The sequence below is a fragment of the Procambarus clarkii genome, chromosome 41 (genome assembly GCF_040958095.1).
Source record: "Procambarus clarkii isolate CNS0578487 chromosome 41, FALCON_Pclarkii_2.0, whole genome shotgun sequence".
Classification (NCBI taxonomy): domain Eukaryota; kingdom Metazoa; phylum Arthropoda; class Malacostraca; order Decapoda; family Cambaridae; genus Procambarus; species Procambarus clarkii.
The window spans coordinates 34,682,466-34,754,554 of NC_091190.1; the positions used below are offsets into that span (position 1 = coordinate 34,682,466).

Here is a 72,089-nt window from a genome sequence, read left to right on the forward strand (position 1 = left end):
GTAACAAGCACAGACCTCTGTTGGTAATACAGTGTTCCCCAAATGTGCCAATAGCACCACTGCACTCCACTGGTACTATCCCGCAAGTTCTACCAGATAGGCGGGACCCAAGAGCCAGAGTTCAAATCCTGCAAGCACAGCCAGGAGCCTTACCAGGTGAGTACAGAACCAACCCTACAACCCCCACACCCCACAACATTAAAAAGGATGGTCCCCTGAATGACTCCAGCATGGGTTGGACATGCACATGAGGGGGACAGGAAGGGTTGAAAAAGGAACAGTCACTGGTGTGCGAACGGTCTCAGTCGTACAAAAATACCTAAATAAAGACAGGTATATAAACAACTCCGCATCCAGCGCCCGGCCAAAAGACGCCAGACCGCAGAACTCACCTGGCGAACGGTGGCACGAACTAGACACGACTCAACCGTGCCCAGAAGAACCAGGGAGCACCGCCAGGTGAAGACGCCAGAGCCGGACCCTGCCGGACCCGCAGGAGAGCAGGGAGAGGCGAAGGAGGCGGTCCACACCCATGACACAGGGAAAACCGCGGTGTCCTCCCCACAACTGGGAACCAGGACACCCCCGGCACGAAGGGGCACATACCGCAGCCAGGGAGAAGAACGAGAGGCGAAGCACTGTAGCAAAAAGGGCGCAAAACACCAGCACTGAAACACCGCCCAGACCAAAACAAACTCCACGGCGCATGCGCATAACACGCTGGCCGAACCGCACACCCTCTCTGCGGGAAGGTGCCAGCCAGGACTACTGCACGAAAAAAGTAGCCAAAAAGAGGAAGCAGGAACTATAAAACCGGCCAAAGAAGCAAAGAGCCCAAAAAGGAGCCCAACCGGGCGACAAGTACGAGGAGCCGACAGACGTTCCAATAATACGGGAAGTAGCGAAAAACCTTCCCGTACCCTCGAGAACACAGAAGCCAACACTAGTCCCGAAGGCACACGAAGGCGCAGGCACACCCGAGATCAGAAGTCACGCAGAACCCCATCGAACGGGTAAACATGACGAAAACACCGTCCCAAAAAGGGGTGGGAGGAAACATCCACCCACAGGACGGAACCAACAGACTCAAAGGCCAAGGAACCGAGCCCGGGGAGGGGCCGACGCCCAACAGCACATACGGTGAGTGGGGAGGAAAGACCCCACTCCGCGTAACCACAAGCCTTGCCTAGAGAGGGATAAAAACCCCCACGGGGTCCAACGGGGCCAAGGCCCCCCAAGTCAGCCCCTCCCCAGCCCCGGGAACCTACACGACAGGCCCCAGGGCCGAGCCGTTCCCCCAAAGCCCCGGCCGTACCAGAAAACCGGGGCAGCCGTGAAAACACTAAGGAGGGAGCCGGTCGGCCGAGCGGATAGCACGCTGGACTTGTGATCCTGCGGTCGTGGGTTCGATCCCAGGCGCCGGCGAGAAACAATGGGCAGAGTTTCTTTCACCCTATGCCTTTGTTACCTAGCAGTAAAATAGGTACCTGGGTGTTAGTCAGCTGTCACGGGCTGCTTCCTGGGGGTGGAGGCCTAGTCGAGGACCGGGCCGCGGGGACACTAAAAAGCCCGGAAATCATCTCAAGATAACCTCAAGATAAGGAAGGGAGCCCACTGGCAGACTCATACAACACGGCTGGAGGAACAGGCTCAAATGCCTCCGTCACTACCCCGGAAGGGGAATTCCCCGAGACTGCCCGAGTCTGAACACCATCAAAAACCCCGCCCCGAACCCACAGACGGTAAGGAACCAAATGCAGGCAGGAAGGGTGATCCAGGGGAAATACAAGGGGGCATGGATGGAACCGAAGCAACCAACACCCCCAAGTCCCAAAACGAACTACAACGGGGCAGCCCCGGGGCTCCCGGGGAGGAAACCACGAGAACGTTGCCACCACCAAGGCTCAAGTGCAACGCCCCTGCTGCCCGCACCCGCTTTGTTAGCACAACTGGGTAACCAAGCCACAACGAGCAACCAAACTCGCAGGACTCCGGGTCGAAGGTGTCACCGACCCCACAGGCAGCAGACGGAGGCAAAACAGAGTCACCCAGAGACACAGGGTGAGAGCAACCCTCAAACTCGCTGGAAGCGACGGGGGGACTCTGGGGTCACATCCATCGGACCCGCACGCCCCCAGGGGTTTCCCAGGGTCCCGAGCGTTTACTATAAGAGGACTCGCGCTCAGGTAATCCCAGGCAGGGTACTGCTAACCGGCACCCAAAGCTACCAAACAACTTTCTAAGAGCTGAACCCCCGGGAAGTGTACACTCACGGGGACCTAGCAGGGGGTACCACCAGAAAATACTCAGAACACAAGGGACACAAGGGGCAAGAACGGAGGCAGACCTCCCCCCCCCCCACCAGGTATATAAACAAAAAGAAAAAGAAAACCCCGCAAGAGGACAGCGTACCCAAGCGGAACAGAGCCGGCCGCTATGATTGGTAAAGACAAGCTGCACAGTACCCTGCGCCCCACCAGTGCAAAAACTGCCCCTTACTCTAAGGCGAACAATGGGACACAGAACACCCGAGCACACAAAGAGCGGCCGAAAACCAAGCAGTAAACGGCCAAGCAGGGGCAGGACCCAAGGAACTTGTGGAAGGTGGCCCCAAGCCCCAAGGGCAGTACTTACAGGGCACCTAGGGAAGGGAACCCTAGGCGCATGCAGCCCGAGTACTGGAGAATCACTCCCGGCTCACGCACCACCTAGAAAACAGACACCACACTCTAGGTACAGTGCTGAAACAACCACTGGAGCCGGAGCACATAACCGTTGCCTATAGCATCAGCCGAAGAACTGATGGGTGGATAGCCGGCGTGGGAGGTCTGGGGCTCCCCCTTCCCCCTCCCGGGGAGGGGGGAGCTGCGCAGACAGCGGCGCGGTGACGTATGACGTCATACTAGTTTCCTTGTTTTCTGTTGAAGAGTTCTATCCACTAGTTTGGCTTTAGGTAGCAATTTTCACCAGAATAGGGGTTTGTTTTGGAATGCTTACCTTTCTGGATGCTTGGCCCGGTCGATGGCAGACATAGAATGCTTCCAACCACACGGGGGATTCTATAGGCCATTGCTCCCCTTGCCTCTCTGAGGGGGCCAGGTTCTGGCCGTGGTCCCCGGTAGGCCCTAGAACTCCATACACATGACTGATGCCAAAGTCTGACATTAGCATATCAGCCGGTAAAGCTCCGGGGAGCCGACGGGGCTCCCCCCAGAAAGGTATTTGTTTCTGGTGTGGTGCTCATGGGACACAACCTTCAATGAAGCTTTTAGGGTCAGGATTGGCATTACAGTTCAGCGTTTTATATATATATATATATATATATATATATATATATATATATATATATATATATATATATATATATATATATATATATATATATATATATATATATATATATATATAATACACATGAGAGGATGTGCAGTGACTTAATATCTAACATATTCAGAGATTTGAGTAGGGGTATTTGAGGTAGGGGGATTTGAGTAACTATCCATGGAGAATATGAATGGACTTAACAGGAAGGAGGAGAGGCAGCTGCATGCAAGACAAAAAAGAAATTAGGCCGCGCAAAACATCCCAAAGCCACACATGACTGACGGGTCCCAGGAACATTATTAAATACTGGGCACTAGCACTCTTGTTAGAACACAAAAACCCCTGAACCCATACATCATTCCAAGTCATATTAGAAATGATGTCTTGGATATAAACGAACATCATGGGCCCGAGGGTACACTGCGGGTTGGCTAGATTAGATGACACTGTGGACAACCTGAGAAATGCGAGCCTTTGAACAGGAAACCAAGGAAGCAGGTGACAAAGAGCATTCACCAGACAAAACAGATCATGCACTCCCCGCAGAACCATCCAAGCATCAGTCACCAAAGCACCCTTCCTGAAACCCATTCAACCCAATCTTCACCAAAAAAAGAGAGATGGTTGCAAATGAACAAGCCAACTACTAGGGCCAAAAGAACAAAACCCACGTTTTTAGAGAAGAGCCTGAAGCTTCTCAACCCAACAACCAGAGGCGAGAGCCAACGAGACAACCACTAACACATTATGATGCGATGAGGGAACAGTAATGACAGGGAAAGAAAAGCTAAAACACGGTCAAGCCGTGTTTACGACACTAAACTCTTGCAACAGTGGCTCTGCAAAAGCAGAATGACATGAGGAGACAGTATTTGTCATAAAATGCCAATTAAGGAACAACAAAGATGAAAAGGAGAGAACAAAGCAAATAGAGACTGACAACAAGCAATGAAGAGACAAATGGTAGCAAAAAAACCAGCGTTGAATGTAATGAAACGCCATTTTCTGGGTGAGTCCCGGAGGCTCCCCGGAGCTATCCATGGCTGATATGGATACCCTAACTATTTTGCATCAGTCGATGTGGGTGGAGTTCTAGGCCTACCAGGGACCATGAGCCAGAACCTGGCCCCCTCAGAGAGGCACGGGGAGCAATGGTCCATAGAAATGCACATGTGATTTGGAGCATTCTATATCTGCCATCGACCGGGACAGGCACCCAGAAAGGTAAGCGCCACAAAACAAACCCCTATTCTGGTTAACAACAAAAATCGACAAACGAGTGGACAGAACTCCCCCAGGAAAACGAACTAACAAGCATGACGTCACACGAGCCGCACCACATGTCTGCCCAGCTCCCCCCTCCCCGGGAGGGGGAAGGGGGAGCCCCAGACCCCCGTGCCGGCGATCCCCGCCTCAGTTCCTCGGTTGATGGGATCATGCATGGTCGTGTGGCTCCAGCTCCGGTCTTGTCTCAGTGCTGTGACTTGTTTGCAGTGCTGCTCTTACGGTGGTCGTGTGAGCTGGGAGTAGTATTCTCAGGTACTCGGGTTGCATGTACTTAGGGTCACCTTCCCTGAGCGCCCTGTAAGTACCGCCCTTGGGGCTTGGGGTTGCCTTCCACAAGTCGCTTTGGGTCTACCTCTGTTGGCTTTTTGCTGCTTGGCGTTTGGCCGCCCCGAGGGTTTGGGGGTTTTCCTCCCTTATTTACCTTGGGGTAAGTGGTAGTTATAGCACTGGTGGGGCGCAGGGTACTGCGTAGCTAGTTTTCACCTATAACAGCAGCCGGCTCTGTTCCCTCTGGAACAGGCAAACAAAGGAACACATTAGGCAGCCCAACTTGGGCTGACCCCATACACAGCCCCAAGAGCAGAGACAAGAGCGCCCATGAAGCACAGAATCCGCTCGACAGGCAAACGACAGGGGAGGCGGAACCAAAGAGCCAGAACCCAAACCTGCAAGCACAAGGAAGCGCGCACAAAACATCCTCGACAAAGGAAAACCACCGAACAGGCACCCCCACCATTGCACTGCGGAACATGGTGGAGGCGGGGCCCCGAACTCAAGCAAGGTTAGACAAGCATAGGAGAGGGGCAGGAGGAATAGAGGTAGGAGCCGCCTCAGAAGGGCCAGGAGGCCACCCGCAGACACCTGTGAACCGAGGAAGGAATCAGGTGGAGAGAACAAGAGCTGCTCAGTATGGGCTAATAGCCCTGCAGTAGGCACCTAGGGTGATACGGTCCACGTTCTCAAGTACGTATGTACACCCATTCCTACTGCCAAAAACAAAAACAGCGTCAGGACGAAGGAGACGCCAAACCGCACCAACTCGCCTGCAGAACATAGGCGCTGAAGGGCCATGACGCAAGCTTTCGAGTCCGTAGCTGCTGGAGGTGGTCAGGGCGCCCATGCTGGAGAGGAGGGTAGCGGCGGAGGCGGCTCCCCACCCTAGAATGCAGGGAAAAACCTTGTGACTTCCCCACAGTGGCACCCCAGAACACCCCCAAAGCAACGGGGCACGGATTGGATTAAGAAAAGAGCGAGAGGCGAAGCCCCCCCCCCCCCCCCCCCCCCCCCCCCCCCGAGAGAAAATAGAAGCAGAACACGTGTGCACACCGCCCGGAACCAAAACAAACTCCCACGGCGCATGCGCAGGATGCGAAAGAATAGCCCAACCAGGCGAGAAGAAGCCCAACAAGGCGAGAAGTAACCCAACCGGTTACAAGGAACCCAACAAGGCGAGAAGTAGCCCAACCGGCGACAAGCAGCCCAACTGGCGACAGTAGCTCAAACGGCGACAAGGAGCCCAAAACGGCTACAAGGAGCCCAAAACGGCTACAAGGAGCCCAAAATGGCGACAAGGAGACCAAAACGGCGACAAGGAGCCCAAACGGCGACAAGGAGCGCAAATGGCTACAAGGAGCGCAAATGGCTACAAGGAGCGCAAACGGCTACAAGGAGCCCAAACGGCTACAAGGAGCCCAAACGGCTACAAGGAGCGCAAACGGCTACAAGGAGCGCAAACGGCTACAAGGAGCCCAAACGGCTACAAGGAGCCCAAACGGCTACAAGGAGCCCAAACGGCTACAAGGAGCCCAAACGACTACAAGGAGCCCAAACGGCTACAAGGAGCCCAAACGGCTACAAGGAGCCCAAACGGCTACAAGGAGCCCAAACGACTACAAGGAGCCCAAACGGCTACAAGGAGCCCAAACGGCTACAAGGAGCCCAAACTGTCCAGAACAGAAGGAACCAGTATGGAGGCAAACTCCGGGACACACAGGAGGTAAGCCGCAAAGGCCAACCGCAACACAGGCGAAGAGATGCGGTTAGCCGAAAACCTCTGGAAGACGGAACCGAAGAAATCACAGGGACACGGAACCGAACCTGGGGAGGAGCAGAACCCAAGCCCAAATCCTTGGGCTTTCCGCAGAGGGGGGACGGAAATCCAGGCGGGGCGCAATGGAGCCCTAGGCCCCCATGGCCGCTCCTCCCCAACCCCAGGAGCCTCTACACCAGGCCCCGGGGCCGAGTCGACCTCCAAAGCCCCGGCCCCACAAGAAAAAGCCGGGGCAGCTGAGAGAGCTGGAAGAGAAGGGGCCTACTTGTCAGACCCCGGAGCATCGGCCGGAGGAACAGATTCGAATGCCTCCGCAGCTACCCCGGACGGGGCAACCCCCGAAACTGCCCAAGTCTCAGAACCTCTAACCCCGCCCCGACCCTGAAGCCTGCAGATGCGTAGGGGCCGGAAGCAGGAGGGGGAAAAACATGGGGGGCGTGGAAGAACCAAGGCTGAAGCTACCAAAACCGCCAAGTCTGGGTCCCTACACAAACGGGGCAGCATCGGGGCGTCCAGGGAAGCGACAAACCTGAGCGCGTTGCAACAACCTACCCTGCAACGCGCAAGCTGCCTGCACCCATGGGAAATCATCAGCAATCTGGGTGAATGGAGTCACGAACAAGCAACAAAGCTCGCAGGACTCAGGATCGAATGTGTCACCGACCCAACAGGCAGCATGACGGAGGCAAAAACAAAGAGTCACCCTGAGACAAAGGGACAGAGCAACCAACCCTCAACTCGCACAAAGCGAGAGGGGACGCAAGGGTCTCCACTATCGACCCGAGAGCCCCCGGGGGGTTTCCCAGGGCCCCTAGACTGGGTCTGCTAGGGGTTATCCCAGGCAGGGCACTGCTAACCGGCGCCCCAAACTACCAAGCAAACTGCTAAAGCTGAACCCACGGGACGTGTCCACTCGCGAGGGCGAAGCAGGGGGTGCCACCACACAAACGAACCTAATATAAGGGGGGGGGGGAACACAAGGCAGACCCCCCCTACCAGGCAAAAAGAAATATAAAAGAAAAACCACACAAGTGGACAACGTACCCAGAAGGAACAGAGCCGGCTGCTGTTATAGGTGAAAACTAGCTACGCAGTACCCTGCGCCCCACCAGTGCTATAACTACCACTTACCCCAAGGTAAACAAGGGAGGAAAACCCCCAAACCCTCGGGGCGGCCAAACGCCAAGCAGCAAAAAGCCAACAGAGGTAGACCCAAGGCGACTTGTAGAAGGCAACCCCAAGCCCCAAGGGCGGTACTTACAGGGCACTCAGGGAAGGTGACCCTAAGCACATGCAGCCCGAGTACCTGAGAATACTACTCCCAGCTCACACGACCACCGTAAGAGCAGCACTGCAAACAAGTCACAGCACTGAGACAAGACCGGAGCTGGAGCCACACGACCGTGCATGATCCCATCAGCCGAGGAACTGGGGCGGGGATCGCCGGCACGGGGGTCTGGGACTCCCCCTTCCCCCTCCCGGGGAGGGGGGAGCTGTGCAGACATGCGGCGCGGCTCGTGTGACGTCATGCTTGTTAGTTCGTTTTCCTGGGGGAGTTCTGTCCACTCGTTTGTCGATTTTTGTTGTTAACCAGAATAGGGGTTTGTTTTGTGGCTCTTACCTTTCTGGGTGCCTGTCCCAGTCGATGGCAGATACAGAATGCTCCAAATCACATGTGCATTTCTATGGGCCATTGCTCCCCGTGCCTGGTTGATACCTGGTTGATACCTGGTTGATGGGGTTCTGGGAGTTCTTCTACTCCCCAAGCCCGGCCCGAGGCCAGGCTTGACTTGTGAGAGTTTGGTCCACCAGGCTGTTGCCTGGTGGACCAGGGAACCTCCGGCAGGACCAGGGAACCTCCGGGTCCCATCCAAAAATGGGGCCAGGTTTTGGCTCGTGGTCCCCGGTAGGCCTAGAACTCCACCCACATCGACTGATGCAAAATAGTTAGGTATCCATATCAGCCATGGATAGCTCCGGGAAACCGTAGGGACTCCCCCCAGAAAAAGTGTTGAATGTATTGAAACGCAATTTTCTGGGCGAGACCCAGAGAATCTGCAAAGCTATTCAGGCTGATATCTTACTATTAGCTTTCTGGCATAAGTGAAAGTGTATGGAGTTCTTGCCTACCGGGGACTACCAGCCAGAACCAGGCCACCTCAGAGAGGCACTAGGAGCAACGGCTTATAGAAACCCCCGTGTGGTTGGAAGAATTTCATGTCTGCCATCGACCGGGTCTGGCACCCAGAAAGGTAGGAGCCCCGAAAACAAACCCCTATTCTAGTAAAAGCATTGCTACCGAAAGCCGAATGAGTGGACAGAACTCACCAAATGAAAACTAGCATTATGTCATCACATCACCGCACCGCCATCTGTGCAACCTCCCCTCCCCATCCCTGGGAAGGGGAAGGGGGAGCCCCAGACCTCCGTGCTGGCAATCCAACCTCCAGTTCTTAGGGTGGATATCAAAAACACGCGAAAACACTGACGACTGGAGGGAGGGAAGGATGACAGGGAACCTCCGGGTCTCACCCAAAAAATGGCATTTCATTACATTCAATGTTGGTTTTGTAGGGGAAGCCCCGTTGAGCTACCTCACCAAAGAGAAAAGAAAAAAGGACCCGGGTGGTGGACGCCACGTGCCTTAACTCAAAAACAAGACAATAGGCCATACCAAAGGACCCTGCAGTCAACCCGGGAGACCCGAACCCTGGAACAGGAAAGAAGGAAGGGAACCCGGGCAAACCAAAGTGCGCCCACGGCCACAGAGGCCAAGACGCGCAGAGAACAGTGAAAAGTCGCAACCGAACACAACACATGATGCACCCCAGGCCCGACTAGCCAAGCATCAACAATCCTAGGACCCCTCCAGGAAACAGCAGACCCAAATATCACCAGAAAAGGAGGCGACTGCTGCAAACAAACCTACCACCAGGACCAAACGAGCAGAAAAAATTTGTGTGGCAGAGGAGAGCCAGAAGCTCTCCGACCCGACCCCCAGAGGCAACGCCAACAGGAAAATGAGACCTGGAGAAACAATCTTGAGTCGAAAGGGATACGACAAACCGAGGAGAAGAAAGAGAGAGAGAACCTGGGGTTACAACCAGGAAGGCAAGGAAGCCAGGAAGGCGGAGCCGGTCGGCCGAGCGGACAGCACGCTGGACTTGTGATCCTGTGGTCCTGTGTTCGATCCCAGATGCCGGCGAGAAACATTGGGCAGAGTTTCTTTCACCCTATGCCTCTGTTACCTAGCAGTAAAATAGGTACCTGGGTGTTAGTCAGCTGTCACGGGCTGCTTCCAGGTGGTGGAGGCCTGGTCGAGGCCCGGGCCGCGGGGACACTAAAAAGCCCCGAAATCATCTCAAGATAACCTCAAGATAATCTCAAGAAGGCACCAGAAGCACATGAGCAGGCTGGAGGTGTAACAACACAAGATACAGCTTGTGGAACGGAGAAGTAACATCAACACCGAACGCAAGCTGGAGTGGCTCTGCTAGCCTTGTACGATACGAGGCGATAGTATTCGGCATTAAATTACGGTCATGGAACAACCACAAAAGGAAGGACAAGACAACCTTATAAGAGACCGAAGTACACTTACTCAGGGATAGGAAAACGGGAAGGACTGCCAGGAAACTTTATACTGCCGCCGAAGACGAAGCACGCAGGTGGGAGACCAACAACGAAGCCACCTATGCCCATACAAGGGACGAAAAATCTCAAGACAAAAGCCCCAAATGCGAAGACTCAAGGAGAAGAACGAACCAGCTACGTACCTGGCTGGACCAATCTGCAAAAAGAGGCGGAGCCCCAGAAGACCCTCGGATTTGAACACAGAGCAAACAGCGCTTGAATCAAGGCTGGGCCGGCCACCAAAGAGCCAGAAGAACAACACACTTCCAGGAGGCTCCAAGCGAGTCAGTACCTAGGACGTGACATGTACCCTGAACGTGAAACGAAAGGAGAGCCAACCTCGAGAACTCAGCAGACAAGTCACCCGAAGCGACCAAACCCAAAGAGCCAAGGATCGCATCAAACCCCACACGGTTCAGGCAAGAACCACCAGGAACAGTCCGAATGGAGCCGGATCGTTGAAATGCGAGCGACCCTGAAACCTCCAGAGCGACATCCACACAGCAGCGAACACCCACATCGTGCCATGAGCTTGACGGAAGGACGGACCTCACTGTCCCAGGCCAGCCTGGTGAGCATAAGTCACAAAGCCCCAGCCAAGAGACGACACATGTGTATGAAGATCGAGCGAGGGCTCAGGTAGGTGCCAAGGCACGAAACCCCTAAAACCCCAAGAGGAAGCCGGAGACACATCAGCCAACATAAGGCCTCCGGGGGTCGAACCCAGCAATTGCGAGAGGCGGAAGGGACGTCCCCAATGGAACCAAAACAGCCGATGAAGGAGGGCCAAGAAACCCAGGGATTCAGACGGGACAAGTCCAAGATGGCCTGCAGGTCCGCACAGTCCCATTTTAGAACTGGGAAACAGGCGGGAAACCCACCCGAGAGACGTCGTCATTACGACCACACTCAAGTGCACTTACTCCAAGACGACCTGACAGAGTGCAGGGAAAGAGGCCTGCCCAGCCAGCCCTCAACCCCCCCTGAAGGAGGAGGAGCCACCCATCGCCACCCCAGGCCGCAAGAAACGACCTGAAAAGTTCACAATAGTGAACCAGGTGTGAGCGAAAAGAGCAAGCCTCCTCCCCATCGCCCCGTCAATGGGGCGAACCGCGAAAGGGCCAACGCCCCTTACAAGAACCCAGTCTGTGCACAGAGCGAGCATCGCGCCGACCAGGCGCAGCCGGGACTGAAGGCGGCACCGACTCCGAAACTGGCGCCTGTGGCCTACCCCGACGAGCGGAACCGCGAGCCCTGGCATGACCCCTCTGGGAAGAACCCACCCCAGGACTCCCGGAGAACCAACAAGTCAGACATCGGATGGCAACTGGAAGATGTTGCCCGCATGTACTGCTCGACCGCAGAAGCCACAAACAACAAAAGACATAAGGGCAAAGACAACCTAAGAGCTAGGGATTATACAGATTCCAAGGAGAAAGCAAGAACCACCTGCTAACACGTGAGATGCGCAGCAAAAAACTGTGACAGCACATCCCGCAGGATGGGTGCAACAGTTTCAAAAGCGCGGACGACACACGAGCAGCCGAGACCAAGGTGCAAGACCCAGGAACGGCCCCAAGCGCCTCCACATCCTCAAGCCAATTCGAAGACAGCTCCAGGAGGGAAAAGAAATGTAGGACCGAAGCCAATAAGTCATGGGCGCGCAAGTCCTCAGCCTGCTTGATCCCTGCTTGATGGGGTTTTGGGAGTTTATCTACTCCCCAAGCCCGGCCTGAAACCAGGCTCAACTTGTGAGAATTTGGTCAACCAGGCTGTTGCTTGGAGTGGCCCGCAGGCCCACATACCCACCACAGCCCGGGCCACAAGCGCAACTGACAGGGAAGGAACTTGCACATGAAGCAGAACCACGCCAACATCCCGAAAAAGGGCAGGAGCGAAAAGGCACTTATTAAGGTGCTCAAAGTCACCCTCCAGGTTAACCTGGACCACAGTAGATGCTCCATGCCACTCAACCTTGCGGGTACAACAGAAGGTTCCCAAGCATACAGCAAGAACAAAGGGCAGCCCGCAGGAGAGGACAAGCCAAAAACCTCACAACAAACCCAGTATGAAGACGAAGATCCAAACCTGAAAGAAGATGGATCCATTATGGAGGCATACTCCGGGTTGTGCAGGAAATAAGCTGCAATGGCTGCCTGCACCTCAGTAGACGAGACGTGGGAAGCCGAAAACCTCCAGAAAGACGAAACCGAAGAACCTGCAGGGACACGGAACCGAACTCGGAGAAGAGCCGAACCCAAATCCAACTCGTACGCAAAGGGGGGAAAGGAAAACCCCCACTCCTTGAAACAGTAAGCCCCGCTCAGAGGGTCGGAAAACCCAGGCGGGATCCAACAGGGCCCAAGGCCCCCAAGCCAGCTCCTCACCAACCCTGGGAACCTCCACGTCAGGTCCCGGGGACGAGTCATCCTCCAAAGCCCCGGCCTCACAAGAAAAGGCCGAGGCGGCCGAAAGAGTAGGAAGAGAATGGGCCCACTGGTCAGGCCCAGGAGCTACAGCTGGAGGAATAGACTCGAATGCCTCTATCGCCCCCCTGGAAGGGGCAATCCCCGAAACCACCCGAGTCTCAGAAACCTCTAAACCCTGGCACGACCACGAAGCCCTCAGATGCTTAGGAGCCAGTAGCAGGCGGTGGGGGGAGGGGGGGGACAATGTCATCGTCAGATTGGGGAAAAATAAGTCACAAACAAGCAACAAAGCTCGGAGGACTCAGGGTCGAATGTGTCACTGACCCAATAGGCAGCATGACAGAGGCAAAAACAATGAGCGTTGCCCTGAGACAAGGGGACAGAGCAATCCTCAAACTCGCACACGGCTAGAGGGGACTCAGGTCAATCGCCAAGCAGAGGGCCTAGTTTACCAACTGACTGTGTCGGGCGCCACTCTAGTGCCTTCTACCCTGTGACGACACAGATTCACTGCCAACTGTTCCCATTGTTTTGATTTGTCACGAGACTGGAGTGTTCATTCCATGACTTTTTGGATATATCTGCACAATCCAGGAACATCCGTGCACCATTTCGGCTCCTAATGCACGCATTGTGTCAGTGATGGCTAACTGGTGGGTGGATGAGCAGGGAGGGTGTCTTGGGGAAATGGGATGGCTGGTAGGCAGGGTTAGCAGGTGACCGGGCAAGACATATGGATGGAGTGGTGGCCGACTGACTGGCAGGCAGGCTAGGTAGCAGGCGGGTGGGTGGCTGGGTGGGCAGTTTTGGGTGGGTAGGTATGTATATGGATTGGTGGTCAGCTGGAAAGCAGGCAGGGTGGGTACGTGCATGGGCAGGGAGGATGGCTGGGTGGGCCGTGTGGATGGATTGGTGGGCAGACTGGGTGGGTGAGTACATTAATGAGAGGGAGGAGGGCTAGGTGGGTTGGTGGGTGGGCTGGTAGGCAAAGCTTTTGGTGGGCAAGCAGGCAGGCTGGGTGAGTTCAGGGGGGCAGACTTTGGTGGGTTCGGGCAAGGGGTCTTTAGACGGACTTCGGTGGGGTTTCGGGCAGATAGGCAGGATCAGGTGGGTAGGTTTAGGCAAGCTTGGGTGGGCCCGGGCGGGTAAGCAGGCTTGGATGGGCTTGGGCGGGTAGGCAGGCTTGGATGGGTTCAGGGGGCTTAAGTGGGTTCAGGTGGGTTTGAGGGGGCTTGGGTGGGTTCAGGCAGGCTTGGGTGGTTTAGGTGGGTAGGCAGGCTTGGGTGGGTTCGGGCGGGTAGGCGGGCTTGGGCGGCAGGCGGACCATCACAGACTGGCTGTGGTCACACCAAATACCCTCAGCTCCCCATACCCGCTACATCCTACCGCCTCCCCCTAAGCCCTCAAGGCACGTGTAGACGGGTATTAATACAGTCCAGATTCTCTGCAACCTTTCTACCAGATGGTGGACTTAGATGCAGACTGCCCTGACTGACTGACTGACTGCCCTGGCTGACATACTTGTATACAAGAAGGTACATTGGGTTTGTGAGAGAACATCACATTTGTATTCTGTAAGCATCGGACTCATGTTGTTAACAAATTGTGACTGGTTGCTACCATAGCTGTGAATGCCTAACAGCCTTTGACTGGTAATAACTGAATGACTTGTGACTGGATGCTTGACAGTCAGAAGTCAAGTACAATTGTACTGACTAATCAGTACAATCTGTATATGAAGTTTCTGAAAATAAGATCAAAGGGAATGAAACAAATGACAATTATAGTCTTTTGCAAAGGCTTCCAAGAAAGCTCGCATTGCCTCACCTGCACCTGACTCATCACATGTTGACCCAAATGCGTCAACATCTGAGGTTACCTTATCACCATTCTTCTCCATTTCGGTCAACCCCAACTCCATCAACATCTACCACCTCTTCCCTGTAAATAACTATGCTACATCAACAATGATCAACATAAAAAGTGGATCAGGACTTCTTTTCTTGGCAAGTACAAACAAAATACTGTCGCATTTATGCTATGAACCTGTCAATTTTTCCTTTAGATTTCTTTCCTACACTTCTCGTTTATATATTTTTCCTATATTTCTCGTTTACGAACTTACATTGTAACCGACAGGTCTCATCCCTCAGGGGGTTCACAAAGCCAGTGGTCCTCTGTATTAAGATTAACTAAAGGCAAATTCTATCATGTTTCATGTCTTACTGTACATGATTTACATGAAAAGCTTTTAGACACACAATATTCAATTGACATTTACGCTGTATGAATCCTGATGTGCTTTAATAGACTTGCTTTTGTTGAAAAGACTTTTTTACACTCTGAACAGTGATATGGTTTCTCTCTTGTATGTATCCTCTTGTGTCTTATTAGATGTGATTTTGTTGAAAAGTATTTCTGACACTCTGAACAGTGATACGGTTTCTCTCCTGTGTGAATTCTCATGTGTGATATTAGATGTGATTTTGTTGAAGAGTATTTCTGACACACTGAACAGTGATATAGTTTCTCTCCGGTATGAATCCTCATGTGTGATATTAGCTGTGATTTTGTTGAAAAGTATTTCTGACACACTGAACAGTGATACGGTTTCTCTCCTGTATGAATTCTCATGTGTGATATTAGAGTTGATTTTTGTGAAAAGTCTTTTTGACACTCTGAACAGTGATATGGTTTTTCTCCTGTATGAATTCTCATGTGTGATATTAGAGTTGATTTTTGTGAAAAGTCTTTTTGACACTCTGAACAGTGATATGGATTCTCTCCTGTATGAATCCAGATGTGTGATATTAGATCTGATTTTTGTGAAAAGTCTTTTTGACACTCTGAACAGTGATATGGTTTCTCTCCTGTATGAATCCTCATGTGTGTTATTAGAGTTGATTTTTGTGAAAAGTCTTTTTGACACTCTGAACAGTGATATGGTTTCTCTCCTGTATGAATCCTCATGTGTGATATTAGATGTGATTTTTGTGAAAAGTCTTTTTTACACGCTGAACAGTGATATGGTTTCTCTCCTGTATGAATCCTCATGTGTGATATTAGATATGATATTTGTGAAAAGTCTTTTTGACACTCTGAACAGTGATATGGTTTTTCCCCTGTATGAATCCTCACATGTCTTATTAGACTTGCTTTTGTTGAAAAGATTTTTTGACACTCTGAACAGGGATATGATTTCTTTCCTGTATGAATCCTCATGTGTGATATTAGATGTGATTTTTGTGAAAAGTCTTTTTGACACTCTGAGCAGTGATATGGTTTCCCTCCTGTATGATTCCTCGTGTGCATTATTAACAATGATTCATATTTAAAGTCTTTTAGACATACTCTACAGTGATATGGCTCTTCTCCTGAATGGGTATTCATATTTAAATTTTTATATTTTTAAAGTAGTTTAGACAATGAATATTTAATATTGATTTTCTTCTCTACATTTTTGTATGCTATTATGCAAGATGTTTTCATGATATAATTTTGAACATTCAACACTGAAGATGTTTTGCTTTTGAATAAATATTTGTACAGTTTACTAAGATTAACTAAATGCAAATTCTATCATGTTTCATATGTTTTACTGTACCTGATTTACATGAAAAGCATTTACATTATAAGTCTTTTTGACAATCTGAACTGTGATATAGTTTCTCTCCTGTATAAATCCTCAAGTGTTTTATTAGACTCCCTTTTTTTGAAAATACTTTTTCAAATTTTTTTTTTTTTAGAAGTAAATAAATGTATTTACCTTTAAGCTAAAGTTATGTGATCCAAAAACCCTAAGTATTGTCTAATGAATTATCCTACATTTCATTAGTTAAGTCATATAGACAATTATTATTGGTATTTCTCTCCTAAATACATTTTTGTATTATTGAAAAATATTAGAGAAAAATCTTAGTTACATATTCGTGATGACTTAAAATGGATGAGCTTTTGTTCATTACTAAAACAAATATTCTTAAAAGATGCATAAAACACTTGGACTGTCAGATGCATAAATAATACAAGTTACTACATGACAATCAGTATAGAACATCCAGCTCAGTATAGAGTACCATCAACAGATGACACTCTGTATCAAATAAGCAATACCTTGAGGTGCTTCCAGGCCTTAGCGTCCCTGCAGCCCGGTTGTCGACCAAGCCTCCTGGTTGCTGGATTGGTCAACCAGGCTGTTGGACGCAGCTGCTCGCAGCCTGGCAATTGGAATAATCTAATTCTATTTTGTAGGAATATAAAGTAATTTAATTACATGTCACAGACACAAGAGAATGGAAAATTTTTACAATATGTAAACCACCTGTAATTCATAAATAGTAAGATAATACTGTGCTTATTATATTAGAAAATATGCTAGACATAAAATATACTCAATAACATTTCCCATGAATTGGCAAGTGCAAAAGCAAACATCCAAATGCACTTTTCCACATGCGTTCACCAGCAGGAAAGTTAGTGTCTGTGTACAACTTTATTAACAATCAAAAATCATGTAGCAAGTTTTTCAGATTTAACTAAATGTCTAAAAAAATATACAGTATTATATTATAATATTAATACCTAATACCTTTAAATACCTAATAAATCACAAACAAAAAAAGAAGAGCGTAGTAGGATAAAAACAGAAATAATATAGGAGGGGACCTAAAAATTCCCTCTAATGCGTTGTGTGTCGTTCCCTCCGAAGCTAAGGGTCCTCTTCCAGCCAGAGATGGTACTCCCTTATGTCATATATAAATATTATGTATTATTATAAATAAAGCTCCAGCACTCAAGGATGTTTCATTATACATATAGGAACAGCAGTGAGGGATGTCTTATTATAAATACAGTCACAGTACTGAAATGTCTCATTATAAACAAAACTACAGAACTGAGAAATGCCTTATTATAAAAATAACCATAGAATTTGGGATGTCTTATTATAAGTATAACCACAGAACTGAGGGATGTCTTATTATATATACCCACAGAACTGATGGATGTCTTACAAATATAGCCGTTGCACAAGTTTCAGGTACAATGGGCCCTCATGTGGTTTGTTATTTGTGTATGAGAGTTTAACAAGAAATTACCGATCCAATGTAATGTGCGCATGTTCATAATATTTTTATATCCCCCTATACCTTCATGTAAATATATAAAAAAGCATTAAGAACACTGATATATTATCTTACTTGGAGAGGCTTTTTAGCTAATAGAGTAAATTACCTAAGAAAAAATTCACAATCACTATACAGTTTAAAGATTATTTTTTTAAATGCTCTTTCAACATTTACAATAACTCACATAGAAGAAAAATTGTGTAAGGTTTTAATATGGAAATTACATATTAAACTTGTTTACATTGGAACCCGAGGATAAAAGCATCCTGCAATAATTAATTTAAAATAAAACCATTTTCTTGCCAAACAAAAATATTAAAAACATAAATAGTACATACACATAAATTAATAAATACCAAGATTTTAAAATTAATGATACACTAAATTTGTATTTAAATTCACGTTTCCTTTGTTACCATAGTGCCTGCAAGATGTTGATAATGCCTGCACGGTGCTTCAGATGTGTTACCATGGTGCCATAGTGCATGAGATGTTGATAATAGTGTGTGTTCACTTGAACGAACAACATGGGGGAAGGTCAAGTTGTTCCACCGCTGAATTCGTTCTACCCGTCAGCCCGAGGCTGTCTCACCCTTCCATCTGAAGAGAAAAAAACAATCCTACATCCAATATAAAAAAAATCACAGAACATCTATTTGTTGTATATTTATCATTTTGAACATGGCACATGATGGCACGATCACTAGTGAACAATTCCATATCAAAATCATAACTATGCTGTAATTATTTGAGGTTGCAAAAATGATGTAATAGCCTGCATTTCCATAAGGCAACTGTGTCAGTCTTGATATAAATATTCATAAAAAGATCTATTTATTATGAATTCTTCATTTTCATTATGGCATTTGATAGAACAATCACTTACAAACAATTTGGTATAAAAATGTTACATATATGAGCATTATTAACCCTTAACCACCATGCTGCACAGCTTCGTAATATGACACACCCGTGGTATGCTAAAAATAAATTTTTTGCAAAAATTTTTTTCTCTTCTTATATTATTAAAATGCAGTCTCTGATCATGGGGAAACTAAACAAAAAAATATTGTATGTGACATATTTTAGCCGTGGTGGAGCTGAGAAGTTGAGCAAATTATAGGCACCGAGTGAAAGGGAGCTCGGGTTACGCGACTCCACCACCCCACGGGGTGGATGCCTTATTATAAATATTGTATAGACTTTCTAAATACAGTGGAACCTTGGTTGATGACTGCCCTAAAAGACGAATTTTTTGGAACGCGACGTCAAATTCGTCGTAAAATTTTAATTGGAAGACGACGGTTTACTTAGAATACAACTTCTGTTCGTAAATGAATGGGACAAACGAGTGCGTGGTGCTTGGCACGGGGCGAGGAACTCTCAGTCAGTTTGTTTACATAGTGACAAACTCGGTCGCACTTCAATTCTCTGAGAAGAATTTCACTGGTTTGCCTGATTTTTTGTTTTTTTTAACATAAAAGTTCTCATTATATATCATGCCATGGGTCCCAAGAAAGTCAGTGGAAAAGTTCAACCTAAGAAAATATTTGTGAGGATGACGATAGAGGAAAAACAAGAGATCATTCATAATGAAACAATGTCATGTCTCACTACAGACAAGTGTTAAAACATAGGGAAAAACAAGTGTCGCTAGACAGGTTTTTAGTGAAAAAGTAAGCAGTGAGCCACAAGCAGGTCCTAGTAGTAAGCAGTCAAAACAGGAGAGAGTCATCACCGCTTGATGTTATAATGGATGGGGACTCACCTTCCAAACACTAACACCTCTCCACCTCACCGTTTTCCATACGCCAACAAGAGTCCTCATTCAAGGTAAGATAAACATACAGTACTGTATTGTAGTGTTATTCTGTATAAAATGTATTTTTAAGTTAATATTTTTGGGGTGTGGAACGAATTAACTCAATTCACATTATTTTCTAGGCAAAAATTTGTTTTGGATGACGAATTTTTGGATGACAACGTGTCTCCAGGAACGGATTACGATCGTGAACAAAGGTACTACTGTATATAGAGAATATATAGAGAAGCGGCAGTTTGCCACGAATATAAATTTTCACAATTATTTTGATGTCTCATTCGTTTCTTCTCTTGTTTTTTTTTTTTTGCTGTACTATTATCCAAAAGTGTGTAATTTGTGGAATTTATGTAGTTCAATGTGTGGAACATTGCTATGATCAAAATTATGGGACTCATATATGTGCCTTGTATATTATATTCTATGATCAATCCAACAGTGTTCTTGCTGTTATTACACTATATATACACAGACGTTGTATATAACATCAATGCTTTTGTGCACCATAATGAACCACAAAGATCATTTGTTGAGAGTTTATCTACACAGAGCAAGAATCCAAGGTCAACCTAGCGCCCAACAGCCAAGTGTGGCAGGAGCTGCCTCCTGCCACACACTGCCACCCATTAATATTTACATAATAATTTCAGTGTCTGTGAATCATTTTTATCTGTTTTTTTTGCAGTTATATTATTCAATAGTGTGTAACATATTGAATGTATATACAGTATCTACTCAATTTAACAGCCTCTTTTATACCGATCTGCCGGTAATGACGACTGGTTTGGGAGACCGGTATCTAGAGCCACATATACCGGTCTGGTGGTCGATATTACTGAAGGTCGGTATTGGGTTTGTTTTGGCATCAGGGGGTCCTCACATGGCAAGCAGGCCGCCTACCTCTATCATCCCCTCCTTCCCCCCCACTCCTGCTCTCCCCCCCTACACTCTCACTTCTTGCCTCCCCCGCCCCCCCAAGACCGTTCTGGGAGGTGGCTCAGTAGATTGCCAGCCAGCCAGAGACAGCATGGAGAATCTCCATCTAAAACAATAAAGCACTCATGAAACCAGTATTTTACAGCTTTTTATTATCCTAATAATATTACTAAACAAAATCTGTAACCAAATATATATATATGATGATGATGTACATCCAGAATTTAAGAAACAAATCTGGTTAACTGGGTCAAGTGAGTGAGCTTGTCAGAGTGAGCCGGTCCCTTCCCCACCACCAACACACCTCCCCAACCAGCCCCCCCCATACATCCCATACACACACTCTCTGCTTCACCTCAACACCCATCCCTCCCTCCCTCCCTCCATCCATCCCTCCCTTCCTCAATCCATCCCTCCCAACCTACCTACCTACCTCCCTCCCTCCCTCCCTCCCTCCCTCCCTCCTTCCCTCCTTCCCTCCTTCCCTCCTTCCCTCCTTCCCTCCTTCCCTCCTTCCTTCCTTCCTTCCTTCCTTCCTTCCTTCCATCCATCCATCCATCCATCCTTCCATCCATCCTTCCATCCATCCTTCCATCCATCCTTCCATCCATCCATCCATCCATCCATCCATCCATCCATCCATCCATCCATCCAGCCATCCTTCCATCCATCCATCCATCCATCCATCCATCCATCCATCTCTCCCTCCCCTCTCCATCCATCTCTCCCTCCCTCCCCTCTCCAGCCATCAATCCCTCCCTCCATTAATCCCTCCATCCATCCATCCATCCCTCCCTCCATTCATCCATCTCTCCCTCCCTCTATCCATTCATCCATCCTTCCATCCATCTCTCCCTCTCTCTACCCATTCATCCATCCTTCCATCCATCCATCCCTCCATCCCTCCATTCATCTATCTCTCCCTCCCTCTATCCATTCATCCATCCTTCCCTCCCTCCATTCATCTATTCATCCATCCCTCCCTCCCTCCCTCCCTCCCTCCCTCCCTCCCTCCCTCCCTCCCTCCCTCCCTCCCTCCCTCCATCCATCCCTCTCTCCCTCCATCAATCCCTCCATCCATTCATCCATCCATCCATCAATCCCTCCATCCATCCACCCATCCATCCCTCCCTCCCTCCACCCATCCATCCCTCCCTCCCTCCATCCATCCCTCCCTCCCTTCCTCCCTCCATCCATCAATCCATCCCACCCTCTATCCATCCATTCCTTCCTCCCTTCTTCCATCCATCCCTCACTTCATCCCTCCCTCAATCCCTCTGTCCCTCCATCCATCCATCAATCAATCCATCCAATCCTCTCCCAGCCTCCCTCCCTCCCTACATCCATCAATCCATCCATCCAATCCTCTCCCTGCCTTCCTCACAAGCTCTGCCTGCCTGCCTCCATCCCTGTCTCTCCCTCCCTGCCTACCTTCCAACCTCTTCCTGCTTGCCTGCATGCCCATCCACCCACCAGTCAGCCATCACTGACACAATGAGTGCATTTGGAGCCAACATGGTGCACAGATGTTCCTTGATTGTGCAGATATGTCCAACAAAGTCACAGAATGAACACTCCTGCCTCATGACAAATCAAAACAATGTGCCATGAATCTGTGATGTCACAGGGTAGAAGGCACTAGAGTGGTGTTCCAAGTGACTGTACAAAATTTATCTTACCCGAATGTTACTTGAAAAATTACCGACACTTAACTTTGGAAATACCGGAGCTCTGGAAATAACGACCAGGGTACAGCCCCATTATAAGCTGTTAAATCGAGTAAATACTGTAGTTAAATGTGCGGAACATCACTATTCTCAAAAGTATGTAGCTCATATATGGTGACACATATATTATATTCTTAGAAAAACCAAACAGTGTTCCTGTTGTTATTACCCTATATATGCATGCTATATATCACTACTAACATTTATATGCACCATAACATACTAATAAGCAGTTTTGGTGGGTATAGTAATAAAATCATCAAGACAATGCGTCCAATATTCTAAATTTAAATTTAAAATTTTGCCCTGAGAGGCGAGTCTATTGGGCAGCGCCACTCATCTTTAACTTAAGGTTACCTTGAGGTGCTTCCGGGGCTTAGCGTCCCCGTGGCCTGGTCGTCAACCAGGCCTCCCGGATGCTGGACTAATCAACCAGGCTGTTGGATGCGGCTGCTCGCAGCCTGATGTATGAGTCACAGCCTGGTTGATCAAGTATCCTTTGGAGGTGCTTATCCAGTTCTCTCTTGAACACTATGAGGGGTCTGCCAGTTATGCCCCTTATGTGTAGTGGAAGCGTGTTGAACAGTCTCGAGCCTCTGATGTTGATAGAGTTCTCTCTCAGAGTACCTGTTGCACCTCTGCTTTTCAACGGGAGTATTCTGCACATCCTGCCATGTCTTCTGGTCTCATGTGATGTTATTTCTGTGTGCAGGTTTGGGACCAGCCCCTCAATTATTTTCCACGTGTAAATTATTATGTATATCTCCAGCCTGCGCCCAAGGGAGTACAGATTTACGCTCTTTCGTCAGTCTCAGTAATTTAGATGTTTTACTGAGCGGATTCTGGCAGTAAAGGATCTCTGCACGCTCTCCAGGTCAGCAATTTCTCCAACTTTGAAAAGGCTGTCATTGTGCAGCAGTACTCCACTCTAGAAAGCACTAGCGTCTTGAAAAGTATCATCATCGGTATAGCATCTCTAGTGTGAAAGGTTGTTATCCAACCTGTCATTTTTCTTGCAGTTGTGACGGCTACTTTATTGTGTTCTTTAAAGGCAAGGTCTTCTGACATGAGTACACCCAGATCCTTTACATTGCTTTTTTGTTCTATGTTATAATTTGCCTGAGTTTTGTACGTGGTTTCCGTTTTTATATTTTCATTTTCTCCGTAGCGCATGAGCTGGAACTTATCTTCGTTAACCCTCAAACCGCTAGGGGCCCAAATGGAATTCACACCCACAGGCGCAACAAAAAAAAAAAATTCCAAAAAATTCTTTCGTCTTATAGAAGTGTTCATTTTTGTTCCCTGATCACGGAAAAAATAACAAAAAAATCGTAGGTGGCATATTTTAGCCGCAATAGGGTAGGGAAGTGTGGCAAAAAAGGGCGTTGGCAGAGCCTTCGCCAGATGAGGTCTACTCCGCCCGAGCTGTCAGACGGCAGTTGCCACAAATATATTATTACCTAATTATTTCAATGTCTCTGATTGATTTTTTCTTAGTTTTTTTGCAGTAATATTATTCCATACAGTGAATTGTGGTATCCACTCAATTTAACGGCCTATATGGGGCTGTACCCTAGTCGTTATTTCCGGAGCTCCGTTATTTCCGAAGTTAAGTCGGGTCGGGTAATTTTTCAAGTAACATTCAGGTAGGATATATTTTATACTGTATAACTAAAATTAAATAAAGTTCATTGTGTAATTGCATTCCAATTTAGTGCACGGCCGACGATTAAGCCAGTTGCTGGCTGCTGCATGGATGATGTGTGAACACGCTCTGATCAAGTCCAGATGGGTGGGAAAAAATTGATTCATTCCTTTGTATTGCTAAATATTTCATGTATCAATCAGTGAGTTAATATTGTCTTAATAAAATTTTAGAGATGTGTTTTGATTTACCCTGAACAGTGCAGGTAATGTATTTTTAATGTTACGACACAGGCTGTGGCGGCCATGCCATAACAATGGCGATCGAGCCTTGTCACTGAGAGCTAGCCAAGACGAAATATTTTGAGCTCACCTTTTCTCTGCTGACGATAGAATATACATTTGCAGAGACTAATATGTAGCTTTTGTTGAAAAAAAACAATTAATATCTTGTAATACTATAATAAAATTGGTAAATTGACTTACTTTTAATGAAGCTGAAGATTACGAAGCTGTGATGATTACGTCATCCTCTGCAGCGCTTGTTTTATATTGTTTATATTGTATACAGGGTACATACTGTATGTACACTTATTTTCAGGCACTCACTTCACACAACAGCTAGCCTTACTACTAATTCACATGAGTTCTAATTCTACTTCACTATTGACAATTATTTCTACTGTATATTTACACTCTACAGTATCTTTTTGTCTAGGCTTAATTAATCATTAACACTTACAATACTGTACTTTATCAACACTTTTTACACTAATTTATATCATATTTTATATCGTTAGTGGATGACTTGTCATGACTTGTTGGTGGGAATTCAGCATCGGCGGGTGCAACATGGCTTGTAGAGCATTCGTTGCTGGCGGATGTTCCACGACTTGTCGATGGAAATTCAGCATCGGCGGGTGCAGCATCGCTTGCAGAGCATTCATTGCTGGCGGATGCTCCACGACTTGTCGATGGTAATTCAGCATCGACGGGTGCAGCATCGCTTGTCGACGAAGATTTTTCACGAACCGTTGAAATCATGAATTTATCTATTTTTGTCTGAATCTGATTTTCTCTGGCTAACGTTTTGAGACATTGCTTTAAGGCTGTAAGGTGTACACAAAAATTTCCAATAACCTCATGTTTACTTTTTATTGAATATTCAATGAGTTCCTCAACTTGTTCCAATCTTTTCTGATATCCGACACCTCTAGGCAGAGCCTCACCAACATCGTCCGAGTCATCATCAGAGTCATCAGAGTCATCAGAGTCATTTCCGAGAACACTTTGCGCAATCTGTTCTTCAGTTAACAATTCATAACCAGGATCGTAATCATTTTCTAACCATTCATTGATATCATTCACTTGTACACCCTGACCAGCTTGGAGCAACATTGTTTGGATCGTTTCTTCAAACCCTTCAAAATCATTGGCTTCATTTTCAAAACCTTCGAATTCACTATCAGATACTGCTGCTTCACATCTAGGCCTCTCTGTTAACAGTTTCTTCCATGAATTTGTTAGTGTGGTTTCTTTCACTTTATTCCAAAGCCTAGCCCAGTGGAATATTGCTTCCCTGATTGTGTACTTTTTTAGATTTTCTAGTGTTCTTTGAGCCCTTGTATCCTTTCCTGTCAATTCATCTTCCTCGCTAGGTAAAACAACTAAAACATCTTCAAGCATTGCTGTTTGGTACATACATTTAGCAGCAAGGATAACACCTTGGTCCATGGGCTGGATCAAGGATGTTGTGTTTGGTGGAAGTGCCATGCATTTTATTCTGCCATCCCTTGAAATTAACTTGCTAATGGGATGAGCAGGGGCATTATCTAGTAGCAACAATGCCTTAACCTCACTGGCCTTTATTCCACATTTGTTGATCTGGAATTCTCTGACTTCTTTGCAAAAGTGGTTTTCAAACCAGTCCGTAAATATTGTTTGATTAAACCATGATTTCTTAGAATTGTAATATATTACAGGTAATGCCTGCATTATATTTTTTAAGGCTCGAGGATTTTTAGACTTGCCTACCACGGCACATTTTGTCCTGTGAGAGGCTTCAGCATTAGCACAGAGCAAGACTGAGAGCTGTTCCTTGCTTATCTTTCGTCCAGGAATATTTTCCTGCATCCTACTGGTTAAGAATGTACTTGGTACAGCTCGCCACATAAACCCAGTCTCGTCAGCATTATATACTTTATATTTGCTTAAATTATTACAGACAATGTACTCGTTTAATTTAGCCTTGAATGAATCAACATTAGTGGGATCAGCACTTGACGCCTCACCAGAAATTTCTTTGGTGTTTGAAATGTTATGCCGAGCCTTAAATCTTCCAACCCACCCATCACTTGCATTGAAATCTTTTATACCTAATTGAATGGCAAGTTTACTTGCTGCAACTTTAAGCTCTTCAAATCTTATTGCCATGCCAATTGTGCGGTGCTGAATAAACCACTTATACACTGCAGCATCCAATTGTGGATACTGACCAGACTTTACTGTTTTTCTCGAACATGCAGCACCAGAAGTAGCACACTCTGTTGTGCTCACATATTTTAATAGAGTATCCTTCTGTTTCTTGATGTCACTTACTGTACTTTTCCCGATGTTAAACTCTGCTGCTCCTCGTGCATGAGAATATCCTTTATCAAGTTTCTTAATTAACTCCAGCTTCTGTGCAACCGTCAGGCGCATCCTTTGGGTAACTTTTGGCATTTTGTAAATTAAAAAGAAGATCACAATTACAGTACAGTAATATCCTTCACAATTGAAGCTAGCCGCGCGAGTTCACAGTAAACAATGGGAACACATGGCCCGGCGGAGTACATTCTAGGTCCGTGGGAAAAAAAATACCTAGTGCCTATACTATAAAAGGTATTTAATAAGAAAACAAAGACTTTTGCTTAATAAAAATTGTTTCAAAATATTTTATTAATAATAATTTACAATTTTCTTCATTAAAGTGAATCATTTTAAAAGAAAATTAAGATGTAATATATGACTCTGGACGATCCAGGTCGGTGGCCTGGTCGCCATGTGAGGGGACGCTGATGCCACAACAAACCCAATACCGACCGTCGGTAATATCGACCGCAGACCGGTATAGCAGGCTCCAGATACCGGTCTCCCAAACCGGTCGTTAATACCGGCAGATCGGTATAAAAGAGGCCGTTAAATTGAGTGGATACTGTATATTTATATTATAAAATGTGTGAACCATCGCTGTACTCAAAATTATGGTGTGCATATTAGTGATTCAATTATTATGTTCATAAAACAATAAACAAATAGTTTTGCTGTTGTTACACTATATACACAGGTTATATATAAGTATTTGCATGTTTTGTACACCATAACGAACTACTAAGTTGGTCTTGTGAGTCAAAAAGCAAAGAGGAGTGACCGCCAAACACCAGCGAGCCACTCACTGCCACTCCCTCCCTCAACACCACCTCATTCACCTCCTACAATACTCTTTCTGTATTTATTCACTATACACAGACGTTATATATACGTATTTACATGTTTTGTTCACCATAACTGTACATCTAAGCTTGTATGGTGAGTAAAGGCCACAAAGACGTAGCTACTCACACAGTCAGCTGATCGGCGGCCGCCCTCAAGGCCAGACGCACTAATATTTGTCCTTCAACAATACTGTTTGTGGTGTTATTACGCTATATACACATATTATATATAAGTATCTACCTGTTTTATTCACCATACCTGAACAAATAAGCTGGTATGGTGCCCAAAGACTATTGTGGTCACCAGTAAACAACATGATAAGTCGTGTAGACGACGCCACCGCCCTCACCAAAATGGCGGCTCCCAACCTACTCCTCTTGCTGTTTATACCCTATATACACACGTTATATATAAGTATCTACATTTGTGTTCACCATATCGAACCACTAAGCTGGTATGGTGAGTGCAGTCAATAAATGGTGGCCACACACAGTCAGAAGACGACGCCACAACCCTCCCTCCCACAGCCTTACTCCTCCCTCCATGGAGCACAGCGCTAAATATCACCACAATCCTGCTATTATCAGAATCCTGGTCAGTTTTATCACAGTCAGGGGGCTTCAGTAATACTATCACTGCTAAATAATAGCAGTATCATATATATAATGGTGTTTGTAGGCGATGCTGTGGTCACAAGCTGAACAGCAGTGCTGTGAGCTCATGCTGCGTGCGCCAGCCTTGGTGGCTTGCTCAATACTGACGCTCTCACACCCAAGAATGTTGGCCTGGATTTTTTTTCTAGGTGGCATCTGGCAACTATCGGTCGTGGCTGTACTATAGCTGCCCCTATCCCAGGCGGGGAGTTTAAATTATAGCGCTAGACACGAAATCATATATAAATGATGTGCGCGGTTTCGGTTTTGTCACTGATATCATTTATATATGATATGCGCGGTTTGAGGGTTAAACACCATATTATTTTCTGTAGCCCATAGAAAGACCTGATCTACATCTGATTGGAGGTTTGCCGTGTCCTCTATGTTGCCTACTCTCATGAAGATCCTAGTGTCATCTGCAAAGGATAATACAGTGCTATAGGTTGTGTTCTTGTCTATGTCCGATATGAGGATGAGAAAAAGTACTGGAGCAAGCACAGTACCCTGGAGGACTGAGCTCTTTATGGTTGTTAGTCCAGATTTTATTTTGTTGACTATTACACATTGGGTTCTATTAGTCAGGAAATTGTAGATACATCTGCCTATTTTTCCGGTAATTCCTTTTGAACACATTTTATGTGCAATAACACAATGGTCACATTTATCAAAAGCTTTTGCGAAATCTGTAAATTACATCAGCGTTTTGTTTGTCTTCCATAGCATCTAATGCCATATCATAGTGGTCCAGCAACTGCGACAGGCAAGAGCGCCCTGTTCTGAAACCATGTTGACCGGGGTTATGGAGATGCTGTGATTCCATGTATTTTGTGATCTTACTTCTTAGCACTCTCAAAAAATTTTATGATGTGCGATGTTAGTGCTATCGGTCTGTAATTTTTTGCCTCTGCCTTATTTCCTCCTTTATGGAGTGGTGCTATCTCTGCTGTTTTTAGTATGTCAGGGATAACGCCAGTATCTAGGCTTTGTCTCCACAGAATGTGGAGTGCCTGCAATAGTGTTTTTTTTACAGCTCTTCATGAATATGGAGTTCCAAGAATCCGGGCCTGGTGCAGAATGCATAGGCATACTGTTTATGGCTTCTTCAAAATCCAGTGGGGATAGGGTGACATCTGATATATGATTTGATATTGGTATCATATCCATGAAAAATTCATTTGGGTTATCAATCTTTAGTGCATTTAGTGGCTCGCTGAAAACAGAGTCGTACTGCTTCCTCAGTAACTCGCTCATTTCTTTGTTGTCATCGGTGAAAGTTCCATCTCCCTTTCGCAGGGGCCTGATACTAGATGTGGTTTTTAATCTTGATTTTGCATAGGAGAAAAAATATTACGGATTTCTCTCTATTTCACTGATGGCCTTTTGCTCTCTTTGCCTCTCCTGGGTTTTGTATGATTCTTGTAGCTTGAGTTCAATTGTTTCTATTTGTCTACCTAACCACCTTCACCGTTCTTGAGGTAGGGTGCGACTCTCAAGTTGTTCTGCGATTCGTTTTCTTCGCCTATATAGGGAACGACGTTCCCGTTCCAATCTGCATCTCTTTCTCTTTTTTCTTAGGGGTATGCGGTTTGAACATATTTCTAGTGCTACTGAGCTTATTTTTTCCAGGCACTGGTTCAGGTTTGCATTTTCTAGCTGTTCTTCCCAGTTTATTTCTGTGAGTGGACATACCGCCATAGCAGCATATACAACACTTCCCAATAGGAAGAAAACCAGCTGGGTTGTTCATCATGTCACTTGTACCCAGACACAGCTGGGACTTGCTTAACTACAGTGGCACCTCTATTAACGAGTTTAATCCATTCTGGCACCAAGCTCATTATATGGAAAACTCGTCTTAAGAAACAAATTTCCCCATTTAATATAAAGGAAATAAATTTAATTCGTTCCACTCCCAAAAACATCCATACACGTATGACATTTTTTTATGTAAATATAATACTGCACATGTAATTATAAATGTTTTGTTGTACTGTTTTCATGTTTACTTTACCTTATGAAGAGTCGTTGCTGGCTTGAGGGAGACGATGGGGAAGTGGGAAGGAGGAGAGAAATTATGGTGTCGAAGGAAATCCACCTGAGTCAGGCAGGCTCACTCTTCTTGGGAATTTTACCCCACTGGGACCGGGTTGTGGTTCACTATCACTGGCTCTTCTTTTCTCTACTTTTGCAAAGAACGTATCTATTGACAATGGCTTTTGTCTTTGTTTTAGGATGTTCCTAAAATGAGACAGCAAATTGTCATTACCCTTAACATGCTAGGGGTATAATATCCTTTGTTCCCCACAGGCGCATGTAATTTTGAAAAAACTAATTATTTTTTCTTCCTAACCTGTTAATTTGTGTTCACTGATCACGGGAAAAATGATAAAAAAAATCCTAAGTGGCATATATTGCCTGCTATAGGGCGGGGAAGTCTGGCAAAAAACAGGCGCTGACTGAGCGTGCGTCCCAGGCGGTCTGTTGATCACCAGCTGTCAGGCCAGAGTTGCCACAAAAGAGATAATTACCTAATTATTTCAATGTCTCTGATTGATTTTTCATAGTTTTTTTGCTGTAATATTATTCAATAGTGTGTAGTTTGATATATTTATATAATAAAATGAGTGAATCATCACTGTACTCAAAAATATGGTGTGCATATTGTTGATTCAATTATGTTCATCAATCAGTGAACAAATACTTTGTCGGTTATTACACTATATACACAGGTTATATATACGTATCTGCATGTTTTGTTCACCATAACGAACCACTAAGTAGCTATTATGAGTCAAAAAGTAACGAGGAGTGACTGCCGTGTACCAGCCAGCCACTCACGCCCTCCCTCAAGTCATCTGACTCACCCACATTCTCCTCCCACAATATTACCTGGTTGATACCTGGTTGATGGGGTTCTGGGAGTTCTTCTACTCCCCAAGCCCAGCCCAAGGCCAGGCTTGACTTGTGAGAGTTTGGTCCACTAGGCTGTTGCTTGGAGAGGCCCGCAGGCTCGCATACCCACCACAGCCCGGTTGGTCTGTGGTTTGTTTTTGTTATTGTATAATATTTTGTTATTGTATAATATTGTTTTTGCTTTTATTCACTATATACAGACGTTATATATAAGTATCTACATTCGTGTTCACCATAACGAACCACTAAGTTGGCATGCTGAGTGGCAGTGCCAGTGGCAGCCCGCCACTGGTTGCTACTTTCTCCTTCCCTCAAGTCACATGACTCACCCACATTCTCCTTCCACAATACTGTTTTTGCTTTTATTCACTATATACAGACACTATATATAAATATCTACATTCGTATTCACCATAACGAGCCACTAAGTTGGTATGCTGAGTGGCAGTGGCAGTGATAGGCAGTGGCAGCCTGCCACTGGCTGCCACTCCCTCCCTCCCTCACCTCACCTGACTTGCCACCATTCTCCACCCACCCAAGGGAGCCGGTCGGCCGAGCGGACAGCACACTGGACTTGTGATCCTGTGGTCCCGGGTTCGATCCCGGGCGCCGGCGAGAAACAATGGGCAGTTTCTTTCACCCTATGCCCCTGTTACCTAGCAGTAAATAGGTACCTGGGTGTTAGTCAGCTGTCACGGGCTGCTTCCTGGGGGTGGAGGCCTGGTCGAGGACCGGGCCGCGGGGACACTAAAGCCCCGAAATCATCTCAAGATAAAGAAACCATACTGTTTTTGCTTTTATATACAGACGTTATATATAAGTACATGTTTTGTTCACCATAACTGTACATCTAAGCTTGTATGGTGAGTAAAGGCACAAAGACGTAGGACCTCACACAGTCAGCTGATGGCTGCCGCCCTCAAGGCCAGACGCACTAATATTTCTCCTCCAACAATACTGTTTGTGGTGTTATTACGCTATATACACACATTATATATAAATATCTACCTGTTTTATTCACCATACTTGTACAAGTAAACTGGTATGGTGCCCAAAGACCATCGTGGTAACCAGTAAACAACACCGTCGTCTGCACGGTAGCGTCGTGCAGACGACGCCACCGCCCTCACCAAAATGGCGGCTCCCAACCTTCTCCTCTTGCTGTTTATACCCTCTATACACACGTTATATATAAGTACTGTATCTACATTTGTGGTTCACCATAGCGAACCACTAAGCTGGTATGGTGAGTGCAGTCAATAAAAGGTGGCCACACACAGAAGACATCGCCACCACCCTCCCTCCCACAGCATTACTCCTCCCTCCATGGCGCACAGCGCTAAATACCACCACAATCCTGCTATTATCAGAACCCTGGTCAGTTTTATCACAGTCAGGGGTCTTCTGTAATAATATCATCGCTACATAATAGCATGAACAAGTATATTATGGCATTTTTAGGCAATGCTTTGGTCACAAGCTGAACAGCAGTGCTGTTAGCTCATGCTGCGTGCGTCAGGCTTGGTTGCTCATTCAATACTGAGGCCCCTAACACCCAGGAGTTTGGCCCACGATTTTAAAAAAAAAATGGTGTCTGTTTACAAGAGCCCTGATGAAGGTGTGGTGAACCCCGTGTATCCGCGGGCCGTTTAAATCTTGCGTAGTACTCCAACACTTCATATGATGTGATGGAAGTTGTTCCAGTCAACTGCGCAACACGTCATATGACGTGATGCGCACTTTAAGGGTTAAACATGTTCACACACCGGGTTGTCACTGCTTTATCAGGGCAGCTTTTCCAATAATGCGTTCACCTTTTCAAACATTCCCAACACTTCCCTGATCTCACTGGAAGAGGCAGCATCCTCCCTTACCTCCTCATTCCCTTACTAATGGTGCAAATTGTTGATGAGGACCTGCCATACTCCCTTGTGAGATCAGTCACACAGACACCACACTCATGCTTTGCTATAATTTCCTTCTTCAAATCCACAGTAATTGTGTCTTTCTTCCTCTTGACAACACTATCTTTAGCAAGCAGCTTCTTTGGCGACATCGTGTTACAAATTGTAGTCACAAAACCACAAAAAAACAAAGAAAATTGCAAATAAATGCAGAGGGATGCTTGTCGTGCACGATACAACAACAAGACTGGCATCGGAGGCATCCAAGAATTTGTGAGAACCCGTGAGACGCTAGGAAGCACCATATGGTTTTGCTCGTTAATAGAGGCGAAGCTTGTCAATAGAGCCGCTCGTTAATCGAGGTGCCACTGTATTTCAAGAGAACAGCTCCTCAAACAAGATTAACATCTGTCAACCCTTAAAATCTTACGTTATCTTGCGGGTGCAAAATGGCGCAATCTTTTAGAACAGTATCAATATTTGACAAATAGTGATTCCTTAACTCAAACAATTTGGGAGTTTATTATTCTACACATATTTCTAATGTCTCTCAGGTGGTCACACTCTTTCAGGTAATGGTCAAGGCGGCGTCCGTCACTCTCATCACAGATTCCGCAACTCCACTGCTCAGCTGTTGTTTCCATTCTGAATTGCCATGGATATTTGTATCCAAGACGGATTCTCGCTATTACTGATTCTCTCCCATGGCCACCTCCTCTTCGTCCATAATGATTGGGGTTGCCAGCTGCAACCTTGTTGTACCAGCATACAGATTCACTGGTTTGTGCTTCATTCCTCCTTTCCTCAGTTACTTTGTCACAGTGATGTTGCCTGACAATACCTCTAATTTGTAGCAGAGTCTTGGGTATGAAGTATTCAATATGGTCTCCTTCAGCGCCTACAGCAGCCAACACATCTGCTCGTTCATTCCCACATATTCTAACATGGGAGGGGATCTACAGAAACTTAACGACTCTTCCCTGGTTGATTAGTACAGTGGTACCTCGCATAACGATTGCCCCATAAGGCGAATATTTTGGGTAACGAATGGCCCGATCGGCATCAAATCGTCCCGTATGGCAAACGCTCGTTTGAGTAATATCAACACCACATGGTGGGGTCGCACTGCTTCTTGCACATTCTCAGACTCCTCCGACGATCCACATAAATTATGTTGTTCTTGTTTAATGATGCTGGGATATAAAGGGGTGACTACTGAGATGTTGCAAAGCATTGACATTTTTGTAGAAAAAAGAAATGAAATTTCTGAAATACAACAAATGTCAAAAAGGTTTGTTCGGTGTTCGGCAGATAGGCTGCTCCATTATAACAATCTTTCTTTGTTTCAAATGTGCTCCATTTGTTTTGTATTTGTCCTTACGTCTCAATAATGGAGCAGCCTACTTTAAATACACGGAACAAACCTTTATGACATTTTTCTTTCTTCAAATGTGTTCAATATTTATTTTTCATTTGTCTTGTAGCAAAAGGTTCGTTCGGTGGTTGGCAGGTAGGCTGCTCCATGTTTCTTACATAAAAAACCAGCGTTGAATGTAATGAAACGCCATTTTCTGGCTGAGTCCCGGAGGCTCCTCGGAGCTATCCATGGCTGATATGGATACCCTAACTATTTTGCATCAGTCGATGTGGGTGGAGTTCTAGGCCTACTGGGGACCACGAGCCAGAACCTGGCCCTCTCAGAGAGGCACAGGGAGCAATGGCCCACAGAAAAGCACATGTGATTTGGAGCATTCTATATCTGCCATCGACCGGGACAGGCACCCAGAAAGGTAAGCGCCACAAAACAAACCCCTATTCTGGTTAACAACAAAAATCGACAAACGAGTGGACAGAACTCCCCCAGGAAAACGAACTAACAAGCATGACGTCACACGAGCCGCGCAGCATGTCTGCGCAGCTCCCCCCTCCCCGGGAGGGGGAAGGGGGAGCCCCAGACCCCCGCGCCGGCGATCCCTGCCCCAGTTCTGTGGCTGGATATCAAAACCGCGAAAAAAACCCGCCGACCGGAGGGCGGAAGGGTGCCGAGGAGCCTCCAGGACTCACCCAGAAAATGGCGTTTCATTACATTCAATGCTGGTTTTCTGAGGGGAGCCCCTACGGCTCCCTGGAGCTACTTCACCAAAGACTACCTAAGAAAACAAGGGGACATACCCGGGAGGCGGTCGGTGAACCCCTCCTCAACACGAAGTCGAGACAACAACCCAACGACCCCTCCGGAAAGCAGCAGGCACATCATTCGCCAGAAAAAAGGGAGAACGGCCGCAGATGAAGAAACCTATAACCACGACCATAGGAGCCAAAAACCACTGCGCCTGAGAAGAGCAAGAAGCTCTGCCACACGACCCCCAGAGGCCAATGCCAACATAAAAGAAAACCGAGGCAAAGCAAACCTGACCCCAAGGAGCCACAACCACCAAGGAGAAGAAAAACAGGAGAGCACCCTGTCCAAAGACCAGGACGACACAGGCAGTGAATAAGCAGGCCGGAGGCGAAACAACGCACGATACAGCGTGCGAAACGGTGCAGAAGGAATATCGATACCAAAAGCTAGCAGCAGAAACCAAGGTGCCAGACCCAGGAACGGCCCCAAGTGCCTCTACATTCTCCGCAAGCCAATCCTATGACAGCCCCAGGAGGGTAAAGAAAAACGCAGAACCAAAACGAAAATGCCAAAAGCGTGCAAGTCCACCACCACATGTGCAGCTGACAGGGAAGGAACCCGCATAAGGAGCCACCCCGCACCAACAACCCGCAGAAGGGCAGGAGCGAAGAGAGTCATTAAGAGGAGCAAAATCGCCCCCAGGAAAACGAGTAGCGCCGAGACAGCGCGAAGAGAAGAGATTAGCACAAAAGAACAAGGCCAAACACCCAGAAGCTGCCGGGAAGAGGACCCACAAGCCCTAGAAAGGACCGGAGGGAAGTTCAACCGAATGACGACAGACGTACCAGAAAACGGGAAGGAGCAAAACCGTCCCGAACCTTCGAGAACAAAAAGAAGCAAACACAAAGGACAAAGGCACAAAAACCCCGTCGCACTCGAGACCAAGTCATGCAGAAACCCCAAGAAGAGGGGGGACATGACGGAGAAGGCCTGTCCCGGAGAAAAGGGACGAAGACTGTAGAAAAGCACCCACCGACAGGACGGAAACAACAGGCACAACGGACAAGGAAACCGAGCCCAGGGAGGGGCCGACGCCCACAAAGCACATGCGGAGAGGGGGAACGGAAAACCCCCACACCACAAAACTGCAAGGCCCGCCCAGAGGGTTAGAACACCTCGGCCGGGACCAACGGGGCCTGAGGCCCCTCACGTTAGCCCCACCCCAGCCCCGGGAACCCACCCTGCAGGCCCCGGGGCCGAGTTGTCCCTTCAAAGCCCCAGCGTCAAGAAAAACCCCGGGGCAACCGTGAAAAACACGAAGGAAGGGAGCCCACTAGGCTCTGGAACCGAAACCGGAAGATAGGCGAGGGGCGAGACGAAGACCCCAAGCACATCCCCAGCCATCACAATGAGGCGAGGACAAGACAAAGAATCCAAGGAACATGGAAAAACCAAGCCCGGCACAGCAAGACCGGCAAGGAAGGAGAGCCCCAGAGGGAGCACGGAAGGGCCGAACATAACGCCACAACCAACCCCGACACGCAGCTGCAGTACCAAAAACGCAGCAAAATGTCACCACACTCCCCGAGGAAGCGACAGAGAAGATAGATAAATCGTACACGAGTGGCACACAAGGGGACACGGGCGGAAACCGAGCACCCAACTGAGCCACAGGGACGGTAGAAGAAACGTGTGCAGTGTAACAAGCAAACAAAGGAACACATTAGGCAGCCCAACATGGGCTGACCCCATACACAGCCCCAAGAGCAGAGACGAGAGCGCCAAAGAAGCACAGAATCCGCCAGACAGGCAAACTACAGGGGAAAGGCGGAACCAAAGAGCCAGAACCCAACCTGCAAGCACAAGGAGGCGAACACAAAACCTCCGAGACAGGAAAACGTACTACCAAACAGGAACCCCCACCGTTGCACTGCGGAACAAGGTGGAGGCGGGGTCCCGAACTCAAGCAAGGTTAGACAAGCATAGGAGAGGGGCAAGAGGAGTACAGACAGGAGCCGCCTCGGCAGGGCCAAGAGGCCACCCACAGACACCCGTGAACCGAGGAAGGAATCAGGTGAAGAGAACAAGAGCTGCCCAGTATGGGCTAATAGCCCTGCAGTAGGCACCTCGGGTGATACGGTCCACATACTCAAGTACGTATGTACACCCATTCCTACTCCCAAAAACAAAAACAGCGTCAGGACGAAGAAGACACCAAACCGCACCAGCTCACCTGCAGAACATAGGCGCTGAAGGGCCATGACGCAAGCTTTCGAGTCCGTATCCGCCGAAGGCGGCCAGGGCGCCCATGCTGGAGAGGAGGGGAGCAGCGAAGGAGGCTCCCCACCCTAGAACGCAGGAAAAAACCTCGTGACTTCCCCACAGTGGCACCCCAGAACACCCCCAAAGCAACGGAGCATGGATTGGATTAAGAAAAGAGCGAGAGGCGAAGCCTCCCCCGAGAGAAAATGGATGCAGAACACGTGTGCACACCGCCTGGAACCAAAACAAACTCCCACGGTGCATGCGCAGGACGCGAAAGTAGCCCAACAAGGCGAGACGTAGCCCAACCGGCTACAAGGAGCCCAACAAGGGAAGAAGTAGCCCAACCGGCGACAAGCAGCCCAACCGGCGACAAGCAGCCCAACCGGCCACAAGCAGCCCAACCGGCGACAAGCAGCCCAACCGGCGATAAGCAGCCCAACCGGTGACAAGCAGCCCAACCGGCGACAAGCAGCCCAACCGGAGACAAGCAGCCCAACCGGCGACAAGCAGCCCAACCGGCGACAAGCAGGCCAACCGGCGACAAGCAGCCCAACTGGCGACAAGCAGCCCAACCGGCGACAAGCAGCCCAAACTGCTACAAGGAGCGCAAACGGCGATAAAGGAGCCCAAACGTGTACAAAAGAGCCCAAACGGCTACAAGGAGCCCAAACGGCTACAAGGAGCCCAAACGGCTACAAGGAGCCCAACCTGTCCAGAACAGAAGGAACCAGTATGGAGGCAAACTCCGGGACACACAGGAGGTAAGCCGCAAAGGCCAACCACAACACAGGCGAAGAGATGCGGTTAGCCGAAAACCTCCAGAAGACAGAACCGAAGAAACCACAGGGACACGGAACCGAACCCGGGGAGGAGCAGAACCCAAGCCCACATCGTTCGCAGAGGGGGGGAAAGAAAACCCCACTCCTCGCAACAGTAAGCACCGCTCAGAAGGACGGAAATCCAGGCGGGGCGCAATGGAGCTCAAGGCTCCCAAGGCCGCTCCTCCCCAACCCCAGGAGCCTCTACACCAGGCCCCAGGCCGAGTCGACCTCCAAAGCCCCGGCCCCACAAGAAAAAGCCGGGGCAGCCGAGAGAGCTGAAAGAGAAGGGGCCCACTGGTCAGACCCCGGAGCATCGGCCGGAGGAACAGACTCGAATGCCTCCGCAGCTACCCCGGATGGGGCAACCCCCGAAACTGCCCAAGTCTCAGAACCTCTAACCCCGCCCCGACCCCGAAGCCTGCAGATGCGTAGGGGCCGGAAGCAGGAGGGGAAGAAACAAGGGGGGCGTGGAAGAACCAAGGCCGAAGCGACCAAAACACCCAAGTCTGGGTCCCTACACAAGCGGGGCAGCATCGGGGCGTCCGGGAATGCGACAAACCTGAGCGCGTTGCAACATCCTACCCTGCAACGTGCGAGCTGCCTGCACCCACGGGAATTCATCAGCAGGCTGGGTGAATGGATTCACGAACAAGCAACAAAGCTCACAGGACTCAGGGTCGAATGTGTCACCGACCCAACAGGCAGCATGACGGAGGCAAAAACAAGAAGAGTCACCCTGAGACAAAGGGACAGAGCAACCCTCAACTCGCACAAAGCGAGAGGGGACGCAAGGGTCTCCACTATCGACCCGAGAGCCCCCGGGGTGTTTCCCAGGACCCCTAGACTGGGTCTGCTAAGGGTTATCCCAGGCAGGGCATTGCTAACCGGCGCCCCAAACTACCAAGCAAACTGCTAAAGCTGAACCCACGGGACGTGTCCACTCGCGAGGGCGAAGCAGGGGGTGCCACCACACAAACGAACCTAATATAAGGGGGGGGGGGGACACAAGGCAGACCCCCCTACCAGGCAAAAACAAATATAAAAGAAAAACCACACAAGTGGACAACGTAACCAGAGGGAACAGAGCCGGCCGCTGTTATAGGTGAAAACTAGCTACGCAGTACCCTGCTCCCCACCAGTGCTATAACTACCACTTACCCCAAGGTAAACAAGGGAGGAAAACCCCCAAACCCTCGGGGCGGCCAAACGCCAAGCAGCGAAAAGCCAACAGAGGTAGACCCAAGGCGACTTGTGGAAGGCAACTCCAAGCCCCAAGGGCGGTACTTACAGGGCACTCAGGGAAGGTGACCCTAAGCACATGCAGCCTGAGTACCTGAGAATACTACTCCCAGCTCACACGACCACCGTAAGAACAGCACTGCAAACAAGTCACAGCACTGAGACAAGACCGGAGCTGGAGCCACACGACCGTGCATGAACCCATCAGCCGAGGAACTGAGGCGGGGATCGCCGGCACGGGGGTCTGGGGCTCCCCCTTCCCCCTCCCGGGAAGGGGGGAGCTGCGCAGACATGCGGCGTGGCTCGTGTGACGTCATGCTTGTTAGTTTGTTTTCCTGGGGGAGTTCTGTCCACTCGTTTGTCGATTTTTGTTGTTAACCAGAATAGGGGTTTGTTTTGTGGCGCTTACCTTTCTGGGTGCCTGTCCCGGTCGATGGCAGATATAGAATGCTCCAAATCACATGTGCATTTCTATGGGCCATTGCTCCCCGTGCCTCTCTGAGGGGGCCAGGTTCTGGCTCGTGGTCCCCGGTAGGCCTAGAACTCCACGCACATCGACTGATGCAAAATAGTTAGGGTATCCATATCAGCCATGGATAGCTCCGGGGAGCCGTAGGGGCTCCCCCCAGAAAAAAACGTAAATAATAAAAAATGGAAGATTTTTGAAAACCAGAACAAATGTCAAAAAGGTTCATTCAGTGGTCTACAAATAGGCTGCTCCATGTTTCTTAAATAAAAAAAAAACAACAAAAATATAAAAACAGTTGACACAATTTGAAAAATGGACAAATGCCATAAACAGGCGATGAGTCACAATAACGTGGCTGAAGTATGTTGACCAGACCACACACTAGAAGTTGAAGGGACGACGACTTTTCGGTCCGTCCTGGACCATTCTCAAGTCGATTGTGATGAGGAGGTAGAGACAGGCAATAAATAGGCAAGAGACAGCTGAGGAGGAAAGTAAGATGTAGGGGATAGTAATAATGAGAACTGCAGAGGCCTATTGGCCTATACAAGGCAGCTCCCAATATAACCACCGAATGAGAAGGAGATAGTAATAGGAATAAGAAGAGGATAGCAAGGGAGTGTAGAAGACAATGAACAGAAAAAGGGGAGAAGAGAGAAAGAAAAGGAAAGAGAAAGAAAGATAAATGGAAGGGGTAAGCTTATGTTAAGTCACGTTTGTTAGAAAGATTAGAGCATTTGAGTATATACTGTGAAAGGGAAGAGTCCACAGCAACAAAGCCAGGACTCAAGTTCATGTTGGGTACATTGTGTATCAGAGCCGATTCTACAAGACGGCGTCTGTGTAGAGTAGAGGCAGGAAAGATTATTTTGGAGGAAGACCAATCAATGGGATGATTAGAATCCCTCACATGGCAGAAGAGAGCATTGTTAGTGTCTGCAGACTTAACACTTCTCTTGTGTTCTTTAAGTCTGTCATTCAGTGTACGGCCAGTTTCGCCAAAGTATTGGAGAGGACAAGATGAACAGGAAATAGAGTAGACACCAGCAGCATTAGAAGCAGGAGGAGCAGTGTGAACTATTATTATACTGCAGTTCTCATTATTACTACTATCCCCTACACCTTACTCTCCTCAGCTCTCTCTTGCCTATTTATTGCCTGTCTCTACCTCCTCATCACAATCGACTTGAGAATTGTCCAGGACGGACCAAAACGTCGTCGTCCCTTGAACTTCTAGTGTGTGGTCTGGTCAACAAATGCCATAAAGGTTCATTCAGTGTTTGTCGGGTAGGCTGCTCCATTATTGAGACATAAGTGACAAATTCAAAAGAAATGGAACACATTTGAAACAAAGAAAGAATGTCATAATGGAGCAGCCTACCAGACAAACACTGAACGAACCTTTTGCTATAACAAATATGAAAGACTAGGACTGCTGGCTGGGTTAATACTGTGCGTGCAACCATTTGTGGCACACGTGCCTCTGGCTCCCAAACACCTGTCCGACACGGTGTTGAAAGATTGCACTCAGTTGGTGAAATTCAGACCTTATTGTTTGAAGAACATAAGGGTCATGTTATTCGTGAAGCTCGGCATAATAAGGACTTAAAACAACGGTCGGATGCAAGTGATACATCACCTATGAGCATGATACTGCGAGCGTATCCAGTTGTAGCTCTGAGCCCACCCTTGCCATCTCCAATTTATATAGATGATACATAGATGAGTCGTTTTCTGCGCTCAGTTATGATGCATCTGATACAAGTAGCATAGATGAACAGTGTTAGCGGCTTCCATGGTGGTGTTTTCCATAGATATTTTCAAGAATACCTGAATCTCTTCCTGATTGACGGACGCTCTTTGAGGCTGGCTGAATCTCTTCCTGTGTGGGACCTTACAAAGCGATCTTTTCAAGACTACCTTACAATTTGAGCTTTTCCTATAATTGTTTCAATACTACCTTATGCTTTACAAGCTTGGCTACATACCACCTACAAGTATTAAACCCAAGGGTGCACCCGAGTGTGTTATTTGCAAGCACACAGAACGATGAAACAGGAAGCGAAAATCTATCTGTAGCTGGTGCAACAAGAGCAAAGTCGTGCTGTGTACCATGGACTACTGTACTTCATTCATTATTACACACCTCCAAAGTACTGAGTGTGTAATACAGTGTGTTACTGTGTAAATAGTATGTGAAACTGTACATATTGTAAATTTAGTGAATTTTTACCACGTAATATTGTGACAATAAACATTTATTGTGGACACATTATTGACACATGTATCACAGTCCCATGGAACATAATGAGCATCTACTGTATACATATTGTAAAGGTCACAAATATGCATCATATATGATAAAGGAAACAAATAAAACCGCATTGGAAATACATATGACAAATATTTGAAAATATATTTATGGCAACATGCGGTGCTTGACTGGCCCGCGCGACTGTGTCTGGGAGCTTCACACACAGGCGACCAGCCTCTGATGACGTCACAGCGCACCTTGTCCACGTCCTCACAGCCAAAGTGAGTGGAATTTGTTAATTATTTTTACATAGACATGTTCAGGGAAGGTAATTTATTATTTTACAAAGAAAAATTGGGGGGGGGGGACATTTGATGTCATGCACACTGGGGGAATTTCACAATACACACAGCGCATCACAGTGGTTAAATGGGGACATTCGTTTTGTATGACGTCCGTTTCACGTGACGAACACGGTGCCGGAACAGATTATATTCGTTTTTCGAGGTACCATTGTACTCTCACAGCTCTCTTAATTTCAGAGACTATCACAAGATTTTCGACCTGATTTTTACTTAGGCTTTGTAGCGCTGCTTTTGAGTTAGTGTAGATCACTGTGCCATTAGTGTTTTGTTCAAGGAATCTTAACGCCATAACAATGGCAGTTAGTTCCGTTTCTGTTGAAGAGGCATAGTTCTTAATACGTGCTTTCTCTTCATTTCTGCGTTGAGAGGCATTATTCCTAATTACAGTGAATGCAGCACCAGCCTTACCATTGAAAGGATTAGATGACCCATCAGTGTAAATTTGATCTTGTTCATCTCCGGCTTCTTGATTAATTTCCGAGAGATACTTGTGCCTCATTTCTTGTGGTATCATGCTGGATTTTTTCGTTGCCATTTCATTGATGATAATCCTGCGTGAGTCATCCTCCCAGGGAGGTAACCTCTCTACAGGCATCAGCTCACGGGCTTGCACAAGCAGGTGAAGTTCTTCGAGATAGCAGACTGATCTGTGATGCTATTTTTTCCTTCTCCTGTTTTCTCTTGTTACACAGAACTCAGTGTTTTCTTGGCAATATCATTGTAAAAGGGATCTCTGGCTATTCTAACTGCAAGTTTATCATTCAGTTCCAAAATTCTGCTTTTAACACCGGGGAGCGACAACTCCTCTCGTAGATTAGATGATTTAGCAGTTCTTGGAACTCCAAGAATGACTATCGTGACTTCATTCTGTATACTTTTGAGCCTTTTCATATCGCTTTCAGGGTAGGTGCACTGGTGCAGCATAGTCTATGACGGAGCGCACATAGGCTGTGTACATCATTTTAAGGACGGAAATGGAGGCTCCATGTCCATTCCAGGTCACAGCTTTCAGTGCCCTGAGTCGACTTTTGCATGTTCTTATAAGTTGGTTGAGCTCCTCTTTCTTCCCCTTGTGATAGTCGACAATGATGCCAAGGTACCTGTAGTGGTCAACCCATTCAAGAGTTACACCATTAACCCTTCCACTGCTAAGGGGTTCTGAGGAGATTTACACCCCTGTGCGCAAGAAAAAAAAATTATTTCGTCTTCTAAAAATGTTAATTTGTGTTCCCTGAGCACGGGGAAAAAAAAAAATTGTAGGCGACATATTTTGGCCGCATAGGCCGAGGAAGTCTGGGAAAACGTGAGCGTTGACATAGCAGTAATCAGAGGTGGTCAGCGTCAGCCGAGCTGACAGGTGGGAGTTGCCACAAAAATATTATTACCTAATTATTTCAATGTCTCTGACTCACTTTTTCTTAGTTTTTTTGCAGTAATATTATTCAATAGTGTGTAGTGTGATAAATTTATATAATAAAATATGTGAATCATCGCTATACTCAAAAGTATGGTGTTCATATTAGTGTTTCAATTATTATGTTCATGAAACAATAAACAAATAGTTTTGCTGTTATTACACTCTATACACAGGTTATCTATAAGTATCTGCATGTTTTGTTCCCCACAACAAACCACTAAGTTAGTATTATAAGTCGAAAAGCAACGAGGAGTGACCGCCACACACCAGCCAGGCACTCGTTGCCACTCCCTCAACAATGCCTCACTTGCCCACTTTCTCCTCCCACCATCCTGTTTTTTATTTTATTCACTATATACAGACGTTATATATAAGTATCTACACGTTTTGTTCACCACAACTGTACAACTAAGCTGATATAGTTAGTTCAGGCACGAAGAGACGTCGCTACACAGTCAGCTGCCGGCTGCCTCCCTCACTCATTCATTCAAGGTCACACGCACTAATATTTCTCCCCCAACAATACTGTTTGCAGTGTTATTACACTATACACACACACATGACAAAAAAGGTGACACCCCTAGGGTCAACACTTGCAGCAGAGGAGCTCCAGCATATTTCAACAATCCTAAGTATTGTAGTACAGGTTGATGGTAGTGAGTTGTGTCCCAGAGAACATAAAGGTATAGTGCTCTTGAAAAATAGGTGAGATAACAGGAAAGTGCTAAGGGAAGTGAAAAATCGGATGAGAAAAAGTTGCCCTAGTGTTTACAGTGCAGAGAAGAACATTCAAGATGGCCACTGGCAAGGGGAAAAACAAAACAGAGCTTGATTTTGAGGGATTCAATGAAGAAAGCATTGATATTAGCAGTCTACATAACAAGTTGGTAAATTTAGATACTATAGTGAACTCTCATGTAGAAATAATTAGTAAATTGAAAGAAAGTAATGACCATTTGAATAGCAAAGTTTTATGTCTTGAGGGTTTAGTGAAAGACTTGTGCAAGGATAAGAATCAATTGGAAACAAATTGCAAAGCCATGGAAGAAGAAAATAAACTCTTAAAAATAGCTTTGGAAGAAGTTAAAGTAAATTTAAACATAAATGACTACAATAGGTTAGGCAAGGAAATTCAACAGGAGAAACAGCTTTTGTCAGCACAGATGGAGGAAGTTACACAGGGAATAGAACAGTGCAAGAAAGATATGCAACTCACTTATGCACAAGTGGCCAAGGAGAAGGAAAAAATAGAAGAAGCAGTAAAGGAAGTCAAACACTGCAGCAACCAAGATAAAACAAACATTAGGCTGGAAGTGAGAAAAGAATTGGCATCTAACCCGAAGTTGGTGCAAAACACAGTTGATCGGAGTAAGTCCCTGATCATTTTTGGCTGCAAAGAAAAGGCGATAACATCTAGGTCAGAAAAGAGCTGTAGAAGCAGCTAAAGTAGTAGATAAAATTGTTGGCCTCGTGGAAGGTCTTACAACCATAGAGAATGTGTGCGACTACAGGAGAATAGGCAGGTACGTAAAAGGGAAAGATCGACCTTTGAGGATCACCCTAAACAGTGCCAAACAGATGGAAGAAGTACTAAGGAATGCTAGAAAATTGCCAAGTGATGAGGATGGGAAAGGGTGGTCGTTAAGACGAGATCTTTCAAAAGAAGATAGAGAGAAGCTGAAACTGAACCTCGCCGAGGCAAAACATTTAAATGAGAGCAGGAATGAAGAAGAAATAAATTCTTTTTTCTACAAAGTGATAGGGGTAGGCAAGCCATTAAAGTGGTACATAAAGGCAAACCAACAAAATCAATAGAGAGAGGGGGTGTGAAGAATAAGGAGAGGGGGGAACAAGTTCCTGAAGATTGCATACACCAACATAGATGGAGTGAGATCGAAGATACTGGAGTTAAGTGATGTAATACAGCTGAAGACACCAGACATTGTTGCACTCACGGAGACAAAACTTGAAGATGCAATTTTAAATGAGGTCATATTCCCAAGGGGCTACTCAATTTGGAGACGGGACAGAAAAATTAGGAAAGGCGGTGGCGTTGCTGTGCTGGTAAAAGAACACCTAAAGGTGAGCGAAATAATGACTGCCAATCCACAAGAAGTTGACATAATAGCACTAGAGATCTGCCATGAGGATGATAAACTAATGATAACAAATGCATATAGTCCACCGCCAAGCAGCACATGGTCAAAGGAGGAGCTAGATAGTAAACGTGAAGGTCTTATAACAATAATGAGAGAGATTATAGCGAGAGCGGATAACGATAGATCACGACTGTTGATAGTCGGTGACTTCAACTTGAAATCCATAGACTGGGAAGCATATGAAGCTAAAACAGAAGATTTTTGGACCTGTAAATTTGTAGACCTCATCCTGGAAACATTCTTGTATCAACATGTTAAACAAGCTACGAGGATGAAGGAAGGGGACGTTCCCTCCATGCTAGATTTCATATTTACCAGGAAGGAGGAAGAGATATTTGACATTCAGTACCTTCCTCCCTTGGGTAAAAATGACCATGTCTTTTTGGGAATAAAGTATGCAATGCGTTATAAGCTGGAAGAAAATAAGGAGGCTGAAGCAGTTGAAAAACCAGACTTCAGGAGAGGACATTATGGTGACCTTAGAAATTTTTTTAGTGAGTATAATTGGACAGACTTGATGCTAGGCAAGGAAGTGAATGAGATGTATGTCAAGTTCTGTGAAATATATGATAAAGGCACAAAAAAATTTATACCAAAACAGAGATGCAGAACTAGGAAACAGGATTGATTCAATAGAAATTGCGAGAGGGCTAGAGACCAAAAGACACAAAAATGGAATCAATACAGGAAGAGGCCGAACCCCCAAACATACCAGCGATACAAAGATGCGAGAAACAACTACACGGCAGTGAGGAGAGAGGCAGAAAGAAATTTTGAAAAAGGGATTGCAGACAAATGTAAAATAGAACCAGGTCTATTCTATAAATTCATAAACAACAAATTGCAGGTAAAGGATAATATTCAGAGGTTGAAAATGGGAAATAGATTCACGGAAGATGAAAAGGAAATGTGTGAAACACTAAACGAAAAGTTCCAAAGTGTGTTTGTACAAAATGAAATCTTTAGGGAACCAGATACAATAAGAATTCCAGAGAACAACATAGAGCACATAGAGGTGACTAGAGACGAAGTGGAAAAAATGCTCAAGGAGCTCGGTAAGAACAAAGCAGCTGGCCCAGATGGCGTTACACCATGGGTTCTGAGAGAATGTGCATCTGAGCTCAGCATTCCACTTCACCTGATCTTTCAGGCATCCCTGTGTACAGGAATCGTAGCAGACGTGTGGAAACAGGCTAACATAGTTCCAATCTACAAAAGTGGCAGCAGGGAAGACCCCCTCAATTACAGACCTGTATCATTGGCAAGTGTAATAGTGAAAGTATTGGAAAAACTAATCAAAACTAAATGGGTAGAACACCTAGAGAGAAATGATATAATATCAGACAGATAGTATGGTTTTCGATCTGGAAGATCCTGTGTATCGAATTTACTCAGTTTCTATGATCGAGCCACAGAGATATTACAGGAAAGAGATGGTTGGGTTGACTGCATCTATCTGGACCTTTCAACAGAGTTCCACATAAGAGGTTGTTCTGGAAACTGGAAAATATTGGAGGGGTGACAGGTAAGCTTCTATCATGGATGAAAAGTTTTCTGACTGATAGAAAAATGAGGGCAGTAATCAGAGGCAATGTATCGGAATGGAGAAATGTCACAAGTGGAGTACCACAGGGTTCAGTTCTTGCACCAGTGATGTTTATTGTGTACATAAATGATCTACCAGTTGGTATACAGAATTATATGAACATGTTTGCTAATGATGCTAAGATAATAAGAAGGATAAGAAATTTAGATGATTGTCATGCCCTTCAAGAAGACCTGGACAAAATAAGTAGATGGAGCACCACTTGGCAAATGGAATTTAATGTTAATAAATGTCATGTTATGGAATGTGGAATAGGAGAACATAGACCCCACACAACCTATATATTATGTGAGAAATCTTTAAAGAATTCTGATAAAGAAAGAGATCTAGGGGTGGTTCTAGATAGAAAACTATCACCTGAGGACCACATAAAGAATATTGTGCAAGGAGCCTATGCTATGCTTTCTAACTTCAGAATTGCATTTAAATACATGGATGGCGATATACTAAAGAAATTGTTCATGACTTTTGTTAGGCCAAAGCTAGAATACAGGCATACCTCAGTTTACGAGTTTAATTGGTTCCTGGAGACGCCTTGTATTCCGAAAACTCGCATTCCGAAGCTAATTTCCCCATAAGAAATAAAGGGAAATGAATTAATCCGTTCCTGACTACCCCAAAAACTCCACATCAAACTAAATTTTTATACCTAATTTACCTAATTCATCTAAATAAACCTACAAAACTATGTTCCAGTTATTACTTACCTTGCTGTCGAGTGCTGTAGGCGTATGGAAGATGGTGAGGAGGGGGGAGGAGGAGAGGAGTTACTGTTTGGAAGGGGAGTCCCCTTCCATAATCACATCAGGCAGTGAGGACCTTTCTGGTGTGCTCTCCCTGGGACGTTTTATCTGAGTGTCACTAGGTCCTGGTTGAGGCTCACTGCTCGATTTCCTCACCACAAATCTGTCCATGGAAGCTTGCTTTTCCCTTCTTCGCAAGCTCTCTCTGTAGTAAGGCATCACATTGTCATTGAAAAGATTAAGACAACGGCCTACTACAGCTTTCTCTGGGTGAGTCTGTTCAACAGTTGTTTGAATCTCTTCCCACATCTGACACACCTTCTTAATTACTGCAGAAGGGACATTCGCTGGTGCTGCTGCCACCTCCTCCTCCACTGCAGAATCATCCGCTGCTGCGTTGGCTTGCTGTTCCTGTTGAAGGGCTAGGAGTTCTTCGGTGGTCAGTTCTTCGTTGTGTTCTTCCACCAACTCCTCCACATCATCACCATCCAATTCCAAGCCCATTTGCTGGCCTAGACTAAAAATTTCCTCAACAATAGGCGCATCATTTATAGGCTCAAACCCCTCAAAGTCTAGTTCTCTCACACATTCAGGCCACAATTTTCTCCAGCCAGAGATCAGGGTTCTTTGAGTCACTTCTTGCCAGGCTTTGTCAACGAGTTTTAAAGCACTACAAATGTTAAAATGCTCTCTCCAGAACTCTTTGAGGGTGAGGTTTGTGGCTTCAGTCACTTCAAAACATTTCCGGAAAAGTGCCCTTTCATAAAGTTTCTTAAAATTCGCTATGATTTTCTGGTCCATAGGCTGAATTAGAGGAGTGGTGTTAGGAGGAAGGAATTTAACTGTGAGGAATTTATTGTATCTAGGCAATAAATCATCTTCCAAGCCTGGAGGATGAGCAGGAGCATTGTCAAGGAGAAGCACGGCTTTGAGTGGCAAATGTTTCTCCTGCAGATATTTTTCTATGGCAGGGCACAGCACTTCATTCACCCACTCCGAAAAAATAAGCCTAGTCACCCATGCTTTTTTATTAGACTTCCACATCACACACAAATGGGTTTTCTGCACTTTATACTGTTTGAAAACCCTTGGATTTTCAGAATGATACACAAGCAAGGGTTTAATTTTCAAATCGCCACTCGCATTTGAACACAGCACAAGCGTAAACCTATCTTTCATAGGCTTGTGTCCAGGCAAGGATTTTTCCTCCTTGGTAATAATGTATGTCCTCTTAGGCATTCTTTTCCAAAACAGTCCTGTTTCGTCACAATTAAACACTTGTTGCGGTAGGTATCCCTCAGCCTCTGCAAACTCTTTAAATTCGTCAATAAATCGTCCAGCGGCTGCTTTGTCTGAGCTGGCTGCCTCCCCATGCCTTGTAACACTATGGATACCACTTCTCTTTCTAAATTTTTCAAACCAGCCCCTGCTTGCCTTAAACTCTTTCGTATCTGCATCACTCGCTGCAGGGGTATTCTTTAGAAGGTCTTCGTGCAACACCCTGGCTTTCTCACAAATAATGGCCTCCGAAACACTATCACCCCTCAACTCCTTGTCGTGTATCCAAATTAATAACAACTTTTCCTCTTCTTCAAGTATTTGTGGTCTTTGTTTCGTCATTGTTCTTAATCCTTTTGCCACTTTAGCACCCATAATCTCATTTTTCTTCTTAACCCCTTAACTGCGTTGCCTCCAAATGTGACACCCCCGCAGTGCGCAGGAAATAAATTCTCTTGAAAAAATTCTTTTTTCTTTTTAAAGTGTCAAAAACCCTTCCCTGAGTATGGGTATGTAAAAAAAAATTCGAAATTGTACTTACTTTGGGTGCTATGGGGTCCGGAAGTTGGGGCGTGACGTCATCATTCCCCGTGCGCCCGTGGTGTAAGCTCTCAGAGGCGGTGGGGCGCTCGGGGCGGGGCGCGCGAGTTGCCGCGAATATATTTTTGTTCATTTATTGCGCACATTTCCCAATACATTTTCATTGTTTTTATGTGCCAATCCAATGTATAATGAACACGTACACTGTAATATCGCAGTACAACATCCGTACTGTCCGTAGACACTGTGTTACGTGCATCACAAACAACTTCACTTATCCTACACAATTTCCAATGTATCATGCCAAATAAATTTATATTTACACTTTATATACACACTGTACAGTATCACACACTATATACACACACCATAAACACACTCAGTACTCCGCGAGTGTGTGATATGCTGCGAAACAGCCAACGGGGCAGAGTGGCACCTTGCACTCCACGCACCAGGTGCTGATACATCTTCGTTTCTGTTCTCTGCGGGTAGTGTTCCTGCATACTATACACGCACGTTTACCCTTCTCCCGTGATGCTGTGCCTGGCATATACTCGAGCATATGTACTCCGAAGTTCTCATTACCCCTCAATCTGTCTGGAGCTGCATGTGGCATTGTTGCTTGCACTCCGCGCGGTACAACAGAACCCTCCTTGCCATACTTTACTAGCAGCTGTGACACAACACCAGCACTGAATGTACGTATAGACGGTCTCCTGCCAGATTTTACTAAGTACATATTGAAGCAGTTGAGCACTGCAACATCCATCAGGTGGAAGAAGAACTTTTTAGTCCACTTCACAGACTTGCGCACGCACTCTACTCCACCAAGCATCATGTCACACTTATCGACGAGGCGCATGTTCACGTTATAGTCTATGACACAGTCTGGCTTATACACGGTGTTGCGTGTCTGAAAGTGGACTTTCCCACTGTCCAACATGGCACCGGTGTGAATCGTACTCAGCATATTCACCTCGCGTCTGTCCTTCCACCGCACTGACAGCGTATTGTCACACTTGCGCAGCTGGCACTCGCCCACGGCTATAGCTATACCGAACACTGGCATTTCCTTCCTATGGCTCTTCACAGTGCCACATACGCCGGTGTTGTGGGCAAGGAGGTATCTGGTCAATAAGGGGCTGGTGTAATAGTTGTCGGTGTACAGTACATGCCCCTTGTTCAGCAACGGTTCCATCAGGGTCTTTACAACACTGCCAGAGAACCCGTGTTCATCTTGAGCCGGTATGTCGACGTCTGTACCAGAATATAATATCATGTCCAAGACAATACCAGTCTCACAGTCGCATAGCACAAAAAACTTCAGTCCAAATCGGTGCCGCTTTGATGGAATGTACTGTTTGAATGCCAGTCGCCCCTTGAACAGTACAAGCGACTCGTCAATAACCACATTCTGTCCAGGTACAAAATAATCCCTGAACTTCCCTCTCATGTCACTGAACATCTTCCGTACTTTCCACAGTCTGTCGTGTCTGTCCTCATTTGCATTATTCTCGAAATGCAGGCACCTGAGAATCAAGAGATACCTATCACGCGACATGTACCGGTTGAACACAGGCGATGGAACAAGGCTGTCTTTGCTCCAATATTCCTGGATGACAGCTTTCTCAGAGTGCTTCATCATCATGGTGAGTGCCAGAAACACGTACATTTCGTCGATTGTCGTGTCCTTCCATCGTGTGAGCCGTGAGGCAGGTAAAATGCCTTCGTCTATGAGGCTGTGAGCGAACCTGTTTGTCTCAGTCACAAGATGCGCCATGAATACATTGTCATAATATGCCTGAAAATATTCCATGTGTGCCATATCATCACCAGTATATGGGAATAATGGTGTAACACCAAAATCGCTATCATCAAATGTTGGTATTTGAGGGGCAAATGTGGTGCAATCCTCCCACACAAGTACACCAGGGGGTTTGGTGTTGGCGCCAACACCACGGCCAACACCACCACGAGCACCAAAACTACGGCTACGTCGTCCGCTGCTTCTGCTGGAGCTGCGTGAGGGTATGCTAGGCGCTGAGGCAGATTTACGTACTGTACACCTACCACGAATAAATGATGTTGAGGGGCCACTGTCGTTGTCCACATGCTGTGAGGCACGCTGCCGCCTGCCGCGGCGTGTTGCTGAGGTAGCAAAACCCCGCCTGGTAACACCACCACTGCTCGTACTCGGGTCGTCCACACTACTCGTATCGGAGCCAATGTCACTGAAGCCCGAGAAAGATTCGTCACATGTACTATCACTGAATAAACTACTAGCGTCTGGGGACATACATGATGGTGGTGATGATAACGGTGTTGACCCAGGGCGGCGAGGCAGGCCGGGCGAGGCACGAGTACCCCACACACTCGCCACATCTTCCAATTCTGTCTCTTCCTCACTCGTATCAGATCTCTGAGTTAGGTCTTTATCTGGATCATAGTCCAGGTCATCATCCAGAGCACCGTCATCATACAAAATATCGCGTATTTCCTCCTCAGAGAGTCGTTTTCCATGACCGCGGGTCACCGTGGAGCGGGAGCTCGTAGAGGATGCGTCAGACATGGTTGCTGCCGTGAAACTGAGGCTCCCCACGGCCGCAGGGCATGCTGGGATTTTTTTTTAAGATGGCGGACGATCACTGGGGCCCCCACCCACCCATACCATACCCGCGTCACCGCGCGCCAGTTTTGAATGGAACGTGAAAAATCAAAATACCTGGAGGCGCGTTGCGCAAACCAGACGCGAGCCTGCAGGCGCGTTGCGCAGTTTAAGGGTTAAGTATAGTGCATATTGTTGATGTGGCTTTGTTGTACTGCCTACAAAGTTCAACAACACGTGTACCGTTCTCATGCTTCCGAATGATCTCGTTTCTCCTCTATTGTCATCCTCACATGAGCTTTCTGGCCCTTATCCTTACCACTGGCTTTCTTGGGACCCATGGTGAGATATATAATAACAAATTGTATAGACAAATCACCAAAAATCCAACAAAACACTGAAAATCCGCGAGAAGAATTGATGTGGGGGTAGTCACTGAGCGCGAGACAATGGTAAACTGAGGGGCGGCGGGGCAGAGGGGCGACGATCGCCGAACCACCACGCGCTAGGTCGGCCTGTACGCGTATCAACAAACTCGCGTCCCGAGGTAACCCTCGCCTTCCGAGACAAATTTTTGGAGTAAATACTGCTCGTCTTCCGAAAAACTCGCATACAGGGACACTCGCATTCTGAGGTACCACTGTATGCAGCTGTTGTGTGGTGCCCATATCTTAAGAAGCACATCAACAAACTGGAAAAGGTGCAAAGACATGCTACTAAGTGGCTCCCAGAACTGAAGGGTAAGAGCTACGAGGAGAGGTTAGAAGCATTAAACATGCCAAAACTAGAAGACAGAAGAAAAAGAGGTGATATGATCACTACATACAAAATAGTAACAGGAATTGATAAAATCGACAGGGAAGATTTCCTGAGACCTGGCACTTCAAGAACAAGAGGTCATAGATTTAAACTAGCTAAACACAGATGCCGAAGAAATATAAGAAAATTCACCTTCGCAAATAGAGTGGTAGACGGTTGGAACAAGTTAAGTAAGAAGGTGGTGGAAACCAAGACCGTCAGTAGTTTCAAAGCGTTATATGACAAAGAGTGCTGGGAAGACGGGACACCACGAGCATAGCTCTCATCCTGTAACTACACTTATTACACTTAGTTAATTACACTGGGAGCCGGTCGGCCGAGTGGACAGCACGCTGGACTTGTGATCCTGTGGTCCTGGGTTCGATCCCAGGCGCCGGCGAGAAACAATGGGCAGAGTTTCTTTCACCCTATGCCCCTGTTACCTAGCAGTAAATAGGTACCTGGGTGTTAGTCAGCTGTCACGGGCTGCTTCCTGGGAGTGGAGGCCTGGTCGAGGACCGGGCCGCGGGGACACTAAAGGCCCGAAATCATCTCAAGATAACCTCAAGATAACTTAGGTAATTACATTATATATAAGTATCTACATGTTGTATGCACCATAACTGTACACCTAAGCTTGTAGGGTGTCCAAAGAGAATAGTGGCCACCTTCTACACAGCTAGACAAGTCATGCAGACGACGCCCCCACCGTCACCCAAATGGCTCTTCCCAACATAATCCTTTTGCTGTTATTACACAAATACACACATTATATACAAGTATCTACATTTGTGTTCACCATAGAGAACCACTGAGCTGGTATGTTGAATGCAGACAACAACAAGTGGCCACAGTCAGTATACGATGCTATCTCCCTCTCTCCCTCAGCATTACTCCTCCCACACAGCGCTAATTATCACAACAATCCTGCTATTATCACAATCCTGGTCATTTTTATCATAGTCAGGAGTCATCTGTAATACTGTCATCGCTAAATAATAATAGTAACATATTTATTTTGACATTTTTAGGCGATTCTGTAGTCACAAGCTGAACAGCAATGCTGTTAGCTCATGCTGCTTGCGCCAGCCTTGGTTGCTCCCACAGTACTGTGGCTCTCACACCGGAGAATATTGTCCACAATTTTTTTTAAACATGGCGTCTGTTTACAAGAGCCCTGAGGAAGCTGATGTGAACCCCGTGTAGCCGCGGGCCATTTGAATCGTGCCCGGCACCCTATGGTATATATATACGCCATGCGGCACGGTGGGACATGTTACTCATGGCGTATATATACGCCATGCGCAGCTTAAGGGTTAATTTGCCGTTCTTCATTTGCCCCCAGCTTGTGACGAGAATATGCCTTTGTCTTGTTTGTAGAGAGAGAGAGAAACCGAGCTCAATACATTTCCTTCCAAGGAGTTCAATGGACTGTTTAATTTTTCCCAAGGTGGGAGCTTGTATTAGGAAATCATCTGCATATCCCACTTGTTGTGTTCTTTCTGGAAAATCAATATTTGCAATGGCATTCATAAGTACATTGAACAGTGTGGGGGCTAAAGACTCCACCTTGGGGGGTCTCAAGTTCCATATTCATTGTTCTTGAGACTGTTCTATCGAAGCAGACCTCGGCTTTCCTCCCTATGAGGTAGTCTTCAACCCATTTCATGAGTCTCCCTTTGACACCCATGCATGCAAGCTTGGCCAGGATCGCAATCCCCTGAGCTCCCGGAGAATCCCCTGGCTCCTCCTCCTTCGCATCCCCAATATTTTACACATCTCCATATAACTAGCTACAAAACGGCTGTTATTATCACATTCCTGTCACAAAATCCCAAATATGAATCCATTTCCATAAGAAAATGAACATTAGCAAAGGAACAAAAGGTCGCTTCATGATGCCTAGACGCAGAAAACCATGGCTGGGTGCAATGTCTGTACCTTGAGGTTACCTTGAGGGGATTCCAGGGCTCAGCGACCCCATGGCCCGGTCGTCGACCAGGCCTCCTCGTTGCTGGACTGGTCAACCAGGCTGTTGGACGCGGCTGCTCACAGCCTGACGTATGAGTCCCAGCCTAGTTGATCAAGTATCCTTTGGAGATGTTTGTCAAGTTCTCTCTTGAACACTGTGAGGGGTCGGCCAGTTATGCCCCTTATGTGAAGCGGAAGCGTGTTGAACAGTCTCGGGCCCCTGATGTTGATAGAGTTCTTTCTCAGAGTACCTGTTGCATCTCTGCTCCTCAACGGGGGTATTCTGCACATCCTGCCATGCCTTCTAGTCTCATGTGCTGTTATTTCTGTGTGCAGGTTTGGGACCAGCCCCTCTACTATTTTCCATGTGTAAATTATTATGTATCTCTCATGCCTGCGCTCAAGAGAATACAGGTTTAGGCTCTGTAGTCAGTCCCAATAGTTTAGATGTTTTACTGAGTGGATTCTAGAAGTAAAGGATCCCTGCACGCTCTCCAGGTCAGCAATTTCTCCAGCTTTGAAAGGGGCTGTCATTGTGCAGCAGTATTCCACTCTAGAGAGCACTAGCATCTTGAAAAGTATCATCATCGGTATAGCATCTGTAGTGAGAAAGGTTCTTGTTATCCAACTTATCATTTTTCTTGCAGTTGTGACGGCTACTTTATTGTGTTCTTTAAATGTAAGGTCTTCTGACATCAGTACATCCTTTACCAAATCCTTTACATTGCCTTTCAGTTCAATGTTATGATTTGACTGAGTTTTATACGTGGTTTCCATTTTTATATTTTCATTTTTTCCATAGCGCATGAGCTGAAACTTATTTTCGTTAAACACCATGTTATTTTCTGTAATCCATAGAAAGACCTGATTTACATCTGATTGGAGGTTTGCCGTGTCCTCTATGTTGTCTACTCTCATAAAAATCGTAGTGTCATCTGCAAAGGATGATACAGTACTTTAGGTTGTGTCCTTGTCTATGTCCGATATGAGGATGAGAAAAAGTACTGGAGCAAGCACAGTACCCTGGGGGACTGAGCTCTTTATGGTTGTTAGTCCAGATTTTATTTTGTTGACTATTATACATTGGGTTCTATTAGTCAGGAATTTGTAGATCCATCTGCCTATTTTTCCGGTAATTCCTTTTGAACGCATTTTATGTGCAATAACACAATGGTCACATTTGTCAAAGGCTTTTGCGAAATCTGTGTAAATTACATTAGCGTTTTGTCTGTCTTCCATGGCATCTAGTGCCATGTCATAGTGGTCCAGCAACTGTGATATGCAAGAGCGCCCTGTTCTGAAACCATGTTGTCCGGGGTTATTGAGATGCTGTGATTCTATGTATTTTGTGATCTTACTTCTTAGCACTCTCTCAAAGATTTTTATGATGTGCGATGTTAGTGCTAATGGTCTGTAATTTTTTGCCTCTGACTTATTTCCTCCTTTATGGAGCGGTGCTATTTCTGCTGTTTTTAATATGTCAGGGATAATGCCAGTATCTAGGCTTTGTCTCCAAAGAATATGAAGGGCCTGCGATAGCGATTTTTTACAGTTCTTGATGAATATAGAGTTCCAAGAGTCAGGGCCTGGTGCAGAGTGCATAGGCATACTGTCTATGGCTTCTTCAAAATCCAGTACGGATAGGGTGACATCTGATATATGATTTGATGTTGATATCATATCCATGAAAAATTCATTTGGGTTATCAATCTTCAGTGTGTTCAGTGGCTCGCTGAAAACAGAGTCGTACTGATTCCTCAGTATTTCGCTCATTTCTTTGTTGTCATCAGTGAAAGTTCCATCTCCCTTTCGCATGGGCCCGATATTAGATGTGGTTTTTGATCTTGATTTTGCATACGAGAAGAAATATTTTGGATTTCTCTCTATTTCACTGATGGCTTTTTGCTCTCTTTGCCTCTCCTGGGTTTTGTAAATGATTCTTGTAGCTTGAGTTCAATTGTTTATATTTCTCTACCTAACCTTCTTCGCCGTTCTTGAGGTAGGGTGCGACTCTCAAGTTGTTCCACGATTCATTTTCTTCGCCTATAGAGGGAACGACGTTCTCGTTCCAATCTGCATATCTTCCTCTTTTTTTCTTAGGGGTATACGGTTTGAACATATTTCTAGTGCTACTGAGCTTATTTTTCCAGGCACTGGTTCAGGTTTGCATTTTCTAGCTGTTCTTCCCAGCTTATTTCTGTGAAGTCTTGGTATATTTGTTCCCAGTTTATCTGTTTATTATTGAAGTTGAAATTGCTGAAATCTCCTCCATCGGGAATAGGGACTGGTTTTGAAGGTTTATTCCCCATGCTAGTCAGAACTTCAATTAAGTTGTGATCTGAGTAACAGGTATTTGTAATCATTATATTCTGGATCAATTCATCATTATTAGTGAAAATGAGGTCTAGCGTGTTCTCCTTCCTAGTTGGCTCTACTATTTGCCGGTTTAAGGCAAACCTGTCGCACATCCGTAGCAGGTCATGTGCATGTGCCTGTTCATTTAGACTACTTCCTGGAATTCTCTCTGATACAACCGTATCAGCAATGGTCTTCCATTTCAGGTACCTGCTTGATGGGGTTCTGGGAGTTGTTCTTCTCCCCAAGCCCGGCCCGAGGCCAGGCTCAACTTGTGAGAGTTTGGTCCACCAGGCTGTTGCTTGGAGCGGCCCGTGGACCCACATACCCACCACAGCCCAGCTGATCTTGAACTTCTCTTAGAAAACAGTCCTGTTTTCTCTTGAAGATGTCCACGGTTGTTCCGGCAAAATTTCTTATAGTCGCTGGGAGGACGTTGAACAACCACGAACCTCTGATGTTTATACAGTGTTCTCTGATTGTGCCTATGGCACCTCTGCTCTTCACTGGTTCAATCTTGCATTTTCTTCCATATCGTTCACTCCAGTATGTTATCATCTTACTGTGTAGATTTGGGACCTGGCCCTCCAGTATTTTCCATGTGTATATTATTTGGTATCTCTTTCGTCTCCTTTCTAGAGAGTACATTTGGCGAGCTTTGAGACAATCCCAATAATTTAGGTGTTTTATCTCGCCTATGCGTGACGTATATGTTCTCTGTATTCCCTCTATTTCAGCAATCTCTCCTGCTCTGAAGGGGGAAGTGAGTACTGAGCAGTACTCGAGACGGGACAACACAAGTGACTTGAAGAGTCCAACCATTGTGATGGGATCCCTGGATTTGAAAGTTCTTGTAATCCATCCTATCATTTTTCTGGCTGACGCAATATTTGCTTGGTTATGCTCCCTAAACGTTAGATCATCGGACATCATTATTCCCAAATCCTTGACATGCTGTTTTTCTACTATGGGAAGATTCGATTGTGCTTTGTACCCTGTATTATGTTTCAGATCCTCATTTTTGCCGTACCCGAGTACCTGAAATTTATCACTGTTAAACATCATGCTATTTTCTACTGCCCAATCGAAAACTTTGTTGACATCTGCTTGTAATTTTTCAATGTCTTCAACAGAGATAATTTTCATGCTGATTTTTGTGTCATCTGCGAAGGATGACACGAAGCTCTGACGTGTATTTTTGTCTCTATCTGATATGAGAATAAGGAACAGTAGCGGTGCAAGGACTGTACCTTGAGGTACATAGCTTTTAACTTCGCTTGGACTTGATTTTATCTGACTGTTACTCTTTGTGTTCTGTTCGACAGGAAATTGAGTATCCAGCGTCCTACTTTTCCAGTTATTCCCATTGACCTCATTTTGTGTGCTATCTCCCCATGGTCACATTTGTCCAACGCCTTTGCAAAGTCTGTGTATACAACATCTGCATTTTGCTTTTCTTCTAGAGCTTCTGTGATTTTGTCATAGTGGTTGAGTAACTGTGACAGACAGGATATTCCCGCTCTAAATCCATGTTGTCCTGGGTTGTGCAACTCATTGTTTTCCATAAAACTAGAAATTTGATTCCTAATCACTCTTTCAAACACTTTTATTATGTGTGATGTTAGTGCAACTGGCCTATAATTTCATGCCAAGGCTTTACTCCCCCTCCCTCACTCCCTCCCTCTCTCCCCCCTACTCCCTCACAGCTAGTTTTCACCATGAGAGCGGCGGGCTCTGTTCCGCCTGGGTACGTTGTCCTCTTGCAGGGTTTTTCTTTTGATTTTGTTTTTGCCTGGTGGGAGGGTCTGCCTTTGTGGTCCCTCATTCCTGTTCTAGGTGATTTCTTTAGATTCCTTCTGTTGGTGGTACTCCCCACTTGTCCTCCCCGGAGTGGACATGTCCCAGGGGTTCAGCTTTAGCAGTTTGTTGGTAGTATTGGGCGCCGGTTCGCGGTACCCTGCCTGGGCTTCCCTTAGTGTGTACCAACGGCTAAGGGCCCTGGAAAACCCCACGGGGGCTCCGTGGTCCTATAAGTGTGTCCCCGGAGTCCCTCTCGCGTCCTGCAAGTTTGTCGGTTGATCTGTCCCCTTGTCTCAAGGTGACACTCACCGGTTGTGCCTCCGCCGTGCTGCCTGTTGGGTCATTGTTTTTGTGACCCGGAGTCGTACGGCGAGTGTTGTCGGTACGTGCTCCCTTTCACCCAGGCCACTGGTCATGTTGATAGGGTGCAGGCGGCTGCGGCGTTGCTTGCTGGTTGTTGCGGCCCCGGATGCCCCAAGGCTGCCCTGTTTTGATGGTTGGACTCCGGACTCGGGGGTGGGGGTCGCTTCGGCTCTGGCTCCCTGTCCTTCCCCTTCTGTTCTACACACTTCCTCCCTTGCTTTCTGCTCCGAACCATAGGAGGGTTTCGGGGTTGGGGCGGGGTCTGGTGGGGTTGAGACTCGAGCGGTCTCGGGGGTTTCCTCTTCCGGGGTGGCAGCGGAGGCATTCGAGTTGGTTCCTCCAGCCGTGCCGTATGGGTCTGACCAGTGGGCTCCCTTCCTTAGTGTTTGCACGGCTGCCCCGGATTTTCCTTGTCAGGCTGGGGCTTTGGGGGTGCGGCTCGGCCCCGGATCTTGCTGTCGAGGTTCCCGGGGTTAGGGAGGGGTTGCCTGGGGGCCTCGGCCCCGTTTGCCCCTCTTGGATCCTGGTACCTTTGGTGAGGGGCTGGCAGTTCCTCAGAGTGGGGTTGTTCCTTCCCTCTCTGTGTTCCTGTTGTTTTCGGGTATACCCCTCCCTGGGTTTCGGTTCCGTGTTTCTTCGGGATCGTCGGTCCCGTCATTTCTGGGGGTGTGTTTCGCCCCCTTTTCCTTGCCCTTTTCGCTCTTACGTTGTGATACTGTTCTGAAAAAAAAATTAATAAATAAATCGAATGTTTGTTCAGGTAAGGTACATTCATACAAGGTGTGAGGCACGCGTTGATGGATTTATATATTGCCTTGTACATACAATGACTAAACCACTTTGTATCGTTGTCCCTGCGTGTCCCTTGCTCAGGGGTGCTTGTTGTGGTTCTCGTTGGTTCACAAGTCTCTTCGTACCTTCCAATATTACTGGAACGTCTGTTGATTTTCGATGAGGTTTCCCTCTGATCTTTTGTCGGCCTCGTTGGTTACCTTCCATCATCTGTTTTCTTTTGCTTTGTTTTCGCCTTGTTTTGTTTTCGTGTCATCTCTCCTTCCATTTTCGGCGTTCTTCGTCTTCGTTATGCACGCCTTCCTGGTGTTTGTACGATGTGTGTTTACATTGTGTCTGTACGTTGTGTGTACGATGTGTGTCTGCCTGGTGTACAAGCCACGCCTTCTGGTGGACGGGTGGTGCATTCGTACCTCGTGTGCTGGGGTCGCGGTGTGCATTTTGTTTATGGGCGGTATGCTCGTATATTTGCATCGTTTCTCGTGGTTTTTCCACGGCTTCTTGCTTGTTTTCTCCCTCCGGTCATGGCCCTCTGGATGCTGAGGGTGTTCTGGATTTATGTCTGGGTGTGTCACTTCATTCTTCCTCTGTTTCCGGGTGTGGGATGGCTCGGCGTGGCCCCACTTCCTCCCCCTCTGTCCTACTCTGTTTTCTGCGGGGCGCGCGCCTCTGGATGTATTTCTCCTTCGACACAATATGCAAACCGGGAAGGTAACTACTGGATCTGTCAAAGAGACAGACAGATGTGGGAAAACATTACCAAACTAATGAATAACATTCCTGAAGGACACAGGCTACAATTCACATGAAAACTACCAGAAATATATGCAGAGTATGTAAAGACAGCAACGAACTCTGAGCACAACCCAGGGACTGAGAAATTAGAGAGTCAAAGTAGCAATGTGGACGGACATAGTGTCGAGGTACACAAAAATGAAGGCAAAAATGAAGAAATCAATATTGTAGAGCAAGCTGGTGATATGAATAAGGAGAGAAAAAATGAGACGAATGAGAACACAAATGAGAAAGACGAAAGCAACAAGGAGAAAGATAAGGGCAATACCGAGAATGAATGCAGAAACGAGAAAGTTGGAACAAAAATCACAGAGGTAGCAAAGTCGTGCGCGGGTACAAACAAGAATAATACAATCACAGATGAAAATATTTGCAGGTATTATGCAAAAGGACAGTGCAGATATGGGCCCAGAGGCACGGAACGCTCATGCACCCACGGAAATGCCTAAACTGGTTAGGGAAAGGCAGATGTCGTTTTGATACAGAGTAGATATTTTCACCCTACGCTATGCAAACTCTCAGTTAATGAGAGGAAATGCTACGATCTTCATTGCCCAGATTTCCACGTCAGAGGTACACAGCACTATATAAGAGAGGAAGTCCAATATAATAGCCCTGAAATTTTTTTAGAGGCAGGCACAAACAGAGGGAGAAACAGACAGGCAGAAACGTGGCAGGAGTACGAACGGAGAGAGGGAAATGCCCAAGACTGGACTACGGTTCGTCATCAAGCCCACACATACTACACCCCCAACTACACAGAGACTACCACACTCCCCAGTATCACTTCCAAAACTGGACAAACCATTGCCACAACAACACACCCTGGGTCAGGGTAGAGAGGAGGGAGAACTACCAAAACCTTCCAGAAGTGACACAATATGGACAGTCAATCATATTTGCAAACATTCAAGGTTTAAAGCCAAAGTCAAGAAATAAATTTAAGTTAATAAATGGCCTCCTATTAGAGTCAAACTCAATATTTGGGGCATTCACAGAAACTCATACAAAAGATTACATGGACGGTGAAATCTGGATTCCAAATTATAATTTATATAGATGTGATAGAAAAACTAGGTCAAATGGAGGAGCAGGTCTGTATATTAAAGAGGACCTGGTATGCACAGAACTACTAAACTCAACTAATGAGGTGGTAGAGGTTACCTTACCTTGAGGTTACCTTACCTTGAGGTTACCTTGAGGTGCTTCCGGGGCTTAGCGTCCCCGCGGCCCGATCGTCGATCAGGCCTCCTGGTTGCCGGACTGATCAACCAGGCTGCTGGACGCGGCTGCTCGCAGCCTGACGTATGAGTCACAGCCTGGTTGATCAGGTATCCTTTGGAGGTGCTTATCCAGTTCTCTCTTGAACACTGTGAGGGGGTCGGCCAGTTATGCCCCTTATGTGTAGTGGAAGCGTGTTGAACAGTCTCGGACCTCTGATGTTGATAGAGTTCTCTCTCAGAGTACCAGTTGCACCTCTGTTTTTCAACGGGGGTATTCTGCACATCCTGCCATGTCTTCTGGTCTCATGTGATGTTATTTCTGTGTGCAGGTTTGGGACCAGCCCCTCTAATATTTTCCGCGTGTAAATTATTATGTACCTCTCCCGCCTGCGCTCAAGGGAGTACAGTTTTAGGCTCTTTAGTCGGTCTCAATAGTTTAGATGTTTTACTGAGTGGATTCTAGCAGTAAAGGATCTCTGCACGCTCTCCAGGTCAGCAATTTCTCCAGCTTTGAAAGGGGCTGTCATTGTGCAGCAGTACTCTACTCTAGAGAGCACAAGCGTTTTGAAAAGTATCATCATCGGTATAGCATCTCTAGTGTGAAAAGTTCTTGTTATCCAACCTGTCATTTTTCTTGCAGTTGTGACGGCTACTTTATTGTGTTCTTTAAAGGTAAGGTCTTCCGACATGAGTATACCCAGATCCTTTATATTGCCTTTTTGTTCTATGTTATGATTTGCCCGAGTTTTGTACGTGGTTTCCGTTTTTATATTTTCATTTTTTCCATAGCGCATGAGCTGGAACTTATCTTCGTTAAACACCATATTATTTTCTGTAGCCCATAGAAAGACCTGATCTACATCTGACTGGAGGTTCGCCGTGTCCTCTATGTTGCCTACTCTCATGAAGATCCTAGTGTCATCTGCAAAGGATGATACAGTGCTATAGGTTGTGTTCTTGTCTATGTCCGAAATGAGGATGAGAAAAAGTACTGGAGCAAGCACAGTACCTTGGGGGACTGAGCTCTTCACGGTTGATGGGCTGGATTTTATTTTGTTGACTATTACACATTGGGTTCTGTTGGTCAGGAAATTGTAGATCCATCTGCCTATTTTTCCGGTAATTCCTTTTGAACGCATTTTATGTGCAATAACACCATGGTCACATTTATCAAAAGCTTTTGCGAAATCTGTGTAAATTACATCCGCGTTATGTTTGTCTTCCATAGCATCTAATGCCATATCATAGTGGTCCAGCAACTGCGACAGGCAAGAGCGCCCTGTTCTGAAAACATGTTGTCCGGGGTTATGGAGTTGCTGTGATTCCATGTATTTTGTGATTTTACTTCTTAGCACTCTCTCAAAAATTTTTATGATGTGCGATGTTAGCGCTATCGGTCTGTAATTTTTTGCGTCAGCCTTATTTCCTCCTTTATGAAGTGGTGCTATCTCTGCTGTTTTTAGTATATCAGGAATAACGCCAGTATCTAGGCTTTATCTCCACAGAATGTGAAGGGCCTGCGATAGTGGTTTTTTACAGTTCTTTATGAATATGGAGTTCCAAGAATCCGGGCCTGGTGCAGAGTGCATAGGCATACTGTTTATGGCTTCTTCAAAATCCAGTGGGGATAGGGTGACGTCTGATATATGATTTGATGTTGGTATCGTATCCATGAAAAAATTCATTTGGGTTATCAATCTTTAGTGTGTTTAATGGCTCGCTGAAAACAGAGTCGTACTGCGTCCTCAGTAGCTCGCTCATTTCTTTGTTGTCATCGGTGAAAGTTCCATCTCCCTGTCGCAGGGGCCCTATACTAGATGTGGTTTTTGATCTTGATTTTGCATAGGAGAAAAAATATTTCGGATTTCTTTCTATTTCACTGGTGGCCTTTTGCTCTCTTTGCCTCTCCTGGGTTTTGTATGATTCTTGTAGCTTCCGTTCAATTGTTTCTATTTCTCTACCTAACCTTCTTCGCCGTTCTTGAGATAGGGTGCGACTCTCAAGTTGTTCCGCGATTCGTTTTCTTCGCCTATATAGGAAACGACGTTCCCATTCCAATCTGCATCTCTTCCTCTTTTTTCTTAGAAGTATGCGGTTTGAACATATTTCTAGTGCTACTGAGCTTATTTTTTCCAGGCACTGGTTCAGGTTTGCATTTTCTAGCTGTTCTTCCCAGTTTATTTCTGTGAAGTCCTGGTTTATTTGCTCCCAGTTTAAATGTTTATTATTGAAGTTGAATTTGCTGAAATCTCCTCCACCGGGAATCTGGACTGGTTTTGAAGGTCTACTCCCCATGGTTGTCATAACTTCAATTAAGTTGTGATCTGAATAACAGGTATTTGTAATCATTATGTTCCTGATCAATTCATCATTATTAGTGAAAATGAGGTCCAGCGTGTTCTCCTTCCTAGTTGGTTCTACTATTTGCTGGTTTAAGGCAAACCTGTCGCACATCCGTAGCAGGTCATTTGCATGTGCCTGTTCATTTAGGCTACTTCCTGGTATTCTTTCTGATATTACTGTATTAGCTAGGTGCTTCCATTTCAGGTGCCGTAGGTTGAAGTCCCCAAGCAGGATGATGTTCGGAGCTGGATTTGTGAGGTTTTCCAAGCAGTGTTCTATTTTCATTAGTTGGTCTTTAAACTGCTGAGGGTTTGCCTCTGGTGACTTATATACAAGGACAATAACTACATTTAAAATCTCTAGTTTGATTATCAGCACTTCCACCATATCATTTGAGGTGTTTAGCAGCTCAGTACAGATGAGTGTGTCTTTGATGTAGAGGCTGACCCCACCCTGAAGCCGGTGTTTCCTATCACATCTGAAAAGATTGTACTCTGAGATCCATATTTCACCATCATGGTAGTCCTTTGTGTGGGTTTCTGTTAGGGCTGCAAACACTGCATTTGCCACATGAAGGAGACCATCTATAAATTGAACTTTGTTGGTTTTGCGTGTTTTTATACCCTGGATGTTGGCAAATGTAAATGATGTTATCGTGTTAGTGGAAGTGCTGGAAGCCTTACTTGGTGTTAATATCTGAGGCTCTGGTAAGGAGGCCACTGTGTTTGCGTCCAGGGTGTGTCGTTTTGGAAGTGATTCGTCCAGTTTTGGTAGTAGGACGGGTGTTGTCTGGTGTAGTACCTGTGTGCTTGTTGGTAATTTGAATTCCAGTCTTGTGGGTATCTCCGTTCCCCTCTGTAATCCTGTAGTGGTTCCATCTGACTGTTCCTCTCTCTTATATTTACTACTCTGTTTCTGCCTTCCTCTAAAAAATTTCCAGTAGTGTCATATTGATCTTCCCGTCTATAACGCTCTGTACCTCTCACATGGAATTCCGGACACTGAAGATTGTAGCATTTTTTGTCCCTAATTGAAAATTGACATAATTTAGGGTGGAAGTATCTACACCCTGTTCCAAAACGGCATGTACCCCTCTCCAACATGTTCCTGCATTTTCGAGGATGCAGAAAATGGCATTTTGCTCCTAATTTTCCATATTTGCATACTCCTTTAGCGTAGAATTTGCAAATGTGTTCCGGTTTTGCGTTTTTCAAGGTATTTATATCTGTGACTGTCATGTCTACCTCTTTATTGGAGCCATCTCCATTTTTCGTCCCAATTCCTTCATCTATGCACTCTGTCTCACTGTTGCTCTCATCGTTTATATTATCTGGCTCTGCAATATTGCTGTTATTTTGTACCACAATAGTCTCCTCCTCCATACTACTGCTGCGGTTCTCCAAACTATCTGTTCCTGAGTTTTGGTCGTTATCCAATGTTGACTTTTCCCAGTCCGCATATATCACTGGTAGCCTGTCTGTGAATGATAATCTCTGTGACTCGGGAATGTTTTTCATCAGTTTAGTTATGTTCTCTAACATTAATCTGTCATCTTTGCAAACCCAGTAAATTCCTTGCCTTTTTATGCATCCTGGAGCTAATTCTGTACAGCCCAGGTGAAATCTTATGTTACAGATGTAGCACGTTACGCCTGCATTACGTCTTCCCAGTACTCCCGAACACTCGCCACACCTCTCCATTGTCTGGTGTATTGTGTTGTATTTGAGAGTCACTGTATGGATCACTTGTTGATGTCAGTCCTTTTAACTCTTTATAAAATTATATGTATATATATTTATATGTTTAATATTTATAATATTATATGTATACCGTATATTAGTAATATTATGTATGTTATTTTGTTCAAACTTTACGGCAGGTACTTAGCGTAGGGTAGCGAAGCTGGTCCCCGGTGAATACAGGTGACCTCTTGTGTCCCAGGTTGATGTCACCAGTTTCCAGTTACCCGATTTATAACCACTGATGCCGCCTCTTGCCACTATTCTATATTTCTAGTATTCTATATTTATAATATTCTATGCACGATTTTCCTTCACTTCCAACTTATATGTTGCTGTGATACCCGTTCCACATCATTGTTCCACGAATCACCGTTCACTATTTTTTTTCCTAATACACGCATGTACACAAAGCCTCGTTCACTGGCTCACACGTGACTCCCGTTTATTCTCTATTTAGCACAAAGTTCTATTGTTAATGACTATTTTCAATTTTCCAGCGGGTCATTATGCACTTTGTTATGTCTGTAATCAGTAATCCATGGCAGTAGTCCTAAGAATCCCGGTTTATAACACGATTTTAACAGAGCGCGCACGGTACGTCTTCCCCCTCCCTCGACCTCGACTTGTTAGAGGTACTTGGAATTAAGGTAGAGAAACTAAACCTAATTATTATTATAATATATAAACCACCAGATACAACGGTTGAGGAATTCACCGAGCAGATGCACAAAATAGAGAACATTACTTGATATCCTAGCAAACCCAGCTCCAGATATTATCTTCCTTAGACTTTCAATTTACCAAGTCTAAGATGGAGAATGGCAAACACAAATATCATAGCAGGGAATGATCCAGGAAATAACCAACCACAGGTCAGAGAACTTTTGAGATTCTGTGACAAATTCTCGCTCAATCAACAGATTACAGAATCAACTAGGAATGAAAACACACAAGACTTGTTATTCACAAACAATAATGAACTAATCAGAAACATTACAATCTCAGATACTACATACTCAGACCAGAAGCTCATTGAAGTGCGAACTACCATAAATAACGGTAGTAGGTCTAAGAGAACCAACAAGCGAGAAGGAGTATTCAATCAATTCAATTTCAACAATAAGAGGATTGACTGGGAAAAAATAAATGTAGACCTTGCAATCATTCAATGGGAGACGGTCTTAAGCGACAAAACTCCCACAAAGGGAATAGCTTAACTGACAGCTGAAGCTTACAAGGTCTGCTTGAAGCACGTGCCTGTGAGGAGGGGCAGAGAGAGAACGCAGACGACTGTACAGGAAAAGGAAAAAAATAACAGAAATGCTTCGGCAGACACAACTATCACAAGCAAGGAAAATAAACTTAAGCAAGGAGATCGAAGAAATAGAACAAACGTTGAAGCGATCATATGAGTCTGAGGAAATGGAATTGTACCAGAAAGCTATACAAGAGATAAAGAAAAATCCAAAATATTTTTTCACATATGTAAAATAAAAAAAAAAACCTCGACCAGTATTGGACCGTTAATTGCAAATGAAGGTACGTACACAGAGGACAACAAAGAGATTAGTGAAATTCTAAGAAGCCAGTATGAGGCTATGTTTAGCACACCAATAAACAACATGACAGTTGATGACCCAGACAGCTTCTTTATGAATGACATTCAAGCTGCAGATAATATAACGGATATTACCACAAACTCGAAAGTCTTTGAAAGAGAAATTGACAATATGCCTATGCACTCAGCTCCTGGGCCTGACTCATGGAATTCAATATTCATAAAGAAATGTAAAGTACAGTAGTGCGAGCATTCAGTGTAATATGGAGAAAGAGCCTGGATACAGGGGAGATACCAGCAGCAATTAAATCTGCAGATATAGCTCCTTTGCACAATGGGGGAGTAAAGCCTTGGCATGAAATTATAAGCCAGTTGCACTAACATCACACATAATAAAAGTGTTTGAAAGAGTGATTAGAATCAAATTTCTAGTTTTATGGAAAACAATGAGTTGCACAACCCAGGACAACATGGATTTAGAGCGGGAAGATCCTGTCCATCACAGTTACTCAACCACTATGACAAAATCATAGAAGCTCTAGAAGAAAAGGAAAATGCAGATGTTGTATACACAGACTTTGCAAAGGCATTGGACAATTGTGACCATGGGGAGATAGCACACAAAATGAGGTCAATGGGAATAACTGGAAAAGTAGGACGCTGGATACTCAATTTCCTGTCGAACAGAACACAAAGAGTAACAAACAGTCAGATAAAATCAAGTCCAAGCGAAGTTAAAAGCTATGTACCTCAAGGTACAGTCCTTGCACCGCTACTGTTCCTTATTCTCATATCAGATAGAGACAAAAATACACGTCAGAGCTTCGTGTCATCCTTCGCAGATGACACAAAAATCAGCATGAAAATTATCTCTGCTGAAGACATTGAAAAATTACAAGCAGATGTCAACAAAGTTTTCGATTGGGCAGCAGAAAATAGCATTATGTTTAACAGTGATAAATTTCAGGTACTCAGGTACGGCAAAAATGAGGATCTGAAACATAATACAGGGTACAAAACACAATCGAATCTTCCCATAGTAGAAAAACAGCATGTCAAGGATTTGGGAATAATGATGTCCGACGATCTAACGTTTAGGGAGCATAACCAAGCAAATATTGCGTAAGCCAGAAAAATGATAGGATGGATTACGAGAACTTTCAAATCCAGGGATCCCATCACAATGGTTGTACTCTCCAAGTCACTTGTGTTCTCCTGTCTCGAGTACTGCTCAGTACTCACTTCCCCCTTCAGAGCAGGAGAGATTGCTGAAATAGAGGGAATACAGAGAACATATACGTCACGCATAGGCGAGATAAAACACCTAAATTATTGGGATTGTCTCAAAGCTCGCCAAATGTACTCTCTAGAAAGGAGACGAGAGATACTAAATAATATACACATGGAAAATACTGGAGGGCCAGGTCAAAAATCTACACAGTAAAATAACAACTTACTGGAGTGAACGATATGGAAGAAAATGCAAGATTGAACCAGGGAAGAGCAGAGGTGCCATAGGCACAATCAGAGAACACTGTATAAACATCAGAGGTCCATGGTTGTTCAACGTCCTCCCAGCGACTATAAGAAATTTTGCCGGAACAACCGTGCACATCTTCAAGAGAAAACTGGACTGTTTTCTAAGAGAAGTTCAAGATCAGCCGGGCTGTGGTGGGTATGTGGCCCTGCGGGCCGCTCCAAGTAACAGCCTGGTGGACCAAACTCTCACAAGTCGAGCCTGGCCTCGGGCCGGGCTTGAGGAGAACAACAACTCCCAGAACCCCATCAAGCAGGTACCTGAAATGGAAGACCATTGCTGATACGGTTGTATCAGAGAGAATTCCAGGAAGTAGTCTAAATGAACAGGCACATGCACATGACCTGCTACGGATGTGCGACAGGTTTGCCTTAAACCGGCAAATAGTAGATCCAACTAGGAAGGAGAACACGCTAGACCTCATTTTCACTAATAATGATGAATTGATCCGGAATATAATGATTACAAATACCTGTTACTCAGATCACAACTTAACTGAAGTTCTGACTAGCATGGGGAATAAACCTTCAAAACCAGTCCCGATTCCCGATGGAGGAGATTTCAGCAATTTCAACTTCAATAATAAACAGATAAACTGGGAACAAATATACCAAGACTTCACAGAAATAAGCTGGGAAGAACAGCTAGAAAATGCAAACCTGAACCAGTGCCTGGAAAAATAAGCTCAGTAGCACTAGAAATATGTTCAAACCGTATACCCCTAAGAAAAAAGAGGAAGATATGCAGATTGGAACGAGAACATCGTTCCCTCTATAGGCGAAAATGAATCGTGGAACAACTTGAGAGTCGCACCCTACCTCAAGAACGGCAAAGAAGGTTAGGTAGAGAAATAGAAACAATTGAACTCAAGCTACAAGAATAATTTACAAAGCCCAGGAGAGACAAAGAGAGCAAAAGGCCATCAGTGAAATAGAGAGAAATCCAAAATATTTCTTCTCGTATGCAAAATCAAGATCAAAAACCACATCTAGTATCGGGCCCATGCGAAAGGGAGATGGAACTTTCACTGATAACAACAAAGAAATGAGCGAAATACTGAGGAATCAGTACGACTCTGTTTTCAGCGAGCCACTGAACACACTGAAGATTGATAACCCAAATGAATTTTTCATGGATATGATATCAACATCAAATCATACATTAGATGTCACCCTATCCGTACTGGATTTTGAAGAAGCCATAGACAGTATGCCTATGCACTCTGCACCAGGCCCTGACTCTTGGAACTCTATATTCATCAAGAACTGTAAAAAATCGCTATCGCAGGCCCTTCACATTCTTTGGAGACAAAGCGTAGATACTGGCATTATCCCTGACATATTAAAAACAGCAGAGATAGCACCACTCCATAAAGGAGGAAATAAGTCAGAGGCAAAAAATTACAGACCATTAGCACTAACATCGCACATCATAAAAATCTTTGAGAGAGTGCTAAGAAGTAAGATCACAAAATACATGGAATCACAGCATCTCAATAACCCCGGACAACATGGTTTCAGAACAGGGCGCTCTTGCATATCACAGTTGCTGGACCACTATGACATGGCACTAGATGCCATGGAAGGCAGACAAAACGCTGATGTAATTTACACAGATTTCGCAAAAGCCTTTGACAAATGTGACCATTGTGTTATTGCACATAAAATGCGTTCAAAAGGAATTACCGGAAAAATAGGCAGATGGATCTACAATTTCCTGACTAATAGAACCCAATGTATAATAGTCAACAAAATAAAATCTGGACTAACAACCATAAAGAGCTCAGTCCCCCAGGGTACTGTGCTTGCTCCAGTACTTTTTCTCATCCTCATATCGGACATAGACAAGGACACAACCTAAAGTACTGTATCATCCTTTGCAGATGACACTACGATTTTTATGAGAGTAGACAACATACAGGACACAGCAAACCTCCAATCAGATGTAAATCAGGTCTTTCTATGGACTACAGAAAAAAACATGGTGTTTAACGAAAATAAGTTTTAG

General features: G+C 45.7%; 2 protein-coding genes across 2 annotated transcripts; both read right to left on the reverse strand.

The window, feature by feature from the left end:
- Nucleotides 1–8,383: 8,383 nt before the first annotated feature.
- On the reverse strand, nt 8,384–18,514 carry LOC123761010 (zinc finger protein 271-like). Its single transcript, XM_069339502.1, has one exon. The coding sequence runs from the start codon at nt 16,111–16,113 to the stop codon at nt 15,001–15,003; it is 1,113 nt and encodes a 370-aa protein (XP_069195603.1). The 5' UTR covers nt 16,114–18,514; the 3' UTR covers nt 8,384–15,000.
- A 6,232-nt stretch (nt 18,515–24,746) lies between these two features.
- On the reverse strand, nt 24,747–37,354 carry LOC138373247 (tigger transposable element-derived protein 7-like). Its single transcript, XM_069339287.1, has 3 exons — nt 37,278–37,354; nt 33,764–33,861; nt 24,747–26,605 (listed from the first exon to the last, which is right to left on the reverse strand). The coding sequence occupies exons 1-3, from the start codon at nt 37,352–37,354 to the stop codon at nt 24,747–24,749; spliced, it is 2,034 nt and encodes a 677-aa protein (XP_069195388.1).
- Between the last annotated feature and the right edge of the window lie 34,735 nt (nt 37,355–72,089).

Bases quoted from the DNA above. Each gene is read 5' to 3' on its own strand.
- LOC123761010 (XM_069339502.1), bottom strand. From the start codon at position 16,113: ATGAATACCCATTCAGGAGAAGAGCCATATCACTGTAGAGTATGTCTA.
- LOC138373247 (XM_069339287.1), bottom strand. From the start codon at position 37,354: ATGGGCGCCCTGGCCGCCTTCGGCGGATACGGACTCGAAAGCTTGCGT. The intron at 33,862-37,277 runs GTGAGCTGGTGC...CTCCCATGTTAG, and splicing joins TCAGCGCCTATGTTCTGCAG to AATATGTGGGAATGAACGAG. The intron at 26,606-33,763 runs GTATTGTCAGGC...CTCATGCACGAG, and splicing joins GACTCTGCTACAAATTAGAG to GAGCAGCAGAGTTTAACATC.